Source organism: Akebia trifoliata, chromosome 10 (assembly GCF_017979445.1).
Source record: "Akebia trifoliata isolate Shusen 1 chromosome 10, ASM1797944v1, whole genome shotgun sequence".
NCBI classification, from domain to species: Eukaryota; Viridiplantae; Streptophyta; class Magnoliopsida; order Ranunculales; family Lardizabalaceae; genus Akebia; species Akebia trifoliata.
In genome coordinates this window covers 14,945,720-15,017,808 of record NC_141384.1, presented here as the reverse complement: position 1 = coordinate 15,017,808, position 72,089 = coordinate 14,945,720, and the positions used below count along the sequence as shown (strand labels likewise).

General features: G+C 33.9%; 2 protein-coding genes and 1 non-coding gene across 3 annotated transcripts; 1 reads left to right on the top strand and 2 right to left on the bottom strand.

The window, feature by feature from the left end:
* Positions 1–23,611: 23,611 nt before the first annotated feature.
* On the bottom strand, positions 23,612–27,716 carry LOC147393177 (uncharacterized). The gene is made up of 6 exons (XM_086455070.1): positions 27,428–27,716; positions 26,754–27,230; positions 26,118–26,321; positions 24,824–25,082; positions 23,965–24,499; positions 23,612–23,881 (listed from the first exon to the last, which is right to left on the bottom strand). The coding sequence occupies exons 1-6, from the start codon at positions 27,714–27,716 to the stop codon at positions 23,612–23,614; spliced, it is 2,034 nt and encodes a 677-aa protein (XP_086311196.1).
* Positions 27,717–28,180: 464 nt separating this feature from the next.
* LOC147393176 (small nucleolar RNA R71) lies at positions 28,181–28,287 on the top strand. The gene has a single exon (XR_015182470.1). It is a non-coding gene; the product is annotated as a small nucleolar RNA R71 (small nucleolar RNA).
* A 30,268-nt stretch (positions 28,288–58,555) lies between these two features.
* LOC147393175 (pentatricopeptide repeat-containing protein At1g11290, chloroplastic-like) lies at positions 58,556–61,243 on the bottom strand. The gene has a single exon (XM_086456809.1). The coding sequence runs from the start codon at positions 60,909–60,911 to the stop codon at positions 59,028–59,030; it is 1,884 nt and encodes a 627-aa protein (XP_086312935.1). The 5' UTR covers positions 60,912–61,243; the 3' UTR covers positions 58,556–59,027.
* Between the last annotated feature and the right edge of the window lie 10,846 nt (positions 61,244–72,089).

The window sequence follows — 72,089 nt, the reverse complement described above, 5'->3', positions numbered from 1 at the left end:
GCCTGTCATCTTTGCTGTATTAGCACATAGACCCATAATACAATTTTAGATGCGAAAGAGGACATCCCACCCAATTGTATTTTTCAAATTTTGGACACTATAACTTGGCTGGCAACTGTGCATTAGGGTAAATGTAGAAGTCCTTAAACCAAGTTTCGCTCATAGTGTTGAGGCCTTTTACTCTCCTTATTTCTTCATGGAGAGACTCGATTTGTTTGGCTATCTTTTCTTCCGTCGCTCTTTTGGCCTCTGTGACCCTATACTCGCACTCGTCATTAGGAATGATCATAGGGGATGGTCGATTCTGCAAAATATAGAGTGGGGGCCCTTGGTATTCTGGAGTTGCGGGTGGTAAGGTGGTCTATGGCCCTTATGAAGGTTGGTCGGGTAAATCTTGATTTGACCCTGAAGCATGGTGTTGTATTGTCTGAGCCTGTATGATGCTGGCGTTGGCTAACACGGTACTCAACATCTTTTCTTGTCTCTCAGTGGTTTTTAGTAATGCTGCAATCCTTGCATCAATATCTAACATTTCGATCGTTGCAGGCTATGGTGCTTTGGAGGTACTCATAGTAGTAGTTGAAGATCTGAGAAAATACGAAAGCACCTCTGGTTGTTTGTATTTCTTTCGTTTGGCCAGTTGTGGGTACAGAAGACCAATAATTACTATTTTGTTAACAGAAAAGAACATGCATGATATTTTATTAGGTCTGGTAAAGTTTTTTTAACTACATTTTTTATTTTTTAAGATAAATGAGTTTTAAAGAAAAATAAGTTTTCGATGTAGAGCCAACATCAACACGGAGTTGGCATCAGCACGGGACTGCATTGTGTATTTTTGAAAATAATTACAACAGCATGGAGCTAGCATCAACACAGAGTTGGCATCAACACGGAGTTGGTAAAACATTTTGAAAAAGAAAATTTCATCAGCATGGAGCTGGCATCGATATGGAGTCGGTAAAATATTTAAAAAAAAATTACATCAACACGAGGCTGGCATCGACACGAAATTGGTAAAATATTTTGAAAAAATAATTACATTAGCACAGAGTTGGCATCGACACGAAATTGACATCAACATGGAGCTGACATCGACACAGAGTCGGCAAAATATTTTGAAAAGGGAATTTATGAGCATAGAGTTGGCATCGACACGGAGTTGGTAAAATATTTTGAAAAAAGAATTACATCAAAATAAAACTGAAATTGAGACGAAGTCGGCATCAATATGGACTTGGCATCAGCATGGAGCTGGCATGGACACGGAATCGATCAAACATTTTGAAAAGGGAATTTCATCAGTACAGAGCTGGCATGGACACATAGTCTATAAAATATTTTGAAAAAAGAATTACATCAGCACGGAGCTGGCATCGACACGGAGTCAGTAAATTATTTTGAAAAAGGGAATGTCATCAGCATAGAGCTGACATCGACATGGAGTCGGTAAAATATGTTGAAAAAAGAATTACGTCAGTATGGAGCTGGCATCGACACGAAATTGGTTAAATATTTTGAAAAAAAGAATTACATTAGCACGGAGCTGGCATCGACATGGAGTCGGTAAAATATTTTGAAAAGGAAATTTCATCAGCACGTGGCTGGCATTGACATGGAGTCAGCATCAACACGGAGTTGGCATCAATATGGAGTTAGCATCAGCACGGAGCTGGCATCGACAGGGAGTCGATAAAATATTTTAAAAAAGAATTATCTCAACACAGAGTTGGCATCGACCCGGAGTCGGCAAAATATTTTGAAAAAGTAGATTACTAAAATAAATTGAGTTGGAAAAATATCTTTTTGTTAGCCCCCAATTCAATTCTCTGAAATCAAGATCGGACAATTAGATCCCCAAGGAAGAGGTGACGTACAGGAAACTCTTAAATCACCTCATTTCCTTGAATAGACGTAGTCTATTCCCCTCGTATCAATAAGGCAAGATCGTTTTAGGCACCGACTTTGATCAAAAATTGCAATTCGTATTTTTAAAAATTTATATATATATTTTTTTGAAAATAATTTTATTGGAAAATGATTGAATTCATTTGGTTTGGTTGACACGTCATTGACATTGTTGGATCACATATGGATCATGGACTTGGTTTAGGGTGAAATTGGATTGTGGACCCAATTCTGATAGATACGGGTTGGGGACCCGATTCGATTTAATACGAGTCATGGATCCGGTTCGAATGGATACGGGTCGTGGACCCAGTTTGGGTGAATACGGGTCGTTGATCCAATTTAGATGGATACAGATCGTGGACCTGGGTTGGATGGATATGGGTCGTGGACCTGGGTTGAACGGATATGGGTCGTGGACCTGGTTTAAGTAGATATGGGGCATGGATCCATTTGAGATGGATACGGGTCGTAGACCCGATTTGAGTGGATATGGGTTATGGACCTGATTCGAGTAGGGATAGGTCGTGGACCAGGTTAGAGTGGGTATGGGTTGCGGACCCGATTTAAAAAGGATATGGGTCATGGACCCAACTCGGTTTGGATATGTGTCAGTTCACAAAATTGGTTTGATTTGGGGAAATCCACACGTTCTTTTATTTTCATTTTTTTGTTTTTTTTTGAAAATGGTCGGTGGGATACTTGAAGGTAATGGGCCCCATTTGTTTATGGGTCTTTAGTTGGTTTGGTTGGTCGAATAACTTCCCATGGTTGCCTAAAATGCCATGGGATCGTTTGAGGCCCAAGGTTTTGAATTTGTTTTGATTCGACTCATTGAACAAAAAAAAGAATTTTTTTTTTGTGAAGGTGGTATTAGTGTTTAGACAGTAAAGGGGAGTTTCCATGAATATGGTTTGTTCAGGATTCATACTGGTCCGTGTTTAGGACATGGATGAAACTATCATTGAGTTATCCGTGTTTTGGGCACGGATGAAGCATTCTCTGTTTCAACCATGCTCCCAACACGGATGAAGCATTCTCTGTTTCAACCATACCCCCAACACAGATAAGGCACATGTTTGTCTAACTGTGTTATGAATACGGACCAGAAAGAAATCCAGTTTCTACAAATCACATAAACTGGTTTTTTGGCCACTGTATTGAATGTCCCTTCCTGTTTTGCTTTAATCTTTCACTATTTTTTTTCATCATGATGCAACATGTATTCCCCCCTTTTACCTAAGGGAAGATGAAAAGAAAACGAAAATTACAACCTATGATTTAAGTGTGCCCCTTTGGGCTTACAACTTGGGTTTCGAGGCCCAACAACAACTTCAAGCAAATACAACTTTGTTCGGGGTCGATGTGAACTTGAGAACTTGTTCCTAGAATTATCTAATCGGGCACATGCATGCGGCTAATGGGTGGCTTTACGGTTACTCGATCTTCAAACCTCTATGCATACCGGAGTACACATGTCGTTGGTTGGTGATCGGATTTGATGTGTTCATCCCTGATACTTGAAATAACGATCTCAAGTTGTAGAACTACTAGGCATTAGGGCTAAATATATTAAGGGTGGGGTGATTTGTGAAATAGGCTATGCTCGCGAGTGCACGTGCATTTTTTCATTTCCTTCTTTTATCGACCCCTTACAAGTATCTTGAAAGTAAAATAAAATAAATATTACAGCATGTCATTGCTTGAATAAAAATATATTTTTTATTTTATTTTTGAAATGACCGAGCTGACACGAGGATTGAACCTACGTCCCTAGTGGAGTCGCCAACTGTAGATGCATGGTTTTTGATTATGATGCCCACTTCTACTAAGGTTTGGAGTTGCCACTATTCATATTGTAAGTGGGTGTGAATGATCACCCGTTAAGTACATTTTTCAAAATAGCACCATTTTTGGCATTTAGTGATTCGATGGATAAGATACTAATCTAACCCTAAGATCAGGGTAAGCGACTCGATTAGAGAAAATGGAAGGTGTTAGGTACCATTTTCTCCCCTCCAAGTGGGGGTAATCTTAACTCAACTCGATCATTTTGATTAAAAATGCAAAAATAAAGTAACTGCCACGTGTCGACAACTTATGCCCCAAGTAGGGATTGATTTTTGGCCTGATTATAGGATCATCCCATTGATGGAAATGATCCTTATACACCTTTGCCTTGATGACTAAATGTGATTTGAAAAAAATATTGGCTAAGGTTGAGGGTCCATTCTCATGAGTTGAGAAAAACTACATATCGATTGCCTAAAAATAGTTTAAGAATTTAAAATCGATTTTGTTTTAAAAGTGATTACAACCTTTATACTTTCGACTGAACGAAGTCTGATCTACCAGAGATAAGGGAGGGGGAACATTACATCCTAAGTCCTTCTAAAATAAAAAATTAAAGAAAATAAGGAAATAATAGAGAGGAAAATGGAATGGTAGAATGAGAGGGGGGTATGGATCCTTTGACCTACCTTGAAGCTTCAAATGGTTCTTCTTTCTTTCTTCTTCTTTGAGTCTTCTTGAGTCATTATTAGAATATGAGAGTATTGTTTAGAAGATTAGTATGAGAGTAGAGAAGAGATGAGTAGAGAATAGATTTTTTAGTGTGAGACTTGGTATGGGTTTGATTTGGGAGATGAGGGGGTATTTATAAGTGTTTGGAGGATACTTTAGGGATATAATGGGGTGAAGTGTTGGGAGAGTAGAGAATAACATATGTTTTGAAGGTGAGGGTATGAAATTTAAAATGAAAAGGAGGGTAATTATGTAATGAAGGTAAATGGGTAGTATTTGGATTCAAATGATTTTGATCTTACCTAACCTATTTGGGTAGAGTGTTTGGTGAGGTGAGTTGAGTGATGTGTGATGGAGAGAATGGGGGGGGGGGGTGTAAGGAGTTAGGTGTTTGATTGAGTATTATGTTGGTTGAAGAGGTGAGGTGTTTAAATTAGGAGAATGAGTTGTGTAAGGAGTTAGGTGTTTGGGTTTTGAGAGGGTTAAGGAGATGATGACATGTGTTAAAAAGAAATGGAGGATGAGGTGATTAGATGAATTGATTGGTGAGAGTAGGTGTTTGATTGAAGATGAGGGGTGTTGGTTAGGTTTGTGAGAATGGTTTTGTAAGAGATGATGATGGGAGATGTGGGTTATGATGTGAGTAGGTGGAGTGTTTAAAGAAATGTGATGGGTTAGGATGTAGGGGATATGGGTTGTGATGTGGGTGGTTGGTTGTGTTAGAGAAGGGTGAGGTGGGTAAGTTAGGAAAGGGTATGGGTTGAGGTGATTTTTAGAGAGAGATGATGTGGGTAAATGGATTGTTAGATAAATGTGATGTAAGTATGTAGCTAGATGAGGGAGGTGAGTTGGGTTAATGACATGTGCCATATTTGATGATTAAGATGGTGATTGGTTGATATGGATAATGGTTTGTGGGTTAGGGTTATGGGTTGGATTTGAATTTGATTATGAATTTAGGCTTTGGAGTATTAGGCTTGGGCTTTAGGTTATTTGAAGTTGGTTGGAGTCATTTTGGATTGGGTTTTCGAGGGTGGGTATGTTTTAGATTTTTAGGTGATGTGGGATCAAATTTATGTTAGGGGATAAGGTGAGAAATGTATTTTATGAGAGTTGAGGGTATGTGGGCTTTAGGTGGGAACGGTGAGGGTTATGAAAGGTGGTGGGTATCCCAAGTCTTATTCTAACCTTATTCATCTTTTTAGGGGTTTTTTGAATCATTGTATTGATCAAAATGCCATGTGTTGACAAATTGGATTTTAGAGGCCCGTTGGTAAATTTTATTAAAAATCTGGCATGTTTTGGTTTCAAGAGTGGAGCGGTGAAGGTGGGGGTATACCAAGTCTTCCTAGATGGCCCCTTAGAACATTAGGGGGTCTTAGGGGCCTCGGTTCGATCGAAATGTCAATTTTCGATGATTTGGGCTTTTGAGGCCCGTTGGTTAGCTTTATTGAAAAAGCGGTATTTTTGGACTCTTTGAAGTAGGGGCCCGTTCAAATTGGGGTGTCTACAAGGATCATTATAAAATATGCAGTTAAATAAAGTATTAATTTGATTAATAGTTTAAGTATTGACCCCTTAGTGGATGTGAAAGTCTTGAATTGGGGTCGGTGATGATCTTCAATAATACATTTAAATCATTTGTCTATCCCTCTCAACCAAGTATAACATGTAAAAAAATATGTCAGAAAAACATACATCAACACATTTTTTATTATGCCATTCCAACCTAAGAAGCGAAGTTGGTCTGCGTAGTCCTTTATATTGAAATAATAACAAATCAGACAAGCAACATAAATTATAATGACATGTAGTGATGTTAATAAAAAAAAATATGTGAAAAAATACCTTGAAGAAAGCTAGTATCTTCGACTTGTTCAAATTTTAAGGAAGATCTCATTGAAGTTTTGAGGCACGATAAGATACCTATACAAACGTAGAGCCGCCTCAAAGACTATGGGAATGTCTGCTTATAGTTTCTTCAAAATGTTGACATCGATCGGCCACCAACATTATACTCACATTTTGTCTCTTTAGTGCCTTTGCTCTTGAATGCAGCCTTAAAAGGTTTTGGAGAAATTTCGTTCTATAAAAAGTGAAGAGAAGTACAAAAATTGCTTGATCTTAGAAGGAGCTAAAAAGGAGAGAGAGAGAGAGAGAGAGAGAGAGAGAGAGAGAGAGAGAAAGAGAGAGAGAGAGATTCTATTGTGGCCCTTTGGGACATTTTTGGTGGAAAATGTCTAATTGACTGAGACCATTTTGTGGTTAAAACATTTTTTTTACGAAATGAAAACACTGTCAAGACCAATTTGAGGAGTATCGATTTCCAACTTCTCACGTTGGAGACATTTTTACTCTCTGCAAAAGGTAAGGAGCTCTTCACTTTTTTATCCAAACAGACTGAAGAATGCTTCTACCTCCTTTGATTCTGCTATCCAAACACATACTGAAGTACCTCTCAATGTTAGGATTTAAAGTATTTGATGTTTTAAAATAAAATAAAGAAGAAAGTAATCTAGTGGCCTCTTTGGTTTATCGAATGATTGAAAAGTTGTGATTTTAATTTGCTATTTTTTTTTTTTGGAGTATAAAGGGGTCGATACTTTGCTTTAAAAAATGGTGAATTTACTTTACTACCTTTTGTTTTAGTGACGGAATTGTTGTTATACATTGTCTAACAATTAGCATTTCACCACTTCATTTTCTTCTATGCAAAAAAAGAAAATTCCCTTGTATGTTTTGGTGAATATTTGAGATAATTCTTATGTTATAGTGATGACATGCTCCCCTTGGACCTCAGTCTTATTAGAAAATGAATGAACAACCCTTATCTTCAATTTTTAGTAAAAATCCCTTGATTTTTCTATCAAAAATCTCTTTCTTGGTAAAATAATTTTTATTGGAAAATACAATTTTCAGGTTAATGATTTCTCATTTTTCCTCAAATTCAAAACCAATTTTCTAATCTAGCTGGAAAAATAATTTCGCAACTCACCCCAAAAATAGCTTTCTCACATTCTATTGTTACTCTCTGTAGACACCCCATTTTTGCATTCGCCTGATTGATCAACTCGTCAACCCGATCGCAACGATTCCCAATGATGGATGTTTATTCCATTATTTTATTTTGTTATCAGATGTGTTTAAGAAATCCGGATGAGGTATCTTGAATGACAAAACTGTAGAAACCACGCTACGCTAGGAAAATACAATCCCAGAAACATAGAAATCATCATCTTGCAGACAAAAAAAAGCTTTACGATAAAAATCACTAAAAAATGATCAAATTACCAAAATACCCCTAACTTTAAAACATCCCTAGAGCCTACGTTACGCTTAAGAAAACCCATTCAAACACATAAAACAGCAAATCAAAACTAAATAAATCATTTTGCCAATTTTCACAGAATTTAACAAAATTACGAAAATGCCCCTCATAAAATTCACGACCATTCTACACAAAAAATTTCATAAATGATACAAACCAATATTTTCATTGAATTCCTTATGAAAAATCGATTCTAAAACATCCTGGAACATTGAAAAACGACTTAAAACGCAAAAAGTCCTCTCCGAGGGTAAAACAGTAATTTTACAATTTTAATAATTAAAAATTTTAAAATTAATAACTAAAACATTAAATAATGTAAAGTGAAACATTAATAAAATTAATTTAAAAATTTAAACCAAAAAATCGATCAATCAGGCTTTCAGGCAAAAAATCGATCAATCAAAATATGTTGCAAAAAATAATCAAATTTGTGAAAATTTTTATATAATAAAAACATTATTTTCCAATAATTTTCAAGATTGCAATAAAATTATTTTCCTTCTGAATAATTATTGAACGGATGAATTGTTTTATGGATTGGTGCACAGAATTCAATAAAATCTCAGGGTTTATTTAAATTAGGGGATAACACTAAAGTTGATTAAATTCACATTTGATTAGATTTCAGGATTATCATTGTATCTAAACTCAATCGTCTATCGTCTAGCTAGGATTGTAAATCCAGTCAGTTAGAACAAACGTCAATATCAAGTCAACAGTCAGAAATGATCTCAGAATTTCTCAAAATTACCCAGTTATTCATTGAAGATCATAGTGTTTCAGTCTTGCTGGTTATAAGCAATGTCTCGAGTCCTCAGTCCAGAATCAAGCCCGTTGTTGTTACTTGTCTTGAGTTTTCATGAGTCATTTGGATTAACTCGAGTCCATTTTTTTTATCAATCCAGCAATGTCATGTTTTCTTTAGATTGAGTCAACTTTTTTTTCTGTTGAGTTGAGTTAGTTTGTCGAGTCATAGAGGTGTCTGTCGCCCCTTCTGAATTTGATTGGATAAAGAAATTTTTTGAATACCTTGAACGCATTAACGAATTAACTAATAATCTGGTTTCAAGGATATATTTTTCTCCTAAATAAGAAGATAAGAGTCGAACTCAACAACTTTCAATCCAGAAAGCAAAGGTCATTGACCTCGGAATAGAAAATAATTCCTAAATAGATTCAAGTAAAAACCATCCTATCCCTAGAGGAACACGAAGGGATAATGAATTTACTCAGAAATTTCAAAAGACTTGTTCACGTGGTCTGGTGAGGATATGTTATGTGCAAACTTGGGTGTAATCCAACATGGAATAGATACTCGCTCGATGAAATGAAAACACTAACGAGATCAAAGAAGATGTTACAAAACGTTTCAATATTGTCCTCACTCCAGCTATCATAAGTCAATACAGGGTACCTTTGGGATTGATATCTGATAACGGGTCACACTTCAAAGTCAAGGATTACTTTGTGTTCAAAGTTCAAGATCCGGCATCATCTCCCTACCATCCTCAGATTAATGGAGTGGTTGAAGCAAATAGCTAATAAGAATCTCAAGATAATCATCAGGAAAATGTGTCAATCGCACCGGGATTGGCCAGAGAAGTTACCATTCGCACTATGGACATATTACACTTCCACTAAAGTCACTCTAGTGTATGATATGGAAGCAATCTCATCGGTTAAAATGAAAAATCCTGTATCTCAAGGTCTTAATGGAAGTCAATTGTTAGAAACAGATTGGGTCTGTCAACGGAGAATAGTCACTCGCATGTTTGACTAAAAAGATCAAAGCTCGTCACTTACAAGTCAAGGATCTAAATATCAGACTACCAAAAAAAATTGAGCACTCTTCTTCGATCATAGGAGGAAGTTTGAACCCAATTGGAGAGATTCAATCATTAAGGAAATACTATCTAGAAAAACTGTTAGACTTCAAGATCATGATGGAATCGAATTACTAGAGTCAACCAACCTTGACCAGATCAAACGGTACTACATTTAAGGAAGCCATCTTTGACTCAATCAATTTTCCTGCTACCTAGTTCAATATCTCATTTCTTAGCCCTTTGCAACCATTTTCAAAAAAAAAAAAATACCTTTTTCTTTCTCAGCCTTATCACCTAACCTAGGGGAGGGAAAAATTTGAACTACGTCTTATTCTAATCCCAAAATTCTGGGGTATGTAGGCAACCTGAAAAGTTACTTCAGGCCCGACCACATCAAAATAAAAAAATAGATTTCCCGACAAAAAAAAAATTCAAAAGAAAAAGAAATGTCATCAAAAATGGGGAAGAAAATTCAAGGAAAAAAAATAATTTAAAAGGAAATGCCACACAAGGGGCATTTGGGTTTTTGAGCCTCAAAATTCCTTTCTTTTTATACCCAGTCCTAAGCCTACCCATAAAAGTCCTCCTAAGTACTGTGCGAAAAGTCAAGGAAGATAGCAAAGCATGATCAGACAGTAACTCCAGAAGTTCAAAATGGAAGAAAAAAAATGAAGCTTGCTAGGTTGAAAATCCAAAAGGGCAACTTAGGCAAATATTAGGGCAAGCTCGCAAGATTGAAAATCTGAAAGGACGACCTTGGCAACAATCAGAGCAAAGAAAAGAGAAAAAATTGTAAGCTCGCTAGATCAAAAATCTAAAAAGGCGATTTAGGCAAAAGCTAGAGCATGCTCGCTAGATTGAAAACCTGAAAAGGCAATTTAGGCAAAACTTAGAGCAATCAAAAAATAAAAGAAAATCTCTATTGAGTTGAGAAGCTGAAAAGACAGTCTGAACCGAAACATCAGAAGTCCGAATGATCAAGTTTCCATACCCAGTTTGAACCAAATATAGACTCAGTGGATACAAGTATCTCGTCTATTATTGATCTTAAGAGTTTCATGTCCCTAAGCGAACCGACGGGGAGAAAGAACAAATTCTATGATGAATTTCAAAAAGAAATATTTTGTTCCAATTTCTTTGAGCTTGACTCAAAATCTTCAATAAAATTAATCAAAATTAAAAGTTAAACCTTTATTGCGCTTGTGGTAATCAAGGATTTCAAACCTTATACTAGGGGCATTTTTTTGCATGATGTATTCAATTATCTCCAATGCCATGTTTATTGTCAAACTAGGGGCATTTTATTTTTGAGCAATGTTAATCCTAAAAGATAATGGGAACTTCAAATTTAAGGTTACTCTCTTGATAACAATTTTTCGAAAAATCCTTGAGGTTCAAAAGAAATAAAAACTCAGGTTTTAAATTCATAAAACTTTTTGATAAAATCCTTGAGGGCCAAACAAAAGTGTTCCTGATCTCATATTTTGATTTTTGTCTAGAGAATAACTTATTTACCTAGAGTAGGAGATATGTCATTCTTTTATTCCTAGATTCTTTTCCAGATTCATTCATTCTTGGATTCGATCATTCTCTTCCAGATTCATTATCTTCCAGACTTATTCATTCGTTACCCGATTAAATCGTTATTCTCCAAATTTATTTTCAATCTTATCCAGATTTATTTTAATCATTCTTCTCCAGATTCATTCTTTCTTTCCCAAAATTCATTCATTCCTCAATCAGTTTTGCATAGTTGTCGCCAAGGGTTATCTTGGATTTTGCTCAGATGCCGCCAAGGGTTATCTTGGATATTACTCAGTTGCCACCAAGGGTTAACTTGGATTATGCTCAGCCAGTTGCTACCGAGGGCTTTCTAGGATTATCCTTAGTCAGTTGCACCGAGGGCTTTCTCGGATTATGCTCAGCCAGATACCACCGATTTTGCTCAGATTTTACTCAGATAGTTCATTACTCTTTCACCCTGAGTAAGTAAAGTAGGACTTCCAGAAAAATAGTTCATTACTCTTTCACTCCGAGTAGGTAGAGTAGAACTTTAAAAAAAAAATTAGTTCATTACTCTTTCACCACGAGCAGGTAGAGTAGAACTTCGCAAAAAAATTAGTTCATTACTATTTCACCCCGAGTAGGTAGAGTAGGACTCTCAGAAAAAATAGTTCATTACTCTTTCACCCCGAGTAGGTAGAGTAGAACTCCCGAAAAAAGTTCAATACTCTTTCACCCTGAGTAGGTAGAGTAGGACTCCTAGAAAAAATAGTTCATTACTCTTTCACCCCGAGTAGGTAGAGTAGAACTCCCGAAAAAAAATTCATTACTCTTTCACCCCGAGTAGGTAGAGTAGGACTCCTAGAAAAAATAGGTCATTACTCTTTCACCCCGAGTAGGTAGAGTAGAACTTCCCAAAAAATTAGTTTATTACTCTTTCACCCTGGGCAGGTAGAGTAGAACTTCCCAAAAATAGTCCATTACTCTTTCACCCTGAGTATGTAGAGTATGACTCTCAGAAAAAATAGTTCATTACTCTTTCATCCCGAGTATGTAGAGTAGGACTCCCAGAAAAAATAGTTCATTACTCTTTCACCCTGAGTAGGTAGAGTAGAACTCCCAGAATATAAGTCCATTACACTTTCACCCCGAGTATGTAGAGTAGAACTCCTAGAAAAAATAGTTCATTACTCTTTCACCTCGAGTAGGTAGAGTAGAACTCCCGAAAAAAAATTCATTACTCGTTCACCTCGAGTAGGTAGAGTATGACTCCTAGAAAAAATAGTTCATTACTCTTTCACCCCGAGTAGGTAGAGTAGAACTTTCCAAAAAATTAGTTCATTACTCTTTCACCCTGGGCAGGTAGAGTAGAACTCCTAGAAAAAATAGTTCATTACTCTTTCACCCTGAGTAGGTAGAGTAGAACTTCCCAAAAAATTAGTTCATTACTCTTTCACCCTGGGCAGGTAGAGTAGGATTTCCAAAAAACTTAGTTCATTACTTTTTCACTTCGAGTAGGTAGAGTAGAACTTTCGAAAAAAATTAGTTCATTACTCTTTCACCTTAGGCAAGTAGAGTAAGACTCCCAAAAAATTAGTTCATTACTCTTTCACCTTGGACAGGTAGAGTAGGACTCCCAAAAAGCTTAGTTCATTACTCTTTCACCCCGAGTAGGTAGAGGTGGACTCCTTAAAAAAATTTGTTCATTACTCTTTCACCCAAGGTAGGTAAAATAAGACATTCAACTTTTTTATGCTCAGATTTTGCTCAGATTATGCTCAGTTATGCTCAATTTATGCTCAGATTTTGCTCAAACCCTCTCATATTTATCTCAGATTTCAAGTGTACACACTTGCACATATTAGTCAAGGAGAATTTTTTTAAATTCAAGGATCTGACACTATCAGTGAGAGTTTTCGCTCGATGACCTGACAACTTTTTAGTTCAGGGAGAGTTTTACGCTCAAGGATCTGAACATCACGACGAATTGCTAAATCAGGCTGCAAAATGAACTGTCACTGGCTTTGGCATTCGGATACCGCACCATCTACCAAAATAGATTTTCTATCTAGTTTGCTTCAACCCTCTGTCAAAGAGTGGCATTTGTAAACACCCCATTTTTGTATTCGCCTGATTAATCAACTCGTCAACCCGATCGCAATTCCCAATGATAGATGTTTATTCCATTGCTTTATTTTGTTACCAGATGTGTTTCAGAAATCTGGATGAGGTATCTCGAACTGAAAAAACTGTAGAAACCACGCTACGCTAGGAAAACACGACCCTAGGAACATAGAAATCATCATCATGCAGACAAAAAGAAGCTTTACGATAAAAATCACTAAAAAATGATCAAATTACCAAAATACCCCTAACCTTAAAACATCCATAGAGCATACATTACGTTTAGAAAAACCCATTCAAAGACATAAAACAACAAATCGAAACTAAATAAATCATTTCGCCTATTTTCACAAAATTTGACAAAATTACAAAAATGCCCCTCATAAAGTTCACTACCATTCCACACAAAAAATTTCATAAATGACACAAACCAATATTTTCATTGAATTCCTTATGAAAAATTGATTCTAAAACATCCTGAAACATTGAAAAACGACTTAAAACGCAAAAAGTCCTCTTCGAGGGCAAAATAGTAATTTTACAATTCTAATAGTTAAAAATTTTGAAATTAATAAATAAAATATTAAATAATGTAAAGTGAAACATTAATAAAATTAATTTAAAAATTTAAACCAAAAAATCGATCAATCAGGCTTTCAGGCAAAATTGTTGATGGTTGCCAGGATATTTATTCAAGGACCCCTCCATCTGGGGGCCCAAAGAATTAAAGATATAATAAAAGGGGACTCTCCAAAAATTAAAGTCAATCTCATACGACTAAAGTCAAAACCCTAATCTAAACTAATCAAGTCAATCTCATTAGACTAAAGTCAAAACCCTAATCTAAACTAATCAAGTCAATCTCATAAGACTAAAGTCAAAACCCTAAATTAAAACCCTAAAGACTAAGTCAATCTCATAAGACTAAAGTCAAAACCCTAATTAAAACCCTAAAAGAAACCCTAATTCTTCTAAAAAACTTTATAAATAGGACCTCCACACCCTATTTTCGTATCAAATAAAAAATCCTAAGAGAAGTAGGTCAAAAAGCTTCCCTAGCCTCCCATAAACACTAATTTTGAAGCCCCAACTCCGTACCTAACACCCATACTTCGATTTTAGCTTGAAAAATACTTAGAAATCCTTCAAAAACACCCCAAAATCCATAACAAATTCGAAGAATCCAGATCTAAGAAAGAGATACCTTGTCTCAGAGCTCAGAGATCAGATCCGGAGACAGAACAAAGCGAGGAATACTATACAAGGAGCTATTCTATCAGATCTGAGATGACAAAATCGTTGTGTTTGGAAAATGTGAGTATTTTTATTTTTTATTATTATTATTTAGGTCTTGTTTGCAATGTAGTTTTATTTGGGAATTAGTAGAGATCGGCGTTTGTCGAGCGGGGTTGGTGCCTAACACCTTCCAACCCCGTAACGTGATCCCGGACCCGTATTTTTCTTTCGTAGATTAGTTTATTTACCTTTTAGAGTCAAAATTCGGTTCCTAGACCGTAATAACTAGGTGGCGACTCCCAAACCTCAAAGGTCAAAAGTGGATCCGCGCACCCCGAGGATCGATGGCACTTTCACTCTCACAAATTCCCAGGCCACCAAAATTAACAACCAACTTTCTTTTTTGACTTTATTCTAGGTATAATCAAAGAAGCATGACGAATGCACACGGTAAATCATACGCGGTTGACGTGATAAGGGTACAAAATCATAGATATTTTTCTTCGAGATACACAAAAAAAAAGATCTATGATTCCGTGCCCTTACCATGTCAGCCACGTACAGAGTAAGTATGATCCATCGTGTGCATTCATCATTATTAGTAATGAAATCACATAATTCATTTTCCTTATTTGATAATGACTATCATAAAACGACGAGCTGAAATATATGCAGGTGACGAGACAATAATATAGAACCTTATATATTTTTTCCTTGTATATAAAAAAAAAAGGATTTACGATTTTGTGCTCTTACCACATCAGCTGTGTACAGACTGAGATAAGTTTCTACACGTCCTTGTACCACGTCTGAAAAATTTGAAATTCCTTTCCGCTAGACATTGCACATTTTGGTTTTTTATTATGCCGTTGATAGAAAACATGCCCACCTGCATTGGAAAGCGGTCCATCTTCAACCTTCTTATCTAATACTTCAAACATTAGATAAGAAATAAGATCAAACAAAAGGGCACATTTTACAAGACCGTAGAGTGGTGCGATGACAGCTGCTCAATTCTTTGATCGTTGGCCGATGCTGGGAGGGAGAAAAACCACAAAGTTTGATATTGGAGATAATATCTATCTTTCATGTCTTATTATGTAACGTGAAATCCATTGTTCAAGTGTGTTCTGCACTCAAATCGTGTTGAGGTAAGGGTACATTGAACCTATTTAATAGTAAAAAATTACTTAAAAAATCCTATCGGTGGGATTTATTTTTAAATAATCTCCGAAGTTTTGGGAGTATCTTGATAGGACATTTAGTAAACTTTCTATTTCTTAATGATCCATCATTATGGGTTGAACCCTTAGAGCTAAATAAACCTTCCATGACCAAACCCTTAAGGCCAAACTTTATATGGTCATACTATTAGGTATGAACTCTCTACACCACATTTGTGTGTAGAGACTTAGGCCTCTACTTAGGGAACAATTCTTAGGGTCAAACTCTCCCGTTTGAAGTAGGGAGTTTGTCTCCTTTCTTGTGGTCAAATCTTCTACCCATGCGGATAGGGAGTTTGGCTTCAAAGGCTCGACCCAGTTTGATTTTTTTGATTTGCTTTCCAAATCCCGAGTTTTTTTTGTTAAGATCTCTGGGATCTTTTTGTTATATATACTGTTTTGCCCTTAACAAAATATCTATATATATATATATATAGGGTCCCGTTCAGCAACAAACATTTTGGCAAAACATCTTTCAAAACATGGGTTAGAGGTTTTGGAATGGGCTGATTGTTGGTGAGGATGATCTTTACGGTGAGGAGATCATCCTCACCATAGAGATCATCCTCACAAAAAATCAGCCCATTCCAAAACTTCTAACCCATGTAGGACAAAAATGGTTGGCTAAAATGTTGGCCAAAATGTTTGGTGCTGAACGGGACCCATATATATATATATATATAGGGAAATGTTCAACACCAAACATTTTTCAAAACATGGGTTAGAAGTTTTGGAATGGGCTGAATTTTGGTGAGGATGATCTCTACGGTGAGGAGATCATCATCACAAAAAATCAGGCCATTCCAAAACTTCTAACCCCATAAAAAATGGTTTACAAAAAATGGACAGTCCATGATCATCTTAGATGAGCCAGCAACCCAAGCACTTTAGCAGAATATCAATTAGAACCTGTTACCGACACATAATGGGGGAGGCAATGAGCCTACAGTGAATACCATAGAAAAGGGTGAACCAAGCTTCGACCCCTCAGTTTTGATAGCACCTATTGGCTCGAAAGTCAGAGTTAATTTGAGGAAGGAATCACCATTGTCAGGCACCAACGCTCTACCTCAAGACACAACTAGCCAATCATTATCCCAACTGCAAACCAGAATTACTAATCTTACCATTCATTCAAAACCCTCGACCTCGAATCCTTCACGACCACCACTCATCATACCCTACACCTTACCAACTGCAAGTCCTCCCTCTCGACCACCCCTCATTATACCTTGCACCATATCAACTTCAAGCTCTTCTTGTCGACCACCTCTTATCATACCCTGGCTTGCACCTACCTCTCAAATTTCAAACTTATCCTCCTGACCACCTCTCATCTTATCCTATACTAATCTAAAAATCCCTAACGTCACTATACCAACCATCAAACCCAGCCTACCACCTTTTATCCTTCATGTAAAACCGGACCCTCAACCCATGACCATCATATCCCCAAAACCCTTCCCATACCGTTCAAATCAAATCATTCCATGAAGATATGAGACAATGATTGTCACATCAACAGGGGTTGAAAAGTCGAAAGAGGCTATGGTCATGGATATTGGGCACATGACCAAATTAGGGAAGTGCTACAAAGTGTCAGAGAAAAATGAAAAGAAAAAGGAAAAGAAAAATTGGTGGAAGAAGAACGGACACCGCAGAGAGAACAAGAGAAGAAGAAGGGTCGAGTATTCGACAAAGAAGCAACGGACCTCCTCAAACTCATTCGGAAGAGTGAGTACAACATAGTAGAGTAGTTGAACAGAATGCCAACTCAAATCAGTATCTTTGACCTGCTATTAAACTCAGAGCACTATCGGGAAGCATTGCTCAAAGTCCTTAGTAGTGCGCATGTACCAGAGACCACCTTGCTAGAAGAGTTGGAAAAAATAGTGGGTCAGATCATGACCCCAAATTTGCTCACCTTCATAGAGGATGAATTTATCAGCGGGGGGTGTGGACACTGTAGATGCCCTATTTTTGCATTTGCCTGATTAATCAACTCGTCAACCCGATTTCAACGGTTCTCAATGATGGATGATTATTCCAATGCTTTATTTGTTATTAGATATGTTTTAGACATCTGGATGAAGTATCTCGAACTGACAAAACTATAGAAACCACGCTACGCTAGGAAAATATGACCCCAAAAACATAGAAATCATCATTTTACAAACAAAAAGAAGCTTCACAATAAAAATCACTAGAAAATAATCAAATTACTAAAATACCCCTAATCTTAAAATATCCCTAAAGCCTATGTTACGTTTAGGAAAATCCATTCAAACACAAAAAATAACAAATCGAAATCAAATAAAATATTTCGCCAATTTTCATAGAATTTGACAAAATTACAAAAATGCCCCTCATAAAGTTCACGACCATTTCGCACAAAAAATTTCATAAATGACAAAAACCAACATTCCCATTGAATGCCTAATGAAAAACCGATTCCAAAACATCCTGAAACATTGAAAAACGACTTAAAACGCAAAAAGTCCTCTTCGAGGGTAAAACGGTAATTTTATAATTTTTATAATTAAATTTTTTGAAATTAATAAAAAAAATATTAAATAATGTAAAGTGAAACATTAATAAAATTAATTTAAAAATTTAAATCAAAAAAATCGATCAATCACACTCTTAGGCAAAATTATTGATGGTTGCCAAGATATTTATTCAAGGACCCCTCCATTTGGGGGTCCAAAGAATTAAAGATATAATAGAGGGGGTTCTCCCAAACATTAAAGTCAATAAAGTAAGACTAAAGTCAAGATATTAAAGTTAATAAAGTAAAACTAAAGTCAAAATTAAAGTAAATCAAGTAAGACTAAAGTCAAGATATTAAAGTCAATCAAGTGATACTAAAGTCAAAATCTTTAAGTCAATCAAATAAGACCAAAAGTCAAAACCCTAATAGAGTTCTAATTAAATAATAATTATATTTAACAATCCTAATTAAATAATAACTCTATTTAATAGAATTCTAACTAAAATATAACTCTACCTAAAACAATTCTAATTAAAATATAACTCTAACTAAAAGAATTATAATTAAACACTAATTCTATCTAAACAAACACTTAAAAAATCTATAAATAGGGACCTCCACACCCTATTTTCGTATCAAATATAAATCCTAAGAGAAGTAAGTAAAAAAACTTCCCTAGCCTCCCATAAACCCTAATTTTAAAGTCCCAATTCCTTACCTAACACCATACTTCAATTTTAGTTTGAAAAACACCTAAAAGCCCTTCAAAAACACCAGAAATCCGTAAATAAATCCAAAGAATCCAGATCTAAGAAAGATATACCTTGCCTCGGAGATCAGAAATCAGATCCGAAGATAGAACGAAGCGAGAAGTACTATACAAAGAGCGGTTTTATCAGATCTGAAGGAATAAAATCGTTGTGTTCGAAAGTAAATTTTTTTTTTTTTAACTAGGTCTTTTTATTAGTAATGTAATTTTATTTGGGATAAGTAGAAACCGGCATTGACCGGACAGGGTTGGTGCCTAACATCTTCCAACCCCGTAACGTGATCCCCGGACCTATATTTTTTGTAGTAGATTAGTTGATTTATCTGTTTCAAGTCTATGTTTAGTTCCTAGACCGTAATAACTAGGTAGCGACTCTCAAACCTCAAAGGTCAAAAGCGGATCCGCGCACCTCGCGGATCGATGCGCTTTTAGTGACGACTCCACTGGGGATTAATGAGGATCAGACTTGAAAAGTCCCAAGTATGGGAACATTGCTAGTAGAACCTAATTTTTTATTTTATTTTTAGTTATTTATTTTTTTTATTTTGATTTTTATTGTTCTTTTGTCTCTATTGGTGATCATTGATTGGGATGTTGAATATTTTTGTTTGGCACATCTTTGTTTTGGTTCAATTTGGGGTCATTCAGAATGACCCTAAATAATGCAGGATATCAAAGGTTAATGACATGGGAATGACCCATTTTTTTATTTGAATTATTTTTGGGTCTGTATTATCCTTTATTAGTATCTTTTGGTTCAATTTTGGATACTTTGTTTTGGCACTTTTTTTTATGGTTCAATTAAGGGTCACTTTTTGATGATCCCTAAATAATGAAAGATTCAAATTGACATATGAATTGAGGATGAGATGATGTTAACCGTAAAAGTTTAGATATCATATTCTTGGATGCTTAATTTTTGTAGTCCCAATCAAAGGGTTGTTGGAGATTTCTAAAATAATCTAAGATTTTTCAAAAGAAAATAATGAGGCAAAATAAATTGATGTTATTGGGCATACGATTAATAAGATATGGGGTGACGTTAGTTTTTTTTATTATAAAAATAATAATAAAAACAAAATACGTTTTCAAAAAAAAAAAACGTTAAAAAAAAAGAAGAAAACGTTTTTTTTAATTAAAAAACATAAATAAATAAATAAATAAGCGTTAAAAAACAAAAGCCGTTTTTAAAAAATAATTAAAAAAAATGTTAAAAAAAAAAAAAAAAAAAAAAACGTTTAAACAAAATTAAAAAATAAAAAGGTTTAAAAAAATTTAAAAAAAATAAAAAATGTTATTAAAAAAAAAAAAAAAAAAAAATGTTTTAAAAAAAAATTTAAAAATTTTTTAAAAAAAAGTTTAAAAAAAAAAAAAAAAAAAACGATTTTAAAAATAAAAAAAATTTAAAAAAAAAAACTTAAATTTTTTTTTTTTAAAAGTTAAAAAAAAAATAAAAAAAAAATAAAAACGCTAAAAAAATTAAAAAAGTAAAAAACAAAAAAAAAACATTTAAAAAAAATAAAAAAAAGACGTTTGACAAAAAATGTTTGAAAAAAATTAAAAAAAAAACTTTAAAAAAAATTAAAAAATTAAAAAAAAATGTTTTTAAAAAAATAAAAAACGTAACTAAAAAATAAAACATAAAAAAATATTTTTAAAAAATAAAAATTAAAATAAAATGTTTAAAAAAAAAGACGTTAAAAAACCATAATAATAAATAAATAATTAAAAAATAATAAACGTTTTTAATATATATATATATAATATATATATAATATATATATATATTATATATATATATATATATATATATATAAACGTTAAAAAATCATAAGCAAAAAAACATTAAAATTTTTTTTGAAAATTAAAAAAAAAAACGTTTAGAAGAAAAAAAAAAAAAAAAAAAACGTTTAAAAATAATCAAAAAATTAAAAAAAAAAACTTTAAAAAAAAAAAAGTTATAACTCTTAATTCTACAATTATCAATCTACTCTCAATTCAATATTCATAGATTCCCAAATTATTTTGAATTGCGCAAAATGGACCGTTGATTGGACTATGATAAAAAAAAAATTCCTCCTTGCTTATTTTGATTTTGGATCATATTGATTATTTTTTTTGCTATAAATTTTTGCCCATCTAACATGCTATGATCTTGATATACATATCCTTGATGTACACACCTTGATTCGATCTAGATGTTATGAATATTGTGTGTATTTCTTGATTAATAATTGGAATTCATATTCTTGTGATTGGGTCTAGCCCATAGGCCCATTTATCTGAAAAAAAGTCCCGAGCACACCCCACCCTACTTTGCATACACCACTAACACGCTTATTTATTGCATTGCACGCTTGCACGTCCCTAATAGCCAACGTGGCACTAGTGCGTGGCCCGGTCTCTTCGGAGATGCGATGTCATTCATGAAAATCACAACTCCAGTTACGTACCTTAGGGTATATCAAACTGGGGCATCAGTACCATCTGATCAGGTGACTCTGAAAGGTATATCGATGCACCCAGATTGGAGCGACCTAAGCTTTTGACTTATTGTAAGCCGCACAGTCACATGTCCTGTTTGCCAATATAGTACTAGTACGTGGTCGGTCCCCTCGTGGGATGCTAAACATTTATGAAAGCTTCAACTCTTGACCCGTACCCATAGGTATATCAAAATGATCCAAGTACATCAATTGCACTTCTTGGTCAAAACCAGTACTTAAGCGAGATCCTACTCTGATGTACTATGGTACTAGGAGGATAGACTACGTCTATTCTAGAAAAGAGGTGATTTAAAAGTGCCTTTACTCAAGTATCGCGCGCCACCTCTCATCTGGGGATTAAACTGGTTGTTTTTTATTTCAGGAAAGTGAGTTGAAGTTTTAGATTATCACCTATACGGTATATCAAACCAAGTCACCACGTACCGTTTGATTGAGTACGCTCGAAAGGTATATAGGTGTACTTGGGTAAGGGTGGCCAGATAAAAATGCATTGCACGTAGTAAGCTTAGAGTCTAGAAACCTTTCCTGTAGGTCACGAGTCGAACTTATCGTGGGTGTTCCCGGGTTGTTCATTGAATGGGACCTTATGATTGATGAATGTATGTGAATGATGTAAATGTGTAGATCAGAACATATGGTTGTCCTTAAGTTTTTGTTTTACCTGATTAAAATGGGTGCACCGATCCAATAAAGAATCCATCTTTTGCAATGACCCAGTCCATCTCGATCCAACAATCATGATGGGCCGGGCCATTTGGGTCAAAATAGAAATCAAATTCTTTTCTAAATTCGGGGTTCAACCTATTTTCAAAGACGAAAAATGGTTTACAAAAGGAAAGTATTTTCCAGAAAAAGTATTTTCCAAAATAAGTGCTCCCTAGGAAAAAAATGTTTCCCAGAAAATGTTCTTCAAAAGAAAAATATTTTTCAGAAGAAAATGTTTTCCAAAGGAAAAGAAGAAAGAAAATGATTTACAAAAAATCTATTTTTGGCATGGACCTAGAAAATTACTAAAATGTATTTTTCTAAAAAAGGATAAAATGATTTGTCAAAAAAATCAAATTTGTTGAAAGTTGTTATTCAATGAAAATATTATTTGTCAATGATTTTCAATAATTCAATAAAATCATTTTTATTTTTAAAATAATCATTGCATAAATGAATTGTTTAATGGATTAGTACACAGAATTCAATAGAATCTCAGGGTTCATTTAAAATGTTATTAAGGGGGGGGGGGGGGTAACACTGGAATTCACTTTTGATAGGATTATCATTGCGCCCAAACTCAAGCGTCCATCGTCTAACTAAGGTTGTAAATCTGGTCTGTTAGAACAAACGTCAATATCAAGTCAACAGTCAGAAATGGCCTCGAAAATTTTCAAAATTACACAGTTGTTCCTTAAAGATCATAGTACATCAGTCCTACCGGTTGTAAGCAATATCTCGAGTCCATAGTTGTAATCAAGCCTGTTGTGGGTACTTGTCACAAGTTTTCATGAATCATGTAGTTTAGCTTTAATCAATTTTTTTTTATTAATCATCAGGGTCATGTCTTCTTTAGATTGAGTCTACTATTTTCTATGAGTCGAGTTCGTTTGCCAAGTCTAAAACGACGTCTGTCGCCCCATTTGAATAAAAGAAATTTTTGAATACCTCGAGCACATTAACGAATTAACTACTAATCTGACTTCAAGAATAGATTTCTTTCCTGAGCAATAAGATAAGAGTCGGGCTCAACTTTTAATCGAGAAAACAAAGGTCATTGACTTCAGAACAAAAAATATCCAAGAAATTCAAATAGAAACCATCCTATCCCTAGAGGAATACGAGGGGATAATGAATTTACTCAGAAATTTTAAAAGACAAGTTCGCGTGGTTTATGAGGATATGTTAGGATGTAAGCTTGGATGTTATTAGACACGGAATAAATACACTCCATAAAATGGAAATACCAATGAGATCAACTAAAACTAAAATAAAATGAAATAAACTAATGAAATCCTAAATCCTTGAAATTTTAATTTTAATTTTTTGAAAATAAATCGGGTTACCTCCCGAGAAACGCTAAAATTTAAGTCTTTAGCTAGACTTTCTTGAATCTTCACTTCGGAATTGAGAGCAAAATGGATACCCGCTCGGTATTAAAGTTCCCTCCGAAGTAGTGCTTTAATCACTGCCCGTTTACTGTAAAAATCCCTTTCGTCGGATGCTTGACTTCTATTGCCCCCGATGGTAAGACCTTGTTGATAGTGAAAAGACTGGACCACCGTGATCTTAATTTTTCTGGAAAAAGTTTAAGTCTTGAATTGAAGAGGAGAACTTGTTGTCCTTCTTTGAATTCCCGTTTGTGAATATGCCTATCATGCCATCTCTTCGTCTTTTCCTTATAGATCCTAGCATTCTCATAAGCATCATTCCGGAACTCTTCCATCTCATTTAGCTGCAACAGTTTCTTCTCCCCTACAGCTTGTAAATTGAAATTCAAGAACTTAACAGTCCAATATGATCTATGTTCCAACTAACTGGGAGATGACAAGATTTTCCATAAACCAATTGATATGGAGACATTCCAATAGGTGTCTTGAACGCTGTCTGGTAGGCCCATAGAGCATCATCCAATTTGCTTGACCAATCCTTCCTTGAAGAATTGACTGTTTTCTCTAGAATCCTTTTTAGCTCATGGTTGGATACCTCAACTTGACCACTTATCTGCTGATGATAAGGTGTAGCCACCCTATGTGTCACTTCATATTTGCTCAGAAGTGAATCAAATTGTTTGTAACTGAAGTGTGATCCTCTATCACTTATGATAGCTCTTGGTGTTCCGAATCTTGCAAAAATATACTTCTTCAAAAATCTCACAACCACCCGAGCATCAATGGTTGGCAATGCTACAGCTTCAACCCACTTGGAGACATAATCTATAGCAACTAAAATAAAACGATTAGAAAAAGAAGATGGAAAAGGACCCATAAAATCAATACCCCAAACATCAAACAATTCAATTTCCAAAATATTTGTTAGAGGCATCTCATTTTTCCTAGATATATTTCCAATCCTTTGAAATTTATCACAATTGGAAATAAAATTATATGAATCTTTAAAACGAGTAGGCTAATAAAATCCTGATTGTAAAATTTTTACTGCTGTCTTGGTTGCTCCAAAGTGTCCTCCAACTTCGCGAGAATGACAATGTTGAAGAATACTCTCCATCTCCTCTTCCGGCACACAACTTCTAGTTATACGATCACCACATATCTTGTAAAGGAATGGATCATCCCATATGAAATACTTAATATCTTAAAAGAACTTCTTCCTCCTTTGGTGGGTGAGTTCGGTAGGCACAATCCCCCTAGCCAAATAGTTGACAAAATCAGCATACCACGGGCGTTCTCCAACTGCAAACAGTTGCTCATCCGGAAATTTCTCATTAATATCTCCATCAACTTCTTTATTTGGCTGTACATGGTCCATCCTAGAAAGATGATCTGCAACTACATTTTCGGTTCCTTTCTTGTCCTTGATTTCCAAGTAAAATTCCTGTAAAAGTAAAATCCACTTAGCAACCTTGGCTTTGCATCTTTTTTTAGCAAATAAATACCTCAAAGCCGAATGATCGGTGTAGACAATCACTTTAGAACCTATTAAATAAAATCGAAATTTGTCAAAAGGATAAACAACTACTAAAAGCTCTTTTTGGTAGTTGCATAATTTAATTGAGCCTCATTTAAAACTTTGCTAGCATAGTAAATCACATGAAAGACCTTATTTCTTCGTTGCCCTAAAACAGCACCTATAGCATATTCACTAGCATCACACATCAAAGTAAAAGGCAATTTCCAATCGGGTGCAGCAATAATAGGAGAAGATATCAATTTCACTTTAAGAGTTTCAAAAGCATCTAAACATTCTTTAGAAAAATAAAAAATTGCATCTTTTACCAACAATTCACAAAGAGGTTTAGTAATTTTAGAAAAATCTTTAATAAATCTCCTGTAAAATCCTGCATGTCCAAGAAAACTTCTAACTCCCTTAACATTGATAGGCGGTGGAAGCTTCTCAATTACATCAATTTTTGCTCGGTCCACCTCAATTCCTTTAATAGAAATTCGATGTCCCAACACAATTCCTTCTTTTACCATAAAATGACATTTTTCCCAATTCAAGACCAAGTTTGTGTCAACACATCGCTGCAAAACCAAAGAGTGATTAGAAAGAAAATTATCAAAAGAAGAACCAAAAATAGAAAAATCATCCATGAACACTTCAATGTATTTTTCAACCATATAGGAAAAAATTGACATCATGCAACATTGAAAAGTAGTAGGGACGTTGCACAATACGAATGTCATTCTTCTATAAGCAAAGGTTCCATATGGACATGTAAAAATGGTATTATCTTGATCCTCCGATGCTATTGGAATTTGATTATAGCCTGAATATCCATCTAAGAAACAATAATAGTCATGCCCGGAAAGTCTCTCCACCATTTGGTCAATGAAGGGTTCTTGTGGCATCATTGAGTTTCTGGTAATCTGTACAAACTCTCCATCCGGTCACCGTTATTGTGGGTATAAGCTCATTGTTGTCATTCTTCACTACGGTCATACCACCTTTCTTAGGAACCACTTGGACCGGACTTACCCATGAACTATCCGAGATTGGATAAATTATACCTGCATCCATAAGCTTCACAGCCTCCTTTTTCACCACTTCTTGCATGGAAGGATTTAATCTTCTTTGAGGTTGCACCAATAGCTTGTAGCTCTCTTCCATCAAAATCTTGTGCATACAAATAGATGGGCTAATTCCCTTGATATCATCAATAGTCCATCCAATAGCTTTCTTATACTCCCTTAAAACCCTCAATAACTTTTTCTCTTCCAAATCATTCAAAGAAGAGTTAATAATAACATTATACTAACAAGACTCTTCTAAAAAAACATACCTAAGATGTGATGGTAATTGTTTAAGTTCAATTTTAGGAGGTTCCTTTTTAGATGATGGTTCATTAACATGCATAGCTCCTAACTCTTTAAATTTAAGTTTTTTTGGAAACTCACAAAGTGGCAAAGCATCAAGATTATTCACACATTCAATTATATCTTTGTCATCACTTAGAGTTCCTAAAGTTTTACCATTTAATATGCAATTTTTCAAAGGTAAGGGAGGAAAAGATTCATTAAAATTTTCAGCTACTACCCTATCCAAAACACTTATTGCAAAACATGCATCAACATCGGAAGGAAATTTCATAGCCTCAAAAACATTAAAAGTTACTTGTTCATCTTGAACCCTTAAAATCAACTTACCTTGATGAACATCTATGAGAGTTCTACCTGTAGCGAGGAAAGGTCTTCCCAATTTGAGTGGAACATCCTTGTCTTCTTCCATATCCAAAATGATAAAATCAGCAGGAAATATGAATTTGTCCACTTTTACCAAAACATCCTCAATAATGCCTCTAGGATGCTTGATAGATCTATCTACAAGCTGCAAGGATACCGTAATAGGCTTCACTTCTCCTAAACCGAGTTTTCTGAAAATAGAGAGAAGCATCAAATTAATACTTGCACCAAGATCACATAAAACTCTATCAAAATTAAAATCACCAATAGTGCAAGGAATAGTGAAACTCCCTGGATCTTTTAGCTTTTGGGGAAGCTTTCTTTGAAGAATAGCACTACATTTTTCCGTGAGCATAACCTTCTCATTATCCACCAATTTTCTTTTGTTTGATAGAATCTCCTTTAAGAACTTAGCATATTTCGACATTTGCTCCAGCATATCTACAAAAGGAAGATTAATATGTAAGCTTTTAAAAATATCAATAAATTTAGAAAATTACTTATCTAAATTTTTCTTTCGCAATCTTTGAGGAAAAGGAATGGGATTAGAAGATGGTTGTGGAATAGGTTGTTGAATAGGAGCGGTAGCATCTTGATCTTAGGAAGAGCAGTTTCATCCTCATTTGCTTACTTGCTACCCCTCTTTGATTGTTCTAACTCCTTCCCACTTCTAAGAGTTATAGCTTTCACATGCTCTTTGGGATTCTTCTTAGTATTACTTGGGAGTGCTCCTTGATCTCTTTCCGTCAATAGCTTGGAAATCTCTCCAACTTGATGTTCAAGATTGCGAATACTTACACCTTGATTTCTGAAATTGGCTTGGGTATCATCAATGAATGCATTGGTCTTTTGCATGAATTGGGTGAAAACCTCTTTCATGGTTGGCTTCTTCTCTTGAGATTGAAAAGAAGAAGGCGGTTTTTGCATATTCGCATTGTTGCTCTATGAGAAGTTAGGATGATTCCTCCACCCTTGATTGTAGTAATTGGAGTTAGGATTGTATTGTCTTTGATTGTTGGTCACATAATTCACTTGTTCGAAAGAATTTACTTCATATGGGCCTTGACACTCCAAAGTAGGATGATTCCCTGCACAATTATCACAAACTACATTAGAAACTGCAGCAACATTCATTTTTTTTAAAATTATTATTTAAAATAGCAACTTGAGCAGTCAAATTAGTAAAAACATCAATGTCATGAACTCCGACTGTCCTTTTCTGTGCATTCCTATCAGATTTCAGGAAGTTGTTACTAGCCATGACTTCAATAAGTTCATATCCTTCTTCCGGTGTCTTGTTGAAGAATGCTCCTCCACTTGCTGCATCCACCATGGTTTGAGTGTTTGAGAGCAAACCGTTATAAAACGTTTGCACTTGCATCCATAACGGTAGTTCATGGTGCGGGCACTTCCTTAAGAGATCTTTAAACCTCTCCCAAACTTCATAGAGAGATTCTTGATCTTGTTATAGAAAATTGGTTATATCGTTCCTCATCTTCGTAGATTTCGCTGGTGGAAAGTGCTTAGTCAGAAAGGCATTAACCAGTCCATCCCATGTAGTAATGGTTCCTGAATGTAGTGAGGTCAACCATGCCTTAGCCTTGTTGTTCAATGAGAACGGAAACAAACGCAGTCTTATGGCATCATCAGTCACCCCATTGTGCTTGAATATATCACAAATTTCCAAAAAATTTGCAATATGCAGATTTGGATCATCATTAGCCAACCCCCCAAATTGAACTGAAGATTGTATCATCTGAATGATGGCAGGCTTGATCTCAAAGTTGTTTGCTTGAATAGGTGGCCTTCGAATGCTAGAGACACCCACATTAGGAATAGAGTAATCCTTTAGTACTCTATTCGGGACTGCATCTCCACCACCACCATTATTCTCTTCTTCCGCCATTGCTAAAACTCCTTGTTTAGCTCTTTGCTTGCGCTCCCTATTTAGCCTTCTAAGTGTCTTATTGATATCAAAGTCGATTGGCACTAAATCCAAGCTACTTGTCCGTCTCATACATTAAGAAAAATCTGAAAAGAGAAAAATGAATAAAATATGAATAAATAAAAATCAAATTAGCAATAAAAGCAATTGGTATTAATATTAGTAATCTTTAATCCCCGGCAGCGGCGCCAAAAACTTGATGCATTTGATTTATGCTAGCAAGTGCACTAATCGTTTCAAGTACTAATATAAGATATCGTTCCCACGAGGATTAAGTTACTAAGTACCAAAAATAATCACTTAAATTACTATTTGATGAATCGAGAATTGTAGAATTGCAAATTGAAATAACAATGAAATAAGAAAGAATGGATTCTTATGGATTAAAAACCTAGGGCTTTCGACTTCACTACAGATACTCCTACGTAATTGATTATTCAAAGTACTTCCTGCTTTGCCTTATTTGAAAGTTTAATTCCCTATACTAACTAGTGTTTTCTCTCGAAATACGCTAGATTACTCCTTTAAATATTAACTCAGCATATCTCTATGTGAATTTAAATACCAAAGAGTCATAAAATCTGTGGAATTATCGTAAACTGAATTACTAACCTCTTAGAACATGCTAAAGTACCTCTACCATTCATTCATTCCAACGTTATCTATTTTATTGATCTGACCTAGATTCTAATTCTCGTTATAAACCTAGATCAATAAATCAATCAAAACTTTAGCCTTCAGAATTGACAGCATTAAACTCAAAATAGACACACAAATAAGTAATTGCAAAACAAAGAATTGAATTTGAGTAGAACAACTACGAAATTGTATCTGAGTTACATCTCAACTCTAGAAACGAAATTTAGTTCATAACGAAATACGAAACAAACATCTTGAAATTAAACATAGAAGAAAGGAAGAATAAACCCGTAAAATTTGAGATTGTCGTAGCAATCACTTGATCTCCTCTCCCTCTTCTTCTCTAGCCTCCAAGATATCCATAAATCCTAAAAAATCAACTACTTATAGTCTCCATACGTTTTGAATACAATTGGGGTTAAATCCCCTTTAAATTGGATTAAACGATATGATAACAACACGAGGCGAAGTGCAGAAAAGGAATTGTGCCGCGCGCCGCGGCAGGCATGTACCCACCGCTGCAGCGGCTAGCTTCTGTCTTGGGGTCTTTGTTGATTTAAATACGAGCGCCGCAGCGGACTTGTATCCACTGCAGCGGCTGCGTTTGCCTCTTGTACTCCATTATCCGAAACTTCATCTTTTCTTTCGATTTCACCCCGAATTGCTTCCTTTTCGTATTCTTGACCATTTATTACCTAAAACAATAAAAAGAACGATTACTAAATAAAATCACTCTCAAATTAGCAATATGTTAAGTAAAATTACATAGAATAAGTCGTTACAAACCGACTTATCAGTCACGCTACACTAAGCTCTCTCAAGATGGTCCCGTAACTTCCATGAAGGGGAAACTAAATTTGAAATTTAAAATTGACGAGGGAAAAAGAAAAAAATATATATTGCATGACATGATTTGAAGCGTTAATCATTCTAAAAAAGAAAAATAATAAATTATCCAAGATTTCAAACGAGCTCCATGCCATGAAGTCAAAGATTTCAAAAAGGCTAACCCTGTCAGACCCCGTGTTTGGGTAGCCACAAAAAACCATCAACATATCTGACGTCTTCAATCATCTTGCAATGAATCATTTCGAGTTCTCACAAATAAGGGTCCAGTCTATTATTTGCAGTTCTTTGCAAGCCACTCTTGCAAAAAGAGGCAGCTGTAAACACCTGAATTTGCACGAACCCATTAGGAAAACCCAATTTTCTTGAATTGACTTCGATTAAGAATTTAAGCCTCTCAACGGGCCCGCATTGCCACTTGGTTTCATTTTCATGCATACATGCATCATGTCATAAAGTTTGCATCATCAACCTTGTCCCTAATCCGAATCCATCACCCATACCCTAACCTAAGTCCATACACAAAGTCCATATCCTAATCAAGCAAAGTCACCTCAAGACCTTAGCCTATTATCCATAAACAAAACCTAATGCTAATCTAAACCCATTATCCAAATCCATTTCCTAGTCCAACCTAAGCCCAAGACAAAGTCCATTCCCTAAGTCCTAAACCAAGTCCACTATAAGTTCAACACGAAGCCCATTCTCTCACATACCCTCAAGAGGTGACAACTGTTGATTTCCCATAAGTCTTCAATTATTAATGTATTATCTGATTGGAGAGTTAACTCCCCTTTGTAAAAATTCAAGAATGTCCTTCCCAAAAAGGTTAGTCAAACCAAAAAGGTTCTTGGGTCTTTGATAACAATCTATAAAGTTGAGAGAACTTTCAATCATACCCTCAAAAGGTTGGGAATTTTCAAGTACATACATAGAGCTCTCTCATTAGTCCATTTCAAAATTATACTTCCACCCCTTGCTTTATGAGTTATTTACAAATGAACCAAGGCCTACTTTTCACCTACCACTTCACCTTTACCCATGCCATTCTCCTACTCACCCTCCCAAAAGTACTTTTGTTCTCCTATTGGTCCCATTTCAAAAACATACATCCACCCTTACTTTATGAGTTATTTACAAATGAACCAAGATATACTTTTCACTTACCACTCCACCATTACACATGTCACTCTCCTATTTACCCTCTCAAAAGTGATTTTCATTCTCTCATCTCTATTTATCAAAAAATCAAAGATCAAAGAATACTTTTTGGATTTCTTCACAAATGTCATCTTTATCATCATACAAATGAAAAATTCAAAAAGAAATAACCTAAACCTCATGTCCATTCTCTTTATTTTTAGGATTGGACCACTTTATCCCCAAAAGTCCTCCAAAAACTCTATAAATACCCCTACTTTCTATGAACAATTCATGTTCTCAAACCTCCATTTCTCAATTTAAAACTCTACCAAAATCACTACTCATTCTCCCGTCTTCTAATTTCAATCACTCAACCATTAACCATCTCATTCAACTCTCAATTCTACCTCTCAAAGTTCAAGTTCATCAAGGGACAAGGTGGGATTTTAAGATGTGATCTATTTATTTCAAAGTTTGCATTCTCTTCTTCTAACCCTCTCATTTTTTTTTTATTTTTATAAATCCCTAAGATGTAATGCGTACCTTCTCCATCCCTGGTAGATTGGACTAAGATTCGTTGAAAGGATGGGGGTTGAAGCCTGAAATCACCTCGACCCCCGCCGTTCGCTAAATAGAGGATAGGGGTCCGATCTACGAATCTCAAGAATTTTAAATGAATAGGGAGTCGCCACCTAGTTTAGGTCTAGGAACCAAAATTAACTCCAAATGGATATGGGTTGGTCCACGGATTAGAGAGATGGGTAAGGGGTCAAATTACGGATTTCGAAAGGTGTTAGGCACCGAACCCGTCCGATCGAAATGATCGGTCTCTACTACGATCCAAAACTAACCTATGGTCAACGGGATTAGACTAGGATCAAGACCATGGTCCAATCATCATCATCAGTTTATGTCTGGTTTGCCAAACGAATCTTATGGTTAAGATAATTACTTAGATTCTTGAATTTCGCATAAAAGGAATCCCACGATTTAATAAGGCTTACGTGGCACCAAAAATTAATGGATCAATTCGATCACATTTTGAATAGTATGAAATCAATTCTCAATGCCACGTATACAACATTAGTGAATTGGCTCATTGACGACATTTTATTAAAGAAATTTGATTTTGGAATCGTCACGTACATCCTAAAATCAATGAGTCAACCCACACAAATTTTTTTTTAATCAAAGAAATCTTGATTTTTTGAAATGCCACGTATATTAAAATCAGTTAATCGACTCACAAATTTTTTATCAAAGAAACTCGATTTTTGAAATGCTACGTGTATTAAAATCAATGAGTCGACTTACATGCCTTATTTTGTAAAAAATCTCAATTTGGAATTTCCAATGCACAAAAAAAAATCAGTGAGTTGACTCATACGTCAATTTCATAGAAAACATCGATTTTAAATTTTCAATGTATACAAAATCAGTGAGTTAGCTCACATATCTATTTTATAGAGAAAAAAAATCGATCCAAATTTCTAATGTAACCAAAATCAGTGAGTCAACTCAATTATTTTGATAAAGGAAATTTTGATTTTTCAAAATCGTCACGTGCGTCAAAATCATTAAATTAACCCACATATCCATTTTATAGAAAAAAAAAATCGATTCAAATTTCTAATGTACCCAAAATCAGTGAGTAGACTCAATAATTTTGATGAAGAAATTTTGATTTTTCAAAATCGTCACGTGCGACAAAATCATTGAATTGACTCACATATCCATTTTATAGAAAACAAAAATCGATTCAAATTTCTAATGTACCCAAAATCAGTGAGTAGACTCAATAATTTTGATGAAGAAAATTTTTATTTTCCAAAATTGTCACGTGTGTCAAAATCATTGAATTAGCTCACATATCCATTTTTATAGAAAACAAATCGATTCAAATTTCTAATATTCCCAAAATCAGTGAGTCAACTCAATAATTTTGATCAAGGAAATTTTGATTTTCCAAAATTTCATGTGCGTCAAAATCATTGAATTAACCCACATATCCATTTTATAGAAAATAAAAATCAATTCAAATTTCTAATGTACCCAAAATCAGTGAGTAGACTCAATAATTTTGATGAAGAAAATTTTGATTTTTCAAAATTGTCACGCGTGTCAGAATCATTGAATTAACTCACATATCCATTTTTATAGAAAACAAATTGATTCAAATTTCTAATGTACCCAAAATCAGTGAGTCAACTCAATAATTTTGATCAAGGAAATTTTGATTTTCCAAAATCGCTACGTGCGGCAAAATCATTGAATTAACTCACATATCCATCTTATAGAAAATAAATCGATTTAAATTTCTAATGTGCCTAAAATCCGTGAGTAGACTCAATAATTTTGATTAAGGAAATTTTGATTTTTCAAAATCACCACGTGCAGCAAAATCATTGAATTAACTCACATATTATTTTATAAAAAAAATAAATCGATTCAAATTTCTAATGTACCCACAATCAATGAGTCAGCTCAACAATTTTGATTAAGGAAATTTTGATTTTTCAAAATCGTCACGTGCGCCAAACTTAATGAATTAGCCTATACATTTCACAAAATCAACGAATTGATCCATTAATATTACAAAATTAGAAAATCGATCCGATAATATTAATAATCAATTGGTTGATAAATCAATATTTCAAAAAATTTAGAAAATTTCCATTAGTGCCATGTACACCTAAAAAATCAAGGAATCCATTCGGATACATAAAAAAATTATGAAGTCAAGAATAAATAAATGAAATAAATAAAGTAAAAAAAAAAGAAAAATTACTTTTGTCGAATGATTTTGGATGCTTGGATTCCTTCAACAAAAACTCGAAATAGCTTATGAGTAGTGCCATGATCTTGCGAGTTTGATGTGTGAATCTTTCTCCAAAATCAAAATTTTTTCTTTGAGGATAACGAAGAAGATGTTAATGGAGGTGAGGCTATGGTTAATTTTTTTTTTCGATGGTAAAGAGAGAAGGAGAGAGGAGTTGAGGATGTTAATGGAAAATAAGATGTGATTTTTTTTTTATTTTTTTAGAAGGAAGAAAAAGGTTGTGGGTTTAATGGTGAAAAAAAATGTTGCTGTTTTTTTAAAGGGTAGCCTCAAAAACATTTTCCCCATTTTCAATGGTTCCTTTGATCCTCTTTTATGGTAGTTCTACCATCAAACATGAGAGAGGGAGAAATGGAAGTGATGGTGGAGGATATGGGTAGTTATGAGAAGTTGGAGAGAGGGAGATGGAGGATATGGGGAAAAGAGAGTTGGAGAAGAAAATGTGTGTCCACGTATTTTCTTTCTTCTTTTTTATTTTTTTATTTTTTTTAATTTTTGGAGAATTGGGGGTGGTGATCCCACGCTACTCGCCTTAATGATCTCTCATAGACCATTAAATTGATTAGTTGGTTGGAATTCGATTTTAATTCAATCGGATTTGGATTTCAATTTGATCAAGTGGATTTTTTTTTTGTTGATTGATTTAATTTTGAATTCGATTGATCGATTTTAGTTTTGAATTTGGTTAATCGATTTTAATTGTTTGATTGGATTTTAATTTCAATGTTAATCGATAGATTGAATTTTGATTTAAAAGTTAGATGGATTTTAATTTTCACTTTGCTTAATCAATTAAATTTTAATTTGACTTTTGTTTGATTATGATTTGATTTTGAATTTTTTTAATTTGATTTTGAATTTCAATTTGATTTTAAAATTTGATTTGATTGATTCAATTTTAATTTGATTTTGATTGGTTGATCGATTTGATTGATTCTAATGATTTTCAACTTGATTTTCAATTTAATTTTGAATTGAATTTAGATTGGTTTTTGTCGATACTTTAATTTGATATTTAAATTTTGATTTTGATTTTGTATTTCAATTTGATTTTAAAATTTGATTTGATTGATTCAATTTTAATTTAATTTTGATTTTGTATTTTAATTGATTGATTAATTGAATTTTGATTTGATCGAATGTATTTTAATTGGTCGATTTGGTTGATTGATTTTAAAATTCAATTTTACATTTTGATCGGTTGAATGATTTTTAACTTGATTTTCAAATTTTTTTTTTTTTTGATTTTGTATTTTTAATCGGTTTCTTGATTTTTAATTTAAATATGATTGTTATTTTGTATTTTAATTGAAATTTAATTTGATTTTACGATTTTAAATTTTGGATTTAAAATTGGATCTTAGTTAAATTTTAGTTTAATTTTCAATTTAAATTTTATTTTGGTTTAATTTTTTATTTGAATTTTATTTTCGTAGAGATCAAGGTCTCTATGTTAGAGTTGGATGTTAAGGGGCGTTTTGGTCACTTTTACGATTTTTGACGATTTTTCTTGAATTTTTCTATTTTCATCGATTTGGGTCCCGTTAGACTCGAAATGACATTCTGAGTGCAATGGAGATACTTTCGAGATTTTCCGGAGGTCCGAGGTATATGAGGGGTATTTTGGTCTTTTAGCGATTTTTACAGATTTTTCTCGAATTTCTCTGTTTTCATTGATTTGAGTCTCGTTAGACTCGAAATCACATTTTGAGTGCAATGGAAGTACTTTCGAGACTTTTCAGAGATCTGAGATTTAGGAAGGGTATTTTCGTCATTTTGATGATTTTTTACAGATTTTTTTGAATTTTATCGTAAGGTTTCTTTCAGTAACTGTGTGAGTATTTTTAAGTTCTAAAATTATATTTTTCTAGCGTAGCGAGGTCTCTAAGTTATCGAATTGTGTAACGAACCTATGCGTACGTGCTTACCAGGTCGGGTGTAAGGTGTAGCGATCCTGAGCGTGCGTAAATTTCTAGGTCGAGTAGTGACGAGTAGGGGGGATGAAAAGACTAGAAACGGAACGATTCAAGCAATACTCACAAGCCTTCGAGTTCTTTTATATTCATCATTAGGAATCCACAAAATTGGGTGACGAATTGTTGAATTAGGCAGATGCAATAATGGGGTGTCTACAAAGTCCCTTTTACCTCAATCTCATGCATCACATTATACACAATACACACACACACACACACACACATATGTATGGTAATGATGAAGCAATGTGTCACTTTCTTAACGGGGTGAAACACTAAGTTTTATTCATGCATACATGCATCAAGGTTGTGGCCTCAAGGTAACTCCATCATGGAGCCTCTTTAAAAGTTAAAACCAACATTCATATCCATAAAAAAATATGGCTACATGGGTCATCATTCTCCATAGGATATCCCTAAGTTCACATTAAAATCAAAACCGTTTTATAAGGGGATATTTTCACTCAATGCACACACCATCCTAGCATGCATCTTCATGCATTTTCTATCTATGTTCTTAAGATTTTTTTAAAAATGGTCAAGTAAGGTAACCACCTTTAGTGGAGAGGATGGGATGCCTAACACCTTCCCCATCCTCTAACCAGACCTCCTTACCTAGATCTTAGGTAGACCTTGTCCTTTCCAACACATGAGAGTCATTACGATGCCATAAAAAAATGATTTTCAAAAAAATCAATTTGGGTGCCCATTCACACCCATTTCTAAAAAAGAATGGTGGCGACTCCAAACAATGTAGCATTGAGGTTCATAACGAACATTTCATGTCTACACACTTGAAGAATATTTATGCCTTCGAATGTTTTCCATGATCTCAATGAACTTTAGAAGTTATTTGATTGTTACTCAAGATGAAATCCTAGGTTGTACTTGATTAGGAAAATGATTTAGGCTGTTATTGGATCCATTGAGCTTTTTAAAGCTTACCTGTGTTGATTTTATCACTAGTCGTCCCCATTGAGCCTTGTTTCCCATTTTCTTTGGCACTTATTGTTTTAACCAATCCTTTTTGTTTAATTTTTCCAAAATTTGACCCATCACCTCTTAGGCATATTGATCTCTACTGGATAATGTTGAGCTATGCAAATAAAGGTGGAAGGTGAAGTTTCAATAATATTTAGTTAAGATTTTGGAAAGTACTTATGTTGAAAAAAATATATATTTGTCTCATTACTATATCCCTTCTTGTTAAATAACACTTTGAATCAAGTAAGTTTGGGGGGTGCAATGGGCTATTCCAAAAACAAGTGAAAAAAATAAGGAAAAAGTATATGATGATGAAAAAAATGAAAAAAAAATGGGTGAAATGAAGTGAAACGAGATTGAGAATGCAGGGTGACTTGATGTTGAAATGTAAGTTTGCGCTTTGTGAGAATCCTAAGAGATTGATGTGTTTAAGGGGTGATTTGAGTTAAAAAAATTTCTTTTATCCTACCTTTAACCCAGTTACACATTATAAGCTGAATAAAAGTTCTATTGATTCTTGATTGAGTGACGACCTACATTAGTGGAGAATAACATGAAAAATTAACCTAAGGAGTTCATCAATGTCAATATTTGGAGATCACCTATGTTTACTCTTGATTGCATAAACTAATTTGGGTTGAAAACTGATTAAGTGATAAAGGGTTGTTTGCACATATGTGGAGGTTCAAGACAAGATTAAGTGACATTTGGGGTTGAAAATCTAGATTGTTTCAATTTCTAAAGTTTTTTTAGAATTATGAAATTTGCACAATCTTTGAGGCAATTGTGGAGAATTAGGTTATTATTACTACTTGTATTTTCTTTATTTTAGATTTCTTTCCCTTAGTTAGGTTTTCTTTGTTTTTGTTTTGCTTGAGGATTAGTAAAATGTTAAGTTTGGGTGTATTTGATGAGTGGATTTTATACCTACGAATTAACCACTTTTAGGTACAATATTTTGTTAATTTTTTTATCTTTTAGTTGTTTTTATTTAAGTTTAGTTTGTTTTATATTTTTGTAGGATTTTGTATTTTTATTTGATTTTTATGCTCATTTTACAGTTTAGGAACAGTATGGAACATTGGGATAATTGCCAACATTTAGAAGAAATTCTGGCTCAAAATTGGTTCTCTCGAAAGAAGGAAAATATGCATACAAGCTAAAAAGTCTTCAAGCCACAGCTTAATAGCAAGCGAGGCCGTAGCGCGAGTTCAAGATTGCACAACACGGAGATGAAATACAGGCCACGACATGACATGTTTTGAAGCCATGGCCCGCTTACGTTTTCAGCATTATTCGTTGACTTTTTAGACATAATTAGAGGCGAATTTTGAGATTCTTAAACCCTAATGACTCCATACCTATAAATAGGAAAGATTAAGACTTTTAGAGGGCTCACAATTTTTGGGGTCTTCTTGGAGGCACAAGATCGAATATTGGAGATCGACTCTAGAATTTTATTGTTGTGAACTTTATCTCTTCTATTGATCTTTGTAATATCTAAATATGGTTAAATATTTTTTTGATTGTATTTTATTTTCAATGATGAACTAATTTTCATTTTAGAGTTATAATGGAACCCATTCATGATGCTTGATTTATTTTATTTCTTTCTTCTTTGATTATTTTTACATGTGATTGTTTATTCTATCCTATATTTAATGTAATTTAATTAACTGGTCATTGATTGATTTGAATTGGTGAATCTTAATAATATCGACATAGTTGTTTTGTGTTCATGACCTAGATAGAATAACATATGCTAATTTGAGATAGACATATATTCACATGCATGTGCATCCTTTATGAGAGGTTATTCTTAATGAATTTTTTTTATTTAATTCTCATAGACATAAATGAAGTTAGTCTAGAAGGGTTTTTAACATGACCATCGACAGAGGCTTGTAGAGAATTTAGTGTTCTTGGGTAGCAATCATAGTGGATTACTTTATCATAGAAGGAAAGAAAATTTAATCAAGTGGATTGTTTGGGAGAAATTATAAGCCTAGGTTTTATCACTCATTAATTTTAATATTTAAATTTATTATTTATGTTAATTTTATTATTTATTTTTAAATTCTATTTTTTTTACTCTTGTTTGGATAAAATTAGAGTGAGATAGATTGGTAATTAGTAATAGAATGGTATTTAATCTCTGAGGGAACAATACTTTCTCATCACTTTATTACTTGTTTTTATACGTATACTTGCATGCTAAATTATACAACAGAAGTTCAGAAGCTTGAAATTCCATGACAGGGGAGGAAGTAGAAGAGTTGAAGATGAATGATGGAGGAACAGGTTAGGGAAAGATATTTGAGGGGCTCTGTAAACTCTTTCTGATGACTTTGAGTCACAAAGTTATGTCTTGCTTCCAAGGGTTGCCCTTGAGATCAATAAGAAGCTTTCGTCGAATAATTTATACACTTAAGGAAGATAAAGGTCGGAGTGAATACACTCTTCCACCTATGATAATAAGCTGGGGAGGGCATCCAAATTTTCATGTCATGATTCTGAACTAGAATGTTGGTGGTGGAGAATTTGGATGAAGCAACTACGTGTGTAGCCTATATAGCAGCAATAATTTCTGGGCCACAGTTGTATGAATCACTAATCAAGATCGATCCATCCCGATTGGAGGACTTGTATAAGAAGGTAGAAAAGTATATCTTGGTAGAGGAATTAATGAAAAATAAGAGGCAGACAACGTAAGCGGCCACCATCAATATAGTAGAGCCTGAAGCTCACAAGAAACCAGAACGAGCATGAGAAAAAAATGATAAAAGGAAGAGACGGAGAGACTAAGGAAAGGTCGGGGTGGAAGACCAGGAGGATCTACACACCATTAAACAAAAAAATGTTTGAGATCTTGAGACCTATATGAAATGATCCAGGATTTGTGCAATCACTTGGAGATTATTGAGGAAAGCCGGGGAAACCATATTGTGACTACCATGCTATGGAGGATCATTCGACTGATGATTGCTATAGAGTAAGGCATATCATTTAGGATATGATAGAAGATGGAGAGCTTAGAATATTTGTGGCAGTCATTAGGGAGGAATGGTGATGCCAACAAGGGGAGAGTAGATACCACCAACCCCACCTCCAAGGGAAGAAAGACCGAGAGCATGAAGAATGAAGGGTAATACATACGATAATAGGGATATATGCAGTTCAGAAGCTTGGATCGGGAACATTGCTAGGACTATAGTCAAGAAGATTCGACATGAGGTTAGGGTATACCAAGTGACAACAGGAGTGCATGGCAAGAATACCAGAGTTCGTATGGGGAGACAAGTCGACAATATTCACTCAGGATGACTTTCGAGGGGTAGCCACACCCCATTACAATGCGTTGGTAGTAACACTCCTAGTTGGGAATATAATCTAAGGAGAATTCTGATTGATGCTGGCACTACAATTGATATCTTCTTGCTGGAGGCCACGAAGAAGATAGGGGTATCGAAAAGCTTTAAGCCAGGTAGAACAATTGTGTTCGAATTTAATGGTGCTCCAACCATCCTCATTGGAGAGATTACTCTTCCAGTCGCTGCTGGATAAGAAATCGTCATGACAAGATTCATTGTAATCGATGTTGACTCGATTTTAATGCAATCTTAGAAAGAAAATAGATACATGACATGAAGGCAGTCCCATTAATGTATTATCAAATGGTGCGATTTTCGAGCAGAAACGAGCCGATGGAGATTAGAAGGGATCAAGAGATGTCCCAGAGATGTTTTACAATGACACTAAAGGTTGGTAAGATTTCCAGGGTGATACCAAATAAAAGAGGAATGAAGTACCAACGTGAGATTGGGAGCAATAGAAGGAATGTGAATGTGTAATAACAGTGGAAAAAGTGGTGAAAGTGGACCTCAGGGAAGAAAGAAGAATAAATATCGGGACAAACATGTCTGAGGAACAACGGAAAGAGTTGGTACAGTTTCTAAGAGCCCACAAAGACATCTTTGCATGGTCGTTTGAATATATGCCCAGGATAAATCTTCTCATCGCGAGTCACCGACTTAATGTAGAAACAACAACAAAACAGTCCGACAGAAAGCAAGATGGTTATCTCCCTACCTAAGGTAGGTAAATGAAGAAATCAACATGTTACTCAAGATGGGATTTATCTGAGAAGTCAAATATCCAGAGTAGATAGTAAATGTGATAGTAATCTTGAAGAAAGACAGAAGAGTCAAGGTCTGCATCAATTTCACCAATCTGAACAAGGTCTGCTTAAAAGATAGCTTTCCATTCTTGAGGATAGATAGTTTGGTCGATTCAACCTCAAGACACGAAATGATGTCTTTTATGGATGGCTACTTGGGCTACAACCAAATCCCCATGGCTCCTGAAGATCAAGAGAAAGTTTGTGATCGAACATGGGTTGTTCTACTATAAGGTTATGCCGTTTGGATTAAAAATGCATGAGCAACTTATCAATGATTGGAAACAAGGATCTTCAAGGATATGATTGAAAAGATGGTGAAGGTATACATAGATGATATGTTGGTAAAAAGCAAGTTGGCAAAAGACCACCTTAAAGACCTCAAAAAAATGTTCGCACAATTTAAAGAATACCAAATGAAGTTAAACTTGAAGATATGCACTTTCAAAGTCTCATCAAGAAAATTTCTCAAGTATATGGTTACAAAAAAGGGGATAAAGGTTGATCTAGACCAGATTCAACCACTAATTGAGATGCCAAGTCTGAGAAACTTGAAACAGGTGCAAACTTTGACTGGAAATATAACAGCTCTGAATATGTGTCAGACAGGTGCCGACCACTGTTCAAATTGTTAAAAAAGTGGAGAGGATTCAAATGGATTGAGAAATGTGAAACGACTTTCCAAAATCAAAAGAGATACCTTAGAGACCTACCCATACTCAATACACCAGATAATGACAGTGATTTGGGGATCTATTTGGCAATAACAACATTATCGATAAGTCCAGTTTTGTTCAGAGTAGATATTGGGCGAGAGTATCTAGTATACTTTATCAACAAAACCCTCGGATAGTCGATAGCTAAATATATCAGGATGGAAAAAATTGATTTGGCATTGGTATATTCGGCTCAAAAGCTTCAACAATACTTCTAGTCTCACCTAATTACCAATTATCCTCTATAAGATAGCTAAAGAGGACACACAAGTTTAGGAGAATGACAAAATGGATGGTGATGCTTGGAGGACATGATCTACAGTTCGAGGGACTTCCTAACCGACTTCTCTACCGATGAACTGAACTAAGAAAAAGATGAGGGTGTGACGGCTGAGGGAATGGAGGAAATAAGCATATGGGACGCTAAGTCAGGATGGAGGATGTTTGTAGATGGGTCGTCAAATTATATTGGGTCGGGAATCAGGATAATTTTGGTGACACCAAGCAATACAAGAATATAGAAGATGCTAAAATTGGGATATTGAGCCTCAAACAACAAAACGGAGTATGAAGCAGCCTTCAATGGGCTAAAAATGGCTAGAGAATTGAAGATCGACAAACTGACAATTTTCACTAACTCCCAAGTGGTTGCTAATCAGTACAACGATGAAAGATGAATGAATGGCATAGTACCTAGCCTTACTAAAAATAGAAGTCAAAGAATTCATAGAGGTAATGATAAGCAGGATCACGAAAGATGAAAATAGGCATATTGACTCATTAACTTATATAACATATATGTTTGGGGATTCGATTTCATAAATGATTCCTATGGAATATCAACATAGGCCAAGCATTGAACATACTATAGAAACATGTATGCAGATTGATTAGGCCCTCGACTGGATGGACGACTTCATCAAATACCTTCAAACAGGAATTGTTCTCAAAGATAGAAAGAAGGCAAGAACTTGTTTATATGTTAATCGAATGAAAGTTGTATAGAATGCCATTTGGGAGGGCCCACTATTGAAATGTTTGAATTCGGAGGAGTCGAAACTAGTAATGGTAGAAATTCACGAGGGAATACGTGGAAATTACTCTAGGGGACGATCAATGTGAAACAAGATATGCAAGGATAAATCATCGATCGACTGAGAAACTCCATCTGATGGTAACTCTTTGGCCATTCGTAATATGGTGAATGGATATCGTCGGACCGTTACCATGGGGATCTAGGGGTAGGATATTCATAATGGTCATTATTGACTATTTTACTAAATGGATAAAGGTTGTCTCCTTGGCTCGGATCAAAGAGGAGGAGGTCATCAAGTTTATGTGGGTTCAGATTTGGGATCCAGTACACAGTAGTTTTGGACAATGGTACGCAATTCAATGAGAATCGAGTCCTTACTAAACATACGGAATATGCTCACTCCAATTATCACCTAGGTATCCTTAAGGTAATAGACAAGCTGAAGTATTGACCAAAATGATCTTAAATAATCTAAAAAAATTGGCTGAGCATAAGGGAAGATGGGTAGATGAACTGCTCAGTATATTATGTGCATATCGAACAACATCGAGATGGACTACAGAAATGACACCATTGGCTTATAGATCAAAGGTCATAATCTCAATTGATGTATAGGTTCCTATAACTAGAATACAAGTTGTCGAGACTCATAGTAGTAAAGAGTTGTTGGCACGGAACCTTGATTGGCTAGACGAAACTCGAGATCAGGTGATGGAAAAACTCAATAGATATCAACAGCAGTTGAAAATATCCTATGATTGAAAAGTATCGAGAAAAACGTTCAAGGTCTAAGACATGGTTCAATGAAAAGTTTTTCAAAACACGCAAGAGTTGAACAACGGGAAGTTTGAGGCAAATTTGGAAGAACCCTACATCATATACAAACCAGAGGAAGGCGGGGTTTATTACCTGAAAATTAGAATCAGGGATTTAATTATGGTATCATGGAATGACTTTAACCTTAAGAAATGTTATCAATAAATTTTTTACTTCCCAACAATATGATATGTTCATAGGGTTGGAAAGTCTTGGCTCATTATGGGAGTCAAGCACGATCGTTTAGGGTTGGAAAGCCTTGGTTCATTATAGGAGCTAAGCACGATCATTTGAGATTGGAAAGTCTTGGTTCATTATGGGAGTTAAGCCCGACCGTTTGGGGTTGAAAAGTCTTGGTTCATTACAGAGCCAAACCCAACCATTTGGGTTGGAAAGTCTTGGTTCATTACGAGAGCCATGCCCGACCGATTGGGGTTGGAAAGGTCTCGGCTCATTAATAAATCAATTCCAATAGATTGGAATTTGAAAAGTTCAGGTTCCTTTTTAGTGTAGAACTCGACTACTTGGGGTGTAATACTCTACTTTTTAAATCGTATCTTAAAGAAATCAAATAGTGAAAATTTGAGAAAATTCTAAAAGAGGAACTTTGGGTAAAATATTTAGATTTAGTTATATTCATTTTTAACAAAATTGACCCTACCATTAGATTTAAAATAGTCGAAAAACATACTTTAGCTTGTAAGCACGCTCAAATTCGAGTTCAGATGAAAACGTTATAAAATCCTACAATTTCATGCTACGTGAGATCTAAAGAATGAATTTTCTTTCGAATGATAATCAACAAAATTCAACCACATCATTAGGTTTGCAACGAAAAATTATTTAGAGTAGAGTACTCATTTGTCATTTTTGAAGTTTGAGAAGTCGAAATACGACCAACGATAGAAACACGTTAGGAAAATACCCATTTTACCCTCAAGCTCTTATAAATAAAAGAACTTAAAGTTATTTTATTTCATTTCTTTCCTTTTAACGAATCAAACCCCAGTCGTTGAGAACCAAAGGTTTATTCCTATTCTCTTCTAGATCTATTGTGAACAAATCATTGTTAAACTTCGTCGTAGAAGGAAAAGTTACCGGCATCATCGAGCTCTACATCTTCACGGCCTTTGATTGTCAATTCTTCTTTTCTTCCCCATTCTCCATAAAAAAACGAACCCCATAATTCGAGTGGATATCAATGAATTCTATTCAAGGGTTTCATCGAGTTAGAGTTAGATCCATCTTTCATCGTATAAGGGAAAGGAGAATGCCATCATTGAGAAGCTTCGCAACCATCGTTCGTTCGCAACCTAACACACTCAACCTTGAGCTTCCTTGTTGTCGATTCTTGACTTTCGTGCTAGCTTATTACCTCTAAAAATCACAATCTTTTAAGGGACTCTCAATTCTTATAATTAGCCGTAGATTTCGAAAACTTGCATTTACGATTTGTAACAAAACATGGTGTGAATTTTAAAAATTGTAGAATATCACTTTGCTTATTTAAAATTCATGCCAAGACCTTTGTGTTTAATTTATTTTTATCCTAATTTAAGCATTTGATTCGTGGGTGAGTTAAAAGATCAAAGAATGAGTGAAAAACCTGAAAAGTTTGACGAATAACCAAAATTTTGCATAGTTTGCAACTTACAACCGGTTCAATCGATCCAAAAACCAGTCCTACTGGTTCATGACCATGGTCCCATCGGTTGCCATTAGTCTAAAATCGATCCCACCAATTTTTGCTAAATGTTGACAGAAAATGTTTTTGTATGTTTTTTCTGCCTTATGAAGGTGTTAACATACAAAAAACATCTTCATTTCATTAAAAATAGTTAAGTAAATTTTTTTACTTTCTATTTACTTTAAGTTCTTTAATAAAATTAAGATTTTACCCCCATATCAGAATAATAAGAATGGTTTTAAGATCCAAATCTCAAAAAATCAAAATTCAATTTTTATTTTCAAGAACAAAGTATAAATTACGATGTTTTTCTCAGATTTTCAAAATCAAATATCTTTTGCATTATTTTGAATTGAAATATAAAAATTACATGATGTCGAATCTCGTATTGAAGGCTTTCACTTTCAAAAATTCGTTTTCAATTTAAAGAACTTTAAAAAATGACATTTTCGAGACTTAGTCAAATTACTACCAGTTTTTTTCCAGTTTTGACAACTTTGTTTTGCACATTGTCGGGACCCCATTTTGAGTAAATTTTGATAGATTTTTTTTATTGAATAATCAAAATGAATTTTAAAGATTTAGAAAGGAATATTGTATTCAAAAAAATAAAAAATGAAAATACCAGAAAAATGGAAAAAAGGGATAAGACGGTAAAATATAAAAATCACACCCGAGGGGTGATGTCTGCATTTTACATTATTGTGTTGTGTGTAGGTTGGTGAACAGATATCCAAGGATCATAATATTGATTGCATGTTTATTTACTTTCTCTAGCGCGAAGCGTAGTTTATGTTTTTGTTTTGTTATTTATTTTAGGCATCTTGGTCACAGTTGCATGGTAAGAAACTGGATATCCATTCTCAATCTTGTAATATTAATTTCTCATTTCTTTTAAATGAGAATAATATATATATATATATATGTAGCTATTTTGTGAGTTGTTGAAGAGCTTGTGAATGCCTAAAGGGATAGTGCGTCGTATCATCTGGAGTGATGTACTGTCCTAGGATGTTCGGTAGGGACATCCAAGTTCATATGTGGTATGGGACGCGTATGAGAATGGAGCCACAATTGGAATCTAGGATTATTTCTCTCCATCTTTACCAGTGAATTTGTAATATAAAGGTGGTAATACACGAATGGGGTTGTATAATGGGAATCACATGCATTCCTAATAAACATAGAGGAAGATGATTAATCAGTGGTCACTAACAATTTAGAGTAGTCAAACGTTTTAACACATCGAAAAAAGGCCGATTACTTATGGTCACTTCAAACGGTCATCTTGAGTCAGATAATGATCTCGTAAGTGTGGTAAAGAACGACCAACCACAAAATCAGAAATTAATACTTTATTATGAAATATCATGTCCTGACTGGGAGCGATCCAGTCGTGAATCGAGAGCGATCCAGTTGTAAATCCCAACTCTTTAATTTCATTAATCCACCATTGTGTATTATGTATTTGTTACTTTATTTTGAATTATAAAATGAAAAACATATTTATAGTTCAAATGTTATTTATTAGAATGGTGTAAAAAAGAAATGCTATAATGAATGCTGTTGATTGATGTAATGTGAATCTTTTAATATATTTAATTACTCATTCCTGGCTATATGTACCAGTTAATGATAATTTAATTTGTAAAATATTACACGTATTGAAATGTTTCAGTATGTTTACTCGATCATGTTCAAGAAAGGTTAGTAGTAGAAATTATTTGTGGACTTATTAGGTAACGATTGTTACTCACCCTTTCCTTCCTCTTTTTGTAGCTTCAGAACTTGTAATTGTTGAATCAATCACAGAACCAGTGAGTGAGGAGCATCTGATTGGTTATATAGACGATCAGAGTCCGTTACTTGGTGAGTACGATGACTATACCCATTAGTATGGTTAGTTTCGTCCAAGATGTATATAAATTTTGGGACAATGTAAGGTTTATGTTAAAGTGAGAGCATTTTTGTAATCTTGTATATTGTTAATCTTCCGCACTTTGATTTACTTTTTCATTGTTAGATGTATATAGTCTTTTGATGCTTGCTCATTTCTTAATATATTTATATATAGGATATTATGTTTAATTTCAATTAGATTTTTGAGTGCCTTGGAATGCTAACATAAACAGAGAAAATGATGTATAAATTTTGATACGTCACCTAGTACCTTAGGATTTGACATTGGGATTTGTGTAAGCGTATGGCGGGATGATACTAATGGTATCAGAGTATAGTATTGGATCCATATAGGATACAAATCTACTATAATTTGGAGAATAGGCTAATACCACAGACATTATTGATAATCATAGAGTATCATTAGGAATCTGATATCTAAACTCAATAGTAGTTTCGTATTGGGATTGCGAGTTCTTTTGTGTATAGAAGTCCGTAGAGCCTAGTAAGCCTAAGATAAGATTCTAGGTTCATTCTATTAGTAATGAAAATGGTGTTCATTATTAGATTCTTTATTATAATAGTAGTTAATACTTCCATAAGAATGATGTTGGCATGGTTCTGAGATGTACCTTATTTCTAATTTCTAAAGTTGCAGGTTAGGAAAGATGCAAAGAAATAGAGTTATAACTGGACTCGTGACAAGGAGTCAAACTAGTAGGGAAGACTTACCTGGACCGAGTAAACTTACCAAGATAGAATGGTTGATAGAAACAGTCTCTGAGTTATCCTAAAGTTAGGCTCACATAGAAAGGAGACAGTCGGAGATGTTTGAAGCTTAAATGATCATGGTGGGTCAACTGACAAAAAGGTTAGAAAGGATAGAAAAAATGCTCGACCATCATTTTAAGAATAAATCCCAAAAGGATCAAGGAGTAAATATCTTACCACATGGAGGGCTACGGGAGGAAATAGGGATAATACAACCACTGGCTCGAAGCCCAACAGAAGAAAGACAATTAGGATTCAATAAAAGGCAAACAATTATGGAACTAAGAAAGTCTCGGGAAAAATAACCATACACAAGAAGTGAAATTATAAAAATACTAACTCAATGGATGGAAGAACTTTACAAGAAACAACAGAATATACTATTAAATCAGTCCGAAGAAAGAGTTATAGCATGTCATGAATGTAGTAAATTGGGACATAAAGGGAAGCAATGTTCGGGTCGACATCAATTGATTAAAGATGCATGGTTCAGAAAGATGTTAGCTGGGCCGATTCAGGGGACAATAGGGCCACAAGGCGTTAACAAGGTTGATAACGTATTCATACTACCTCAGACAAATAGAATTAGCGGTCGAAAGTAATAGGAAATGGAGTTACAAACATCCGAAGGGTATACCAGTCAATCCCAAACATTTTTCCTCCCCAATCAGATCCAACCAAAAGATCGATGTATTCAAGGTCAATCGCCTTTGGATAAGTATATCCACAGTATAAAACTCATCCACCACCGAATTGTAGAGTTTCTTCATCATCGAGTTATAAAGCAGTTGGAACTTTAGTGATGCCATCAGAGCCAAAGGAACCAACGAGGCAGGTCTAAAGATTATAGGGCCCAGTTTATCAACTACCTACTCCACAAAAATCTAAGAAGATAAAATCGTTGACATGTTATCCGTATGGTCAAGTGGTACATATCAGGAGATAATGCCCTCTATCACAGTCATGAGCAGGGGTTATATTCCAAAATGAGGTACTTATTCTCCACAAAGTTTTGAAAGGTACGATTTCTAATTATAATGTTAAAATTCAAATTCCATTCAATATTGATTCTTCTAGATCATATATTTCTACTAAGATTTTTGTACACTTGCTAGAGATAGAAATTATTGAGACAGGTTGAGTAATAAAAATATTTACACCACTGGGAGGCTATAATTGATAAAAAGTTGTTGAGTAGTATGGGACAAATAATGTTGATGAAATAGGCAAGCTAAGATAGGGCAGAAATGAATATTATAAATGAAAATGTGTGTTGAGGGGATGGGTGTATTTATAACATGACAGTAATACGGTATTGTGTTTGTATGAGTAAAGGCTAAAAGTATTTGTTGATGAGTGTGTTTAAAATGATATGGTGTTGAATGATTAAAATATGATAGTGTATGGTGATGGTAAATAATAGGGGGCATAGACAATATGGAAATGGTAATGATAGTAGCATATTGATGGAACGTAGCTTAGAACTTTCGGTTAGGAAAGATTGAGAAAAAATATTTTATTGTCTTGTGAGGCCTTGTGAAAAAAAAATGAGATTTTTGGAAAATTATTTAGGAACCTACAGAACATAGGTGTGCAATCTGAAATTGAAAAATTGGTATGTGAAAAAAATGATCGAGTATTTGGAGGTAAACTTGATGTGTACAAATGCATTTCTATAGAAGATGTAAGAAATAAATTATGAATAGTAGAGCATGCTGGATTTGACGATGACATAAGTTAAAAATTTATTTAATAAGATAGAATTGCAGTATGTAAGAGTTAGATAGAGAAGGTAGTTTTGAAAGAAAGGTGTGTATTAATAAAAGGGTGAATAGTAACATGTGTTCTATTAATTAATGAGTAGTTTTATGTGTTAGAAAGGTTGAAAAGTGTGAGAAGACGAGGGCCATTTGTAAGGCTAGTAATGTGACTATATAACATGTGAAAGTACATGTAATAATTGATAATATATATGATTGAGTTGAAAAATTGATGAAGTTTGTGAAGTATGATGTAAAGTTTCAAAGAAGCATGTAGTATGTGTAAAAAAAATGATTTAGTAGAGTAAGTTAGGAGGTGGTGGATTTCAATATAAGATGCATTGTAGGATTTATCCTTTTGAATAAGATATTAAAATCATAATGTTTATCACAAAAGCCTTGAAAAAATATCATAACAATAGGATATGGAATATTGAATTGAATATAAAGATAGAGGTGTATTGATAATGGAGATTTTAATGTAGTTTACGAATTTAATGTTAGTGAATATTTGTATTATAGTAGGGGGTATATAACGTGTTGGATGTTGTGTATTATTTTATTAATAATTATTAAATGGTGTCAAATAGTAGTGGTGTGTTTACAGTAAGATTATGCATTGAGGAGTAATATTCATGACAAGTATGAGTAAAACATAATAGACGATGTAATGGTGAGAGAAGTAAAGATAAATGATAGAGAAGATGTAAAAGGGTTGTTGTTCGATGAAATTGATAGTGAATTGGTGCAATGTGAATTGATTGTTATTTTAAGATTATACAAATGATGAATTAGTTGGAGTATGAGAGTGATATGGAGTGGTTAATTGATGAATGCATTGGGTTGATGAAAGAGAAGTGACATAGGATTTATGAATCAAAAAACCAAGAATAGATAATTCAAGATACGTGTTGTTTATTATACATATTGTGTTAGTGAAGTGGTGATGAAGTTTGATAAGACATGATTTCAATTTCAAAGACGAAATTTTTATTAAGGGGAGAAAATGTAATACATTGAGTTTTAAAATTATAACTCGAGAAAATTAAATAGTAAAAATTTGAGAAAATTCTAAAAGAGGGACTTTGGGTAAAATACTCAAATTTAGTTCTATTTATTTTTAACAAAAACTGACCATGCCATTAGATTCAAAATGGTTAGAAAACATATTTTAGCCTATAAGCACGCTCAAATTTGAGTTCAGATGAAAAAGTTGTAAAATCCTCGAATTCCATATTGGGTGGAACCTAAAAGAATGAATTTTCGTTAGAACGAGAATCAACAAAATTAGATTGCACCATTAGGTCCGTAATGAAAAATTATTTAGAATGGATTACTCATTTATCATTTTTTGAGTTTGAAAAGTCGAAATACGACTAACGATAGATACACGTTAAGAAAATACCCATTTTACCCTCAAGCTCTTATAAATAAAAAAAACTTAAAGTTCTTTTATTTCACTTATTTCTTTCCAACGAATCAAACCCCCAGCCATTAAGAACCAAGGGTTTCTCCCTATTCTCTTCTAGAACCATTGTGAACAAGCCATTGTTGAACCTCGACATAGAAGGGAAAGTTACTAGCATTCTCAAGCTCTATATCTTCATGGCCTTCGATCGTCTATTCTTCTCTTCTTCCCCATTTTTCATAAAAAATCAGCTCTATAGTTCGAGTGGATTTCAACATAATATGTTCAAGGGTTTCATCGAGTTAGAGTTAAATCCATTTTTTATCGTAGAAGGAAAATGAGAGTGCCATCATCGAGAAATTTCGCAAACCACCGCTTGTTCACAGCCTAGCACACTCAACCTTGAGCTCCCCCACTGTCAATTTTTGACTTTTGTGCTAGTTTATTACCTGTGACAACCATAATCTATGTAAAAGACTTTCAATTCTTATTAGTAGTCGTAGATTTCAAAAACTTGCATTTAGGATTTTTAACAAAAACTGTTGTGTATTTTAAAAATCGTAGAATGTCGCTTTGCTTATCTAAAATTCATGCAAAGACCTTCGTGTTTGATTTAATTTTATCATAATTTAAGCATTTGATTCATGGGTGGGTTAAATGATCGAAGAACGAGTGAAAAACGTGAAAAATTTGATGAAAAATTAAAATTTTGCATAATTTGCGACTTGCTACAGATTCCACCAATCCAAAAACTGGTCTCACTGGTTCATGACCACGGTCATACCGATTTTTGCAAAATGTTGACAGAAAATATTTTTGAAAATTTCTTCTGCCTTATGAAGGTGTTAACATACAAAAAACACATTCATTTCATTAAGTCATTTATTTTAAGTTCTTTAATAAAATTAAGGTTTTACCTCCCATTTCAGAATAATGGAAATGATTTCAAGATCCAAATCTCAAAAGATCAAAATCCAATTTTTGATTTCAAGAATAAAACGTAAATTTCAAATTTTTGTCAGACTTTCAAAATCAAATATCTTTTGCGTTACTTTGAATTGAATTATAAAAATTACATGATGTCGAATCCCGTGTTGAAGGCTTTTATTTTCAAAAATCTGTTTTCAATTTAAAGAACTTTAAAAATTTTCGTTTTTAACACTTAGCCAAATTTCGATCAAATTTTTTCAGTTTGGTTCTATACATTGCTGGGATCTGTTTTGATTCAATTTTGATAGTTTTTTGATTGAATAATCAAAATGAATTTGAAAGATTGAGAAAAAAAATGTTATGTTCAAAAAGATGAAAAGTGAAAATATCAAAAAAATAGGAAAAGGGATGAGACGATAAAATATAAAAACCACGCTCGAGGGGTGATGTCTGTATTTTACATTATTGTGTTGTGTGTAGGTTGATGAATGGATATCCAGGGATAATAATATTGATTACATGTTTATTTACTTTTGATAGCGTGATGCGCAATTTATGTTTCTGTTTTGTTATTTATTTTAGGCCACGTGGTCATAATTGCATGGTAGAATACTAGATATCCATTATCAACATTGTAATGTTAATTTTTCATTTAATTTCAAAGAAAAATGATATACATATGTAGCTATTTTGTGAGTTGTTAAAGATCTTGTGAATGTTTGAAGGGATAGTGCGTTGTATCATCCGGAGTAATGTACTATCCTAGGATGTACGGTAGGGACATCCAAGTTCATACGTTGTATGGGACGCGTATGAGAGTGGAGTCACAATTGGAATCCAGGATTATTCCTCTCTATTTTTACCAGTAAATTTGTAATGTAAAGGTAGTTGTACACGAATGGGATTGTATAATGAGAATCACATGCACGCCTAATAGGCATAGAAGAAGATAGTTAGTTAGTGATTACTAACAATCTAGAGTAATCAAATGTTCTTACACATCGAAAAGAGACCCATTGTTTATGATCATGTCAAATGGCTAGCCTGAGTTGGAGAAATGGTTACGTAAGTATGGTAAACAACGACCAGCCACCAAATCAAGAACTAATACTTTATTATGAAATATCATGTCTCAACTGGGACCGATCCAGTTGTAGAATCCCCACCCCCTAATTCCATTACTCTACCATTGTGTATTATGTATCTGTTGCATTATTTTGAATTATAAAATGAAAAGCACGTTTACGATTTAAATGTTATAAATTAGAATGATATAAAAAGAAATGCTATAATGAGTACTATTGATTGATGTAATGTGAATATTTTAAAATGTCTAGTTACTCATCCCTGACTATATGTACTAGTTAATCGTACTTTAATTTGTAAAACATTACATGTATTGAAATGTTTTAATATGCTTACTCAATCATATTCAGGAGAGGTTATTAGTAAGAATTGTTTGTGGACTTATTGTGTAACGATTGTTACTCACCCTTTCTTTCCTATTTTTTTAGCTTCAAAACTTGTAGTTGTTGAATCAAGTGCATAGCCGGTGAGTGAGCAGCATCTGGTTGGTCATATAGACGACTAGAGTCTATTGCCTGGTAAGCACGATAACTACACCCATTAGCATGGTCAGTTTTGTTCAGGATATATATAAATTTTGGGGCAAGTGTTAGATTCATGTTAGAATGAGGGTATTTTTGTAATCATGTATATTGTTACTGTTCTGCACTTTGATCCACTTTTTCATTGTTAAATGTATATAGTCTTTCGAAGCTTGCTCATTTCTTGTTATATTTATATACATGATATTATATTTAATTTCAATTAGGTTTTTGAGTGCCTTGAAACGCTAACATAAAATGAGGAAACAATGCCGAAATTTCGAGACACTACCTAATACCTTGGGATTTGTGTTAGCATATGGTGGGACGCCACATGGGGGATGGAAATTCTTAGGATTACTATAAGAGCTTAGTTAATATTATGGGTTGGAAAACCGAGCAATTAGCATAAAAAACAAAAGAAAGAAACAAAAGATATTTAATTAAAATTGATATTTCATTACAAAAATTTCTCGATTACAATTGAAAAAGGAAAAGCAAAAAGTATAAAAAAAAAAAAAAACCCTTAAATAGTGGGGGAGGGATCAACAACATCATCAAGAGGAAGAGATGCGTCCTTGATAGACTTAGAGCCCTTAAAATGGTTGGCAAAGAGAGGATCTATCTTCCCCTCCTAGGCCAACTCTATTTTCTTTAACTTAACCTTGAGCTTGTTGTAGGCCTTTTCCCACATCGACTTTGAGTCATCAAGCTAGGCTTGGTAGATAATGAGTTGATCCTACAAATCCCTCTCTTTCTCAACCCCCTTCAACTCGAGTTGTCCCCTTGCAAGGGCAAGCTCCTCTTGAGCCGAGGCGAGATCCTTTTTCGCCTACTCAAGATGCTCTTCCGAGTTCTTTAGCTCAGATTCCAGGGTACCCAAGTCACCTCGAATCTTTAGGTTGTGGGAGGCAGCAACATCCCTCTCGCTTTACTACTTATTGGCAGTTGCCTCGACGACATCACAATCAGTGATAATCGTATACCTTGATTATCCGAGCTTCAGGACCCTGTGTTGAACCTAAAAAGAAAATAGAAAAGTAGATTAGAAGTCGACACCAAAATAAAAGAAGACTAAAATAAATAAATGAAAAATTACTTACCATGATGATAACTCAAAAAATGTCATAGAAGATCCAAGCTGGATCTTTTACGAAGTGCTTGTTGGTGAGTGTCCTTGGGGAGGTAGGATGACTCAAAGATTGCCCACGAAATCCAAGAATTGGAAAGCGCAACACATTGGTCCATGACTGGGTGGCCAACCATGGATGGGGAGACAACCCATGGGATACCTGGTAGGTCACCTCCCCTAGACCCTAGCCCAAAAGAAGAGGTCGAGGTGGGGAACATAAGCATGAGCTGGAGTGGGTTGGTTAGAAAACAGGGCTTTGAAGGGGACAGTTAGAGGAGGGGGATGGGATTTGGTACCCCTTCTCAACCTCCTTAGCAGAGGTTGCTCATCTTCCTCCTCATCCCGTGGAGGAGAAGGTTGCACCTCCATCACCTCGTCTTTAGAGACATCGGAGTCGACAGGGGCAGGACGGTTGGAGCAGAGAGATTTTATGTCCTTTAGATTGTCCTTAAGAGCTTCTAGTAGACCGTGAAAGCATTCAGGGTCAGAAGAGGAACACCTTACTTCCTCTCTATTACCTCATCCCTGAAGATCAATAGAAGCATATCAATCTGTGTCTCGATGGTGCAAATCCTAGTTAGAATGGATGTGGTTGATTACCATTGAGTCAGGAGCCCTTTTGTCTTTTGCTCAAATATACCAAATCTTGAAAAGGAAAAATGTTAAAATTCTAAGAAAAGGGGCTAAAATTAAAAAAAAAAAACAAAAAGACTGAATTAACTTCATAATAGTACTCACTGACTTGGTTTAAGGAATTGAAAGTGAGTGGGGCAAATTCGTCCCTAGGTGCACTTTCCCACTGACCAGTTAATAGAATTGGGAATAAGAACCAATCATTATCCGAGTCGGAGAGCTTGAATAGGGACGGTTTCCTTCTCCTCGCTAGGTTCTTATATCTAAGAGCCCGAGTTGCAGACCTTTATCTAACCGAGCGTTCATATGCTCAATGGCAGAAATAAGACGATAAAAGTTACCGCTTATTTGACCTGGTGCCTTCTTACAAAAATTCAAAACTTCTTAAGTCAGCTTACTAAGAGGGACTCAGAGATTGGCTTTAAATTGCTCCCAATACACCATGGTGTGCCATGAGGGAGGCCTTGAGATGATGAGGGCTCTCTAGAGTAGGAGGTGCCCACATCATCAAGTATAGCATAAGTACTCGTGATATTAGAAAACGGAGGGCACACAAGGGAATAAGACTTCCCCTTGGCTATTGAAAAAGGATTTAATAAAGAAAAAAAGGGGATTTGGACTTGAGGAAAGGAGAGATGGAAAACTTTAACCTTCGAAGAACTTTTGATGGAGTCCACACTGAGTAGATACTGGTGCCGAGCAAAGAGGTAAAAGGTCTTGAGACAGGAAGTATGAGAAAATGAGAGATAGAAGAGAGAAGAAAAGTTAAAAATGAGAATAAGGAGAAGGAAAGGGTATTTATAGACCTCAAAAGTATTGAGATGCGTAAAGGATGGAGGGCTGAGATTAACTTGATTAACGTGGTAATGATGAGATGTAGAAACTTTAAATGTGCACAAGAAAAGAAAGAATGGTACGAACATGCGTGTGCAATCAACCACGCGAAATGTGACACGTATGCACGGCGCATAAATGTACCGTTGAAGACATTCACGATTATTAATATGTGATAGCCTTCCACACTACACGAAAGAATCATTTAAAGCACCGTTACGGAATTTTGAACGGTCAAACTTGAATTTAAAGCCAAAGGCAGATGGCGAAAAGAGAACTGAACACTTACAATCCAATAGGAAGCCGTCACGCATCGATTATTAGTAAACTAGTATTGGCCCTTCAAATCAAGATCCAAAACACCGAGAGGGAGTATTGTGGAGGATATTTTTCAAAAAATGACACGTTGCAGTTATGAGATGATTTTGCCGATTATCCAACCTAATAGAGAAGATCGAAGGAAGGGAGATCTAATTTTAAGAGAGGAGAATCTTAAATCGAGATTCCGAAGATCAAGGAAATAGTTCGAAAACATCGTATCCCTGAGAATCAGGGACCTAACCATATTCGCGAGGATCAAGGGAAGTCTTAAAAAGGGTAGAAACTGTTGAAACGAAAATAGTGAACATCATGGAGGAAGCCCTTATAAATAGAAAAGCACAAGGCATTGCGAAGGTATGCGATTTTCTCCCTTTAAACTAAATATCATTTTTCTTGTACTAAGGTTTTGACTTGAGTGTCAGAGATTTGATGTTGCAAGCACACCCAGGTGTCCAAGAAAGGGAGGAGTCAAAATTCAATCGGAATCTCAAGGTAGTGCAATTTTTTACATCTACAATTTTAAAATAGAATTGAAGGGACCAGAGAATTATGATTTGTTTAGCTGACCATAAGTTTTTTTTTCGAACAAGTCTATGATGATAATATGACCTCATTTTAAATATGATTTTGATGAATGGATTTTCAACATGATTATTCTAATGATGATGATTGCATTTTGAATAATGTAGAAAGTTTTCAAGTCCCAAAACCGAATCGAAATTAATAAGTCCTCTTTTTGGCTTCACAAAAATTGCAGAAATACGAACTCTATAGCTTAAATGATTGGAAATTTTATGGTAAAGCTGTTGAGTTTGTACAATTTGGGTTTCCCTAGTACTGTACAATAGAGGGGATGGTTTCAAATATGTCATGTTTTGTTGTCATTTATTGAGCTTCTTTGTTTCCAGGTATACTTCACATGTTTAGAGTAGATGCATGGTTTTAAAACTCGCCTGAGATCGAGATGTATCGCCCGAGTTAACTCAGTATCTTGGTTGGACGAGACAGACGCACAAACCCATTTGAGATAGTCATGTATCGCGAGACAAACGAGACATCATGATTTTCAAGTTTGAATCCCTATTATCTCACCCCCAAATCGATTTTTTTGTTCATCTTCTCAACCAAGTGAACAAAAAAAAACAAAAAAAAAAGATTTTAGGGGAAAACTTTATCTGATTTAAGATGAAATCGAAGTAGATTTGCTTAATCTGGAATGGTTCATTTGAAAGTTTGACAGTGCCAATGCGTTATTTTGAGAAAGTTTAAATGGATTGGTGTTCTAGCATAAATTATTTGATGGTGTAGTGCTTTGATATTTTAGATGATAAGTTTGGTGCTCTTTAAATGTTGTGTTTGGAAAATAAATTTGATGCACTTGTGTAATGAAAATGAAACATACGTAACCATATAAATATTTAGTTTATTTATTTTGATAGGTATTATGCTTTTTTTTTTAAGTCTTATATATATATATTTTTTTTTGACTTCATTTTTTAATTATAATCATTTTTGAAAATTTTCAGATTTTTTAATTAGTTAAAAATCACTGTCTCATTGCCGAACGAGACAAGATGTATCGTCCGAGTTAACTCGGTATCTTGGCTGGACGAGACGAGACATGAAACCGAGTTTTAAAACTATGAGTAGATGTGGCTTAAGATTTTAATCTTCCTCTCAGGTTATCTGTCTCTAAGTCAATATGTATTTAATGCAGTTGGTAATTGTATTTGGGTCAAAACTATTGTTTCATTGCTTTGTAAATCATCCTTATTATCTATATTTCTACCTTCATAAAATACAGAATTACATAAACTTAATTTGAACTAACATTTATTGTTTAGCTTATGATGGGGCAACCTTTTAATAATCTGTTTTTGAAGGAACAAAATATTGATTGTACATCATCATCAAGTCTAAGTTTTGTAGTCAGCTCAACCAATCAAATTCCTCCATTCAATTAGATGTAGAAATTGTCCAAAATGTCAAAACTGAACAAATCCAACACGTTGTGAACTAGACAAGAAAATGTGAAAGTTGCGTGTAGACCTGACCTTCCCCACAATCCTAAGCATGATAGAAGGTTATTTGAATTTTGAATAAAAAGCCATCAACACTGCCTCTCTCTCTCTCTCTCTCTCACAACACAACAATGCTGTTGTCGTTAACCTCAATCCAACTATACCCTGGCTTCTTCTTCTTAACTCCTCTTTCACACATAAGCTTCCGCACTCCTGCCGCTTCATCCCAACAACCCCCTTCAGCCAGAACACTTGATAGCAATAAATAAGCAGAAGGGTCATTAGGGCATAACTCAAAAAGCCGCTTTGCAGAACGAATAGCAATACCCACATGTCCATGTGCCCGACAGGCACTGAGCAAAGCTTTGTAGACCGACGGGCCTGGCATTATCGGCATACTTTTGATAAAAGATTCTGCTTCATTGAGGTATCCTGCTCGACTAAGAAGATCAACCACGCAAGCATAGTGCTCCAATCTTGGGGGTCCCACCAAATCATCTTCTTTCATCAAACCAAAGTACTCGAGCCCCCTTTCAAGCAACCCAACATGGCTACAAGCAGAAAGTACAGACAAGAAGGTAGCATGATTTGGTCTAATCCCTATTCTTCTCATTTTTTCAAACAATTCAACAGCTTCTATGCCATATCCATGTTGGGCGCATCCTGACAATAGAGAATTCCATGACACAAAATCGGGTTGCTCAATTGACAAGAAAACCTTCTTCGAATCATCAATTGCACCGCATCGTGCATACATGGAAACAAGCCCATTTTGAACATGCAAATTTGAAGCAAACCCTGTTTTCAAAACTAGAGCATGGGTTTGCTTCCCTTCTTCAAGAGCAGAGAGAATACTAATGGCTCTTAAAACGTTTGTGAGCGTAATAAAGTCTATAAGTATAGATGCCTTCCTCATTCTAGTGAAGCATTTGAGGGCTTCCTCACCAATTCCCAAAGAAGAAAACCCAGAGATAACTGAATTCCACGAGATTTGATCAGTAGTTGAAATGGTTTGCTGCGAAATCTTACAGAAATCCTCTAAGCAACCACATTCTGAATACATGGTCAAAAGGGTAGCGATTAAATATTTATCTGAGTCTAGGCCTTCTTGGATTACTTGGCAGTGGACTTGCCTCCCATGATATAAATCATTTGGAGAAGAAAATGAACTCAAAAGACTATTATAAGTTACCTTATTCAATCTAACACCAACACGCCGCATGTCCTTAACAAGAACCATTGCCTCATCAGGTTGTCCATTATGTGAATAGCTAGAAACCATAGAAGTCCAAGTAACAACATTTCTTTCGGGCATTTCATTGAAACATTTCCTCGAATCATCACTATTCGAACACTTTGAATACATATCAACCAACACCGTCCCTAACACAATATTTGAGCAAAACCCATATTTCAAACCAAGACCATGCACCTGAATTCCTAGCTCTGTTGCTTCTAACTCCGAGCACGAGACCAAGAGGGACGAAAGGGTGAACGGGGTTGGAATGACATCAACTTTAAGCATCGCCAAAAACAATTCAATTGCCAAAGTAGAGAATTGGGCTTGGGAATAACCAGAAATGAGGGAATTCCAAGTGACTACATTTCTTTCAGGCATTTCATCAAACAGTTGGTGTGCACGAATAATCTTTCCACATTTACAGTAAAAATCGATAAGGGCGGTACCAATAAAGACGTTAGAGTCATAGCCAAGCTTGATAGCTGCAGAGTGGGCTTGCTTTCCAAGAGAAAGCGAAGATGATTTAGCACAGACGGAAATAAATTTATTTAAGAAATAAGGGTTGATAGGTACCGAAGCATCACGTTGTTGCATCCGAGCAAAAGAGAAGAACAATTCTAACTCGTCGTTCTTAACATCAGAAACGACTTGGATGGCTTCTGGTAGTGAAGCAAGGTGTCGATATTTTGGAAAAAAGCGGGAAAATAAATGTATCTGAGCTACAGTGCACCGTAGGGAACAAGCAGGGAAGCGAACGAACATGCTCTCACCATCTGGTCCTATTTGACATTTGTCTCCATTTCTTCGTAGCGAGTTCTTGCGATTATGGAGTCTCACGTTTGGATTTATTAAGTGTATACAGATACTTTTTCTATTTATGATATTTTGAGACCAACGATTGGAATTGAAGAAGGGAAATTATAAAGGCACTCCAATTATTCATTAGGGTCACCTTTGAATCAAGGGCTATCTCGTATTTTTTATTTCGCAATTAGGGCAACCCACTAGATGAAAAGAACTCAGTTTCTTCTTCAATTTGAATAGTTTGGATTTCCTCCATCTAATAGTCACCGGAACAATCACCACCACTGAAATTTCTTAAAAAAAATACCACTCTCTTTCTGTTTTTGACGTAATACAATCATCAGAGTCCATTAATATCAATCATTTGAGTTTCTATTGAATAAGTTTTCGTTTTATTTCACTAACCTCACCACCATGTCGAGTTACCACGAACACTATAATCAACCTCTGTTTAAATTTATTTTTAGGTGTAAATTAAGTTAGAAATGTTTTGAAAAAGTCTACCATCATAGCAGTCACCACGAACATCACAACCACATACTTTCAAAGGTTTGTTCGATGCTTTGTGTTATGTAGATCAAGTGTTCAATGAAATGCAACATTGAACACTTATATAATATTATGTTTTGATAAATGATTGATGTTATGTACAACAAGTGTTCGATGAAATATATCAACGAACACTTATGTTTGATAGAGTGTTGGTATTATGGACTAACATAGACATTTCTTGATCAATTGTGTTTAGGAATACCTTTTACTTCTTCTAATAAAAAACATCGACGAGTTCCTCCGACAACTTCTAAAAGGAGACGTGCGCGTGCAAAGCAAGAAGAACATGAAGCATGTGAACAACACGAACATGAACAAGAAAATGAACATGAATTAGAGGAGGAAGAAGAAAATGAAAATGAGGAAGAGCAAGAACTAAATGAAGATAAGGAAGAGGAAAAAAGAAAACGAAGATGAAAAATGAATCATTCCCTGGACATCCGGAAGATTCGTCATTATTCAAGAATGACAAGAATCATGTGACTTTCTTTATTTAGAATAACAAGGTATTACATATTTTTAATTGTGTTTATTATATCTAAAAATGAGTATTCATATTTATTATAATTTTGATTATGTAAGAACGCCCAATTCTACGTTGCTTCAATCATTCACATCAGCTCAAAAAATGGAATTTGAATAAAGAGTAGTGGAGTTAGAAGTTGAATGAAGAATTTGGGTCTTCACAACTTAGTCCTTTATGGATGTAAGCTGATAAACAAGACTCTCATGTCCTCCATGGTTGAGAGGTGGTATCCCAAGACAAATACCTTTCATTTCCCATTTGGTGAGATGAGTATTACTTTGAATGATGTGAAGCACCTAATTGACCTTCGTATAGAGGATATGACTATTAATGAACCTGATTGAGGGTTGGTGGAAGCGAAACGATTGGTTGTATATGCATTAGATATACCAGAAGATGTCATGGTAGAGGAGTTGGATAAAAATGAAGGTTACCTCCTCATTACGATGGAATTGTTGTGGGGTCAATTAAAAGAGTATTTGAATAATGTATCTACACATAAAGAAAAAAGGGGTACTGCCTGAGGTTATTTGCTATATTTGCTTGGAAGCATAATTTTATTTGATATGACAGGTACAAAGATTCGTGTATTGTACCTTAGATTGTTGACGAACCTTAAAAAAAATCAGTTAATATGCGTGTGGTGCACTACATTTGCATATCTCTATCGACAACTTGGATACACATTGAGATCAAAAGTGCATCGAATGAGTGGGCATTTCTCCCTCTTAAAGGTATTGATTGTAAAATCATTTCATACTTGATTAAAAAAAATTGTTCATATTTTTGTAACTAATTATATAATAATTCTTTTCTTTACAGGCATGGTTATTTGAGCACATCCCAACCTTACAACCCAATGTAAATTTGTCATTTCAAGTTGGAGAACCATGTATAAAATGTTAGAACCCACAATTCCTACATGGAGAGACAAATCAAAACCTTATACTTTTACGAGAGTCTATCAATGATTTATAATTACATGATGTAAAGTTCAATTAAATTATCTTTATATAGTGGTGTTTTATTTTTTTATTGATAAAAATTGATAAAAATTATTTTGTATATGAAATTTTTAGGTGGTATGGGACCCATTTTGTTAAGGTCGAATATCCATTGGATGAGATTATTTTTTTCTCTGAGTGTTTGAGAGTATATAACATCATTGAGCTATATCATCCTGTTCGCTTCTTTTGATAATTTGGTTATATTCAAACAATCCCTCCAAATTCATTTCAGCCTCGTCAAGCAGAGAGAAGTCTTATATTTAGTAATTACAAGGTGAAATATGATGTTCTAGATCAATATTGAGAATAATGGAACGACCATGTATTGTTGTAAAGGAAACAAAGATTGAAAAGTTGTCTATCCTTGGGACTGTGATATGAGATATCCCTTGTGTTATCATACTCATTCACATGCAATCGTCTAGAACCATGTTAACAGAGTTGAAGTTGATCCAAAACGTCAAAGGGCTTCTATACCTGAGGGGAACAAATATTTAGTAAGTTTTCGGTCATTTATACATTTACTTTATATCAATATTTTTTATTCAAATTGTGAACTATTTGATATTTATTTACTTAAAACAGTTGGGGAACAAAAACAGAGTTTTAGCACTTCTAAAGCAATCCCTTCAATTGGACTTTGAACAAGAGGTTCTAAGTGTACTTGAGAAAGATCATGAAATCTACAAATTTTTACACTCTGATTATAAGTTGCCAACACCAATTCATGACTATGCTATGAGGACACACTAGAAGAAATTCAGTTTAAGAAAGATAAGAACAAAGTAGGGACGTCAAAATAAGCTAGAAAGAAATGAATCTCAAAGAAGTAACTTAGTGGTTTGATTAGTAGTGGGTCCATAGGGGAATTTTCGATAGGTAGTAGAATCGAAAAAATGTAATTAATATTTTGATGGACAAATATTCATAACACTGAATAATATCTGAATGTTATTTGTAACACTGAACGATATCTAAGTGTAATTAATAATTTGATGGATAAATATTCGTAACAATGAATGATATATGAACCTAATTAATATTTGATGGACTTTGTATGAAATGATTTATTTAAATGAAGATAAAGCAACTTAATTTTCATTTAAATATTTATAACAACGTCCATATGTAAGAAAGGTCAATATTGACAAATGTCGATCTAGTGCCAAAAAATTACAAACTCATATAATGTTGACATTTTCCACCATTTTTGACAATTAAAATTCAACATTATTCATGTAAAAATCTAAAAGTGTCAACATTTAAACATCAAGTATAATAGCAAAATGTCAACCGAGTGTAAAAATATTTTGGTGTAATGTCAACATCATTCATGTAAACAAAAAGTGTTGACATTTTTTACCATTGTCGACATGTATATATCGACACTTTTTAAAATTGGAAAACATAAATATCAATATTTTTATGTCGATATAGAACAAAAAAAAATTTTGTTTAGTGTTGACATTTTACAATTGTCAATATCTTAGAAAAAAATAAATATAAAAATGTCAACATTATCAGAAATTTTTAACAAGTTTTGTCAACATTTTCATTAAAAATTTTGATTTTAAATATAACACATTACAAAAAGTTTGATAAAAAAGGTATTATTTCATTTTGTTACAAAAGTAACAATTTATAAGTCATTTCATCAATTACAATCATTTTATTAGTTACAAAAGTGTCGATTAGCAAGATATTACAATTCATTGTATTAGTCCAACCAAAAAATAACACATTATCGTCTTAAACAATAATGTTATTAGGCAACTATCCCAAGGATATGCATTCTATCGAAGTATATTCTATTGTCACCAAATAAGGAGCTTACCATTCTCTTCAGAAAGGAGTACCATTTTTCTGACATAAGTAATCAGTTGAAGGAATTGGAGTTTATGATTTTAAAAATAACTAAATGAAATGGTTTCAATTGATGAAACCCATAGCTATTACTCGATGTGGTGCTCCTAAGATTGGTGACGTGAATAATGGGATAAAAGTTGTACATATCTCTATTCGTAACAATTAATGATATTTGAACCTAATTAATATTTGATGGACTTTGTATGAAATGATTTATTTAAATGAAGATAAAACAACTTAATTTTCTTTTAAATATTTATAACAATGTCCACATGTAAGAAGAGTCAATATTGACAAATGTTGATCCAGTGCCAAAAAAACACAAACTAGTATAATGTTAACATTTTCCACCATTTTCGACAATTAACATTCAACATTATTCATGCAAAAAATTAAAAGTATAATAGTAAAATGTCAACCGAGTGCAAAAATGTTTTGTGTAATGTCGACATCATTCATGTAAACAAAAAGTGTTGACATTTTTTACCATTGTCGATATATATATGTCGACACTTTTTAAAATTGGAAAATATAAATATCAATATTTTATGTCGATATAGAACAAAAATTTTTTGTTTAGTGTTGACATTTTACAATTGTCAATATCTTAGAAAAAAATAAACATAAAAATGTCAATATTATCAGAAATTTGTTAACAAGTAAAATGTCAACATTTTCATTAAAAATTTTGATTTTAAATATAACACATTACAAAAAGTTTGATAAAAAAAGGAATTATTTCATTTTGTTATAAAAGTAACAATTTACAAGTTAATTAATCAATTACAATCATTTTATTAGTTACAAAAGTGTCGATTAGTAAAATATTACAATTCATTGTATTAGTCCAACAAAAAAATAACACATCATCGTCTCAGACAAACTATTCCAAGGATAAATATTCTGTCAAAGTATATTCCATCGTCATCAAATATGGAGCTTACCATTCTCTTAAGAAAGGATTACCATGTTTCCAACATAAGTGATCAGTTGAAGGAATTTCAGTTTATGATTTTAAAAATAACTAAATGAAATGGTTTCAATTGATGAAACTCATAACTATTATCCGATGTGGAGTTCCTAAGATTGGTGACGTGAATAATGGGATAAAAGTAGTACATATCTCTATTCGTAACAATGAATGGTATCTGAACCTAATTAATATTTGATGGACTTTGTATGAAATGATTTATTTAATTGAAGATAAAGTAACTTAATTTACTTTTAAATATTTATAACAATGTCCACATATAAGAAGAGTCAATATTGACAAATGTCGATCCAGTGCCAAAAAAATACAAACTCGTATAATGTGACATTTTCCACCATTTTTGACAATTAAAATTCAACATTATTCATTAAAAAACTAAAAGTGTCAACATTTCAACATCAAGTATAATAGCAAAATGTCAACCGAGTTCAAAAATATTTTTTGTAATGTCGACATCATTCATGTAAAAAAAAATGTTTTCATTTTTTACCATTGTCGACATTTGTATGTCGACACTTTTTAAAATTGGAAAATATAAATATCAATACTTTTATGTCGATATAGAACAAAAAAAATTTTGTTTAGTGTCGACATTTTACAATTGTCAATATCTTAGAAAAAAAATAACATAAAAATGTCAACATTATCAGAACTTTATTAACAAGTAAAATGCCAATATTTTCATTAAAAATTTTGATTTTAAATGTAACACATTACAAAAAGTATGATAAAAAAAGTTATTCTTTCATTTTGTTACAAAAATAATAATTTACAAATCATTTCATCAATTACAATCATTTTATTAGTTACAAAAGTGTCGATTAGCAAGATATTACAATTCATTGTATTAGTCCAACCAAAAAATAACACATTATCGTCTTAAACAAGTACAATGTTATTAGGCATACTATCCCAAGGATATGCATTCTATCGAAGTATATTCTATTGTCACCAAATAAGGAGCTTACCATTCTCTTCAGAAAGGAGTACCATTTTTCTGACATAAGTGATCAGTTGAAGGAATTGGAGTTTATGATTTTAAAAATAACTAAATGAAATGGTTTCAATTGATGAAACCCATAGCTATTACCCGATGTGGTGCTCCTAAGATTGGTGACGTGAATAATGGGATAAAAGTAGTGCATATCTCTTTTCGTAACAATTCATGATATCTGAACCTAATTAATATTTGATGGACTTTGTATGAAATGATTTATTTAAATGAAGATAAAACAACTTAATTTTCTTTTAAATATTTATAACAACGTCCACATGTAAGAAGAGTCAATATTGACAAATGTCGATTTAGTGCCAAAAAAATACAAACTCATATAATGTTGACATTTCCCACCATTATTGATAATTAAAAGTCAACATTATTCATCTAAAAAACTAAAAGTGTCAAAATTTAAACATCAAGTATAGTAGCAAAATGTTAACCGAGTGTAAAAATATTTTGTCTAATGTCGACATCATTCATCTAAAAAGAAAGTGTTGACATTTTTACCATTGTCGACATGTATATGTCGACACTTTTTAAAATTGAAAAACATAAATATCAATATTTTTATGTCGATATAGAACAAAAAAAAGTTTTGTTTAGTGTCGACATTTTACAATTGTCAATATCTTAGAAAAAAATCAACATAAAAATGTCAACAATATCATAAACTTTATTAACAAGTAAAATGTCAATATTTTCATTAAAAATTTTGATTTTAAATGTAACACATTACAAAAAGTTGATAAAAAAAGTTATTCTTTCATTTTGTTACAAAAGTAACAATTTACAATCATTAATCAATTACAATCATTTTATTAGTTACAAAAGTGTCAATTAGCAAGATATTACAATTCATTGTATTAGTCCAACCAAAAAATAACACATTATCGTCTCAACGAGTACAATGTTATTAAGCAACTATCCCAAGGATATGCATTCTATCGAAGTATATTCATGTCACCAAATATGGAGCTTACCATTCTCTTCAGAAAGGATTACCATTTTTCTGACATAAGTGATCAGTTGAAGGAATTGGAGTTTATGATTTTACAAATAACTGTATGAAATGGTTTCAATTGATGAAACCCATAGCTATTACCCGATGTGGTGCTCCTAAGATTGGTGACGTGAATAATGGGATAAAAGTAGTGCATATCTCTTTTCGTAACAATTCATGATATCTGAACCTAATTAATATTTGATGGACTTTGTATGAAATGATTTATTTAAATGAAGATAAAACAACTTAATTTTCTTTTAAATATTTATAACAACGTCCACATGTAAGAAGAGTCAATATTGACAAATGTCGATCTAGTGCCAAAAAAATACAAACTCATATAATGTTGACATTTTCCACCATTTTTGACAATTAAAAGTCAACATTATTTATGTAAAAAACTAAAAGTGTCAACATTTAAACATCAAGTATAGTAGCAAAATGTTAACCGAGTGTAAAAATATTTTGTCTAATATCGACATCATTCATATAAAAAAAAAGTGTTGACATTTTTACCATTGTCGACATGTATATGTCGACACTTTTTAAAATTGAAAAACATAAATATCAATATTTTTATGTCGATATAGAACAAAAAGAAAGTTTTGTTTAGTGTCGATATTTTACAATTGTCAATATCTTAGAAAAAAATCAACATAAAAATGTCAACAATATCATAAATTTGTTAACAAGTAAAATGTCAACATTTTCATTAAAAATTTTGATTTTAAATATAACACATTACAAAAAGTTTGATAAAAGAAGGTATTATTTCATTTTGTTACAAAAGTAACAATTTACAAGTCATTTCATCAATTACAATCATTTTATTAGTTACAAAAGTTTCAATTAGCAAGGTATTACAATTCATTGTATTAGTCCAACCAAAAAATAACACATCATCGTCTCAGACGAGTACAATGTTATCAGGCAAACTATCCTAAGGATAAACATTCTGTCGAAGTATATTCCATCGTCATCAAATATGGAGCTTACCATTCTCTTAAGAAAGAATTACCATCTTTCCTACATAAGTGATTAGTTGAAGGAATTGGAGTTTATGATTTTACAAATAACTGAATGAAATGGTTTCAATTGATGAAACCCATAGCTATTACCAGATGTGGTGCTCCTAAGATTGGTGACGTGAATAATGGGATAAAAGTAGTACATATCTCTATGGAAAGATGTATTAACACAATGTTATAAAATGATGTAATCATATAGCCCATTTCAATCGTCATTATCTAAAACTCTTTTTCTGTAGGACTTTTAAATTGTTCAAGTACATGAAGGATTTCATCTATTGTTTGTTGCCCACCCAATAATGCACTATATTATTTTATTTGTATATTCAATTTTAATATTAAGTTCGATCAGACTTCTTTCCAACCATCAACAACACACATTTCAAGAAACTTGACAATCACTTTGAATCCACAGTTAATCAACATTAACATTTTTAACCCTTTTTTTATGTATGGTTTTACTTCATCAGGATATGATTTCTTGTACTTATGCTTTGGCATTTGAAATTACGGGCTTTCTACCGTGTCTAAACCTAGAGGAAGGGGTGAATTGGTTAATTAAAAATTTAGTCTACGAATCAACCACGAAATTATAAGTGTCTCGATTATACTAAAATGAATACAACATAGAGATGTACAAAAATCAATTCTTTTAAGTTAAAGCATACATCATACAATCATAAGACAGGCATTTTATCAAGCATTTGATGAGCATGTCATTGCATTCATATAAATTCAGGCTTAGTGCATAATCGTAAAGAAGACACAAGATTTATAGTGGTTTGACAACTTGCCTACATTCACTACCAAGTACCTTATACAATCATAAGACAGGCATTTTATCAAGCATTTGATGAGTATGTCATTGCATTCGTATAAATTCAGTCTTAGTGCATAATCGTAAAGAAGACACAAGATTTGTAGTGGTTTGACAACTTGCCTACATTCACTACCAAGTACCTTATACAATCATAAGACATGCATTTTATCAAGCATTTGATGAGCATGTCATTGCATTCATATAATTCAGGCTTAGTGCATAATCGTGAAGAAGACACAAGATTTATAGTGGTTTGACAACTTGCCTACATTCACTACCAAGTACCCTATACAATCATAAGACAGGCATTTTATCAAGCATTTGATGAGCATGTCATTGCATTCATATAAATTCAGGCTTAGTGCATAATCGTAAAGAAGACACAAGATTTATAGTGGTTTGACAACTTGCCTACATTCACTACCAAGTACCCTACTCTTGGGTCTTGGGTTCCATTATCAAAATGGAGGTTTATGGTTCACCTCAAAACCTTACACATAATTTTTGTCAAGTTTAGGATAAATTCCAAACCTTAAGATCGAGAGAATGACTTTCTCTCGAAATGAAAATTTTCTATTGGTAGAATCTCCAAACCAATTTATTCAAATGAGGGACCACCTTATTCAAACTCTAAGTTTTGTTCTTTGGAAAACTTAGAACCTATTTCTCTTGAGTAGAGTCCTCAACTCTTCTCAAGAGCTTGGTTTTAGGATGAAACCAATAAAATTCTTTTTGTTAAAGAAAAAAAATATAATAAAAGAAATACTCACAAGGACTCGACACAATGGATAGATCTACCATGGTGTAGCTTTGAGTTCTTCATGTTCTTGAGAGAGACATCTTCATCTTGATGTACTCCTTACTTCAAATAGATGCTTCTAGCTTCTTTGGATCCACCAATATGTGTCTAAGAAAGGGAGATGGAAGAAGAAGTTCAGTTGAAGGAAGGGCTTAGGTTGCGAGGATCTTCAACTAGATTTGAGGCCTTCCATGACTAGAAAGAAGGGTTAAGTATGTAGAAATGAGTGATTTATTTCTCTCAAGTGTTAACCCTCTCAAAGGAACGAGGTGGAGTTGTTATATATGAAAGGGAGGCAAATTTGTAGCTCAATGGTAAAAAATATGGCTGTTTGAACGCTTGCTGGCTGTGGCACTGTCAGTCACAAATGAGGCACATCAATAAATTACCAAAATGCCCCCGTAGAGTGTTTTGGACATAACTTTCGAAAAGTAGCTCTGTTTCACATTCCATTTGGAAAGTTGATACATATTACTATTTAGAATATCTCCAAACTACCACCAAGGGTGGAAAATGATAAAAATGGATGAAATGACTAAAATACCCTTTTTTCTTTTCTGGTCCAATTGAGCTTTCGGGAAGGCCGGTGCCGAAACAGTTTGGAGGTGTGCTAGATATTACCTATATAATGCCACATATAAAGTACAAAGGATAGAAAATAATTTTAAGATGGTCAAATCTCTAATGTCCCCTCTGTGACCATTTTCGATTCTTGAAAAATCCGATGAGAGAACGAGTCGAAGAACGAGTTTTCCTAATAACTACGGGTTATCCTATCACTCATCTATATGTTGTGAAAATGTTTTAAGTGGTATCATTACCTTTTGGGCTTCAAGTACACACATTAGAGGTATTCGTCGAGGTATGTGAGGTTGAGCAACTTTACCGGAATCTTTATCAATTTTCTATGGTAAATCGATCCGACACTTAACATATGTCTTGTAATTGGCAAAATATGAAATTAACAATCTCCCCTTTTGTCAATTATCAGACAAAACCTTAACCTAGACCAAAAAGATTGGGAAACATTCCCAGAATGACCAATACGACTTACACCTGATTAGAATCTTACAAAAGTATTTGAAAATTAAAAAAACCTAAGATTCTAACAGCTTCTCTCCCCCTTTGGTACTGCTCCCCCTGAATGTTTTACCAATAAAAATTAGTTGAAATAGTAAACATGGGTGGAACAACATTCTTCCCCTTTTTGTCAATATTTGATAAAGGGCGTAATCAACCCAATGTCGACACAAAAGATATATCAATAAACATAGGGGTACGATACATGCACACAAGTAATATGACCATCAGAGCGAAATGCATGACGGAAGTAGTCATAAACATGCCAACTATAGTGTGACTATTAAGCATAGGTATGGCATGATAAATGACACAGTAAATATATAACTAAAGAGAATATTGTTAAAACATGCATACATGTGCAAAATAGAAGATTTGTAAATAATCGATTATAGGTACACGATGCATAGCCAAAATATTTTTCTATTAAGCAACATCCATAGCTATCTAGATTACAAAATATG

Coding starts and splice junctions, on each gene's coding strand:
- LOC147393177 (XM_086455070.1), bottom strand. CDS start 27,716: ATGCAAAAACCGCCTTCTTCTTTTCAATCTCAAGAGAAGAAGCCAACC. Junction 26,322..26,753: donor TCTCATAGATGTTCATCAAG/GTAAGTTGATTT, acceptor ATGATTTGGAAG/AGAAAAAGTTATTGAGGGTT. Junction 25,083..26,117: donor TGTGAAGCTTATGGATGCAG/GTATAATTTATC, acceptor TTTATTTAATAG/GTTCTAAAGTGATTGTCTAC.
- LOC147393175 (XM_086456809.1), bottom strand. CDS start 60,911: ATGTTCGTTCGCTTCCCTGCTTGTTCCCTACGGTGCACTGTAGCTCAG.